Source organism: Mchenga conophoros, linkage group LG3 (assembly GCF_057382185.1).
Source record: "Mchenga conophoros isolate Kocher_MC1m ecotype Shallow Benthic linkage group LG3, M_conophoros_male_GT1.1, whole genome shotgun sequence".
NCBI lineage: Eukaryota > Metazoa > Chordata > Actinopteri > Cichliformes > Cichlidae > Mchenga > Mchenga conophoros.
The window spans coordinates 75,472,089-75,541,257 of NC_140528.1; the positions used below are offsets into that span (position 1 = coordinate 75,472,089).

Sequence of the window (69,169 nt, forward strand, 5' to 3'; positions counted from 1 at the left end):
AAATAAATTTTAAACTAAAATAAAATGAAAGTATAATTATCACTGACTATAAAAATAGACGATATAAATTTAACTCCTAACTCGTCAAATGTGTGACGCATGGTCAGGGTCCCTCTGCTTCACTTATCGACGCGTCGGGTACCCCCCTCATATCAAGAATTGACGTGCAGGGTCTTCTTATTGAATACTATAGAGCTCCCTAAACGTTGTTTTTTGATTACAAGAGATTGCCGCGGAAGAGCCTGTTGTCCGTATATTTATATATTTCCGAAATCACATTGTAGTGATATATACTGAACACGATAAATTATATAATGTAAACAACTACATGAGAAACAGCAGATACAGTAGATAAATTAAATACAGGCTATTTTTTTGTATCGTTTATTGCATTGATGGAGGGATGATGTATGCTGGGTAATGGTACAGCTAGCGATTGGGTGACTTTCACTTGCTTTGGATGTTATCAGTCCATACAATGGGCATTATTAGCAGAAATCAGTCCCGTAGACATGGGCCAGCATATAGATGGAAGGCATCTGCCATCTATAATTCAGTTTTGAGATCCCTTCCCAGACGCCTTAACGCCCACTCAGGAAATCAAATGATAGGGTGGGGCTAGGTTTCACAATGAGCTCACCCGAAACCTTGGCTGATTGTGACCTACACCCGTTTTCAAACCTTGGCTCATGTGATTAGGTAGAAGATCTTCAGGGGGTCCTTTGTCCAGCTGATCCATCAACCCCCAGGCAGGTAAACCTTATTCATGACATAACAAGGTAACAATTTAAAAAATTAAACAGCAACAGTCTAAATGCAAAGTGCATTCTAAACTCCACCTCAATAAATTATATGAATGTGCAAAGAGTCATTCAGGACTGTAAAAAGTGAACTACAGAACCCAGAGTCTTCATCATTAAATCTCTGGTTGCTTCATTTTTCTATTTTATATCATATACTTCAAAGGTTTTAGTAAAGTTGCATTGTGAGGCAAAGTGTTTTGTGTGTGTGTGTGTGTGTGTGCGCACGCGTGTCATGAACGACTATAAAAGGCCTTTTCTTAAAGAAAAAAGCGCCGTTTGATTTCGATTTATGGCAGACCGCCGCTACTTCTAAATGGAATGCAGGCTTCCTACGGCAGACAGCTAATAACAGGAATCGGACGCACAGTTCACCCTAGTCCACAGCAACTGTAGTATCAGGTAAATGTTAAGAGGTAGGAACGTTTGTGCTGGGTGTTGTGAGGGTGGGATGAAAAATTTTCCAGGGTGTCACTGATGAGTTACAAGTCAAATAAGATCTGTTGTTTTGGTAGCTGCTTCTGCCATCACTGTTAGGATTAAAAGAATCTATTAGGTTAAGAAAACACCATGTCAATAACATAAATAAGAAACTGACACATACACACACTGGAACAAATTTTAATGTTACACTTTGCAAGCATCATATTTTATGTTACTGATCTTACCTGCTTTGCGACGATCTGATGTGTTGTACTAGTCAGAAGTGGTTAGCGGACCCAGACTCGGACCCCTCGGTACAGTAGATCAGTGCTATTGTTTACTGTGAAGAAATGAGTAAACAACAATCCACAGTGCAAATCTTGCTTCGTGGCACTCCCTTTTCCCGTGGTGTGTGGCAATGCGTCAGTGTACAATAAATTCCCCAAACTCCGTGAATCTCTCCTCCAGTCTCTCCGTCTCGCCCTTCCTCCTGAAGACAGCAAACACAAACACAGTTAGCTCAGCTCAGCTCACTAGCAATTACCCAACAATACGCTTGTAGTGATGGGAATTCCAGCTCTTTTTAGAGAACCGGCTCTTTCGGCTCGCCTATCCAAGAAAAGAAAACCCTAACCTGGCTCTTTCGACTTTGTTGCTTTAATTAATTTATTATCAACAGCAATATAAAATTGTGCAGACAATGAATTACTAATGTAAAAAAAGTTTTTTATTTATTTATGTTTATTATATACTTTTACTCATTCACTCCACATAAAATGTATAAAATAAATTATAAAGTACAAAAAACACAAAATACACATAAAATACAAAAAACAACTATTTACATTTCTACTTTTAACTATTTTAACTAATTTAATTCAGCCTTTTCCTTTTAAACAAATTTCAAGGAAAACAACACAAAACACTGCAAACCACAACACAATAAAATATAAATCAATATGCAAAACAAAAAAGAAGATGCACGTTCTCTGTCACATAGGCGTGGGATGATTTTTGGGAGAGTGTTTTCCTGCTTATAATTGCATACATAGGATTCAGTGCATGAATAAACTTTCTGAATCCTTTAACACCCACAGCTGAAATAGTTTGAAATCAAGTGCAATCATCTTTGCCAGGTCTTCATCAATTGAGTTCTGTCTTGCTGGGGTCACAGACCTCTGCAAAAACTAATAGAGCTCTGGTTTGGTATAGGTGGTGGTGGTGATATAGCGCAAGATGCTGTAGATGCAGCAGCAGCAACAGTTGCAATAGGCATCTTTATTACTATCAAACTCAACTGACTGCGTTTTATCTTCCCAATGCACTGATGGGTGGACAGTTCTCAGGTGCCTGTGCAGGCTGTTTGTGGAGCCGGCTCTATATGATAACCTTTTCTTGCAGACTGTACATTCTGCCTATGTATTGTCAATAAAATTGAAATGGTTCCAGATTTTGCTTCTTTTCTTGGTGTCAATCATTTTCTTTACTATAACTTTCTAATGTGATGATGTTGTCTCTTGTTGTTGCCCCTGGCTCTCTTTCTCTCCCTCTCCCTCCTGCTCTGTTTCTGTGGTACTGCGAGTGGGCAAACATAAGGCTGTGTTTGCGACCCTCTGCTCAGCGCAAACACAAGACTCACGTGCGGTGTGAAGCAAAAAAAAGTAAGAAAGAGAGAGGGTGAGAGAAAGAAAAAAAAGAAACATGGAGCCGGCTCCCGTTGTTCACTTCAAAATCTGTCCCTAAGAGCCGTTTTGTTTGCGACAGACACATAACTATATGCTTGAGTCACTACCAGGCTTGGTGCGATACTCCAGCGCTGACCATCACTCAACCCTGGCTTAAGTAGTCTTATTAGAGTCTAATTAGAAACAGCTGAAGTGCCCGAATCAGCTGTCGGAGGGACAGCTCTCACGAGGAGGAGCTTCCGGGTCGGAGGTCACTCAGCAGAGTGTTGCTCAGAAAGAGCAACCTCTGCAAACCACAAGAGGAGACTGCTACACATGTGCGAAAGGCATCTACTTCCGCTCGAAGCATTTTACGATAGTTACGGGTCAGATTATCTGGTAAGACATTAACAGTATCTCTTAAAACGTTTGCAATAATGAAACATTTCAATATAATGTAGACAAAAAGGGGAAAAAAAAGATAGTTACGGATTAGGTCTACTCGTACTATCCGTACCGCGCATGTGCAGATGTTCTCTTCTTCTTCTGTTTTGTTTAATGGCAGTTAAACAAAACAGAAGACTCCCCAGTGTACGAGGATACCGCCACTTGCTGACTGAGCGAATTAGCCCTATTGTAAACTGAATTACAAATCGTGTTTGTATATGCGTGTTATATTTGATTAATGATAGTCGAGTGTGTTTATGCTTCTCTGTGTGGAAAGGATTGATTGGAATTGTGATGATGATGTCCACTATCCCTGTCAATTTTCAGTAAACACTTAATCTGGCTGATGAATCTTCACGTTATTTGGAGCTGTGTTTCTGATTTTTTCCAAAAGACAACATCATCACATTAGAAAGATATAGTAAAGAAAATGATTGACACCAAGAAAAGAAGCAAAATCTGGAACCATTTCAATTTTATTGACAATACATAGGCAGAATGTACAGTCTGCAAGAAAAGGTTATCATATAGAGCCGGCTCCACAAACAGCCTGCACAGGCACCTGAGAACTGTCCACCCATCAGTGCATTGGGAAGATAAAACGCAGTCAGTTGAGTGTGATAGTAATTCTGCTGCCCTCAGGTGAATGTATGGCTATTCACCCTATGCAGCGAGCTTAACATAAGAGGAGATGGTTCCAGGAACAACAAGACACATCGCTTTGTCTTTGTGTCTTTAACTGAAGACCGTTTTTTCCTCTTTTAATTTGTAAGACTGTGAACATACAGTAAAATAATACGTAAGCATAAGTATTGACATATTTTGTAACCAAAAACAAGTTAGCAACATAGCTTTTCTTATGCTTTACATTCACCATAAACATCTTTCCTTTATACGTTCAAATAACCTTTTAAGTAACATGAAAGTGACAAATCATACAGAAAATAAAGCTAGACATTGCTTACTTACAGATTATGGCTCAACAAACTCCCCAACGATGTAAACTGGGCTTAAAGTTGTGCAGCTTGTTTTCTGCTCCATGCATTTTCTCCAGTGTTGCCAACTCCTCAGTAAGGAAAATTGCTATTGGTTGTCCTAAAAGTCGCTAGAAGTCGCTAAATGACGTCATCGCCTAATTTGCATAATTGGTCATGCTAATCTAATTGTAACCTATGTTGTTGCAGAGAGAAATAACATCGTGGAAGAGACATAAAGTGAGTAAAAAACTTTATGGGAAAAGGGTAACACCACCTGGGTCTGGGTGCAGTTCCCCCCTCCAGGGGCAAGGGTACCTAGACCCGGTTTGTAGAGTACGCTTGGGGAGTGTGATCGTGTGTACAGCGTCTCTTTATGTCTGTCTCCACGTTGGTTGAGTGTGGAGTGAGTGCATATGAGAGCATGAGGGTGGGAATGGATGTTTGTGTCTGTGTGTGCCTGTATGTCTGTGTCTATATGTCAGGTTGGGTATCAGACGCCACCTCTCTGGGGACACCTCAGGCCCTCCAAGGTTTGGAGGCCTATCTCCACCCATCACCACTTCCCCGGCCGGTGGCGGACTCTCTCAGGTATCGGTGCGTTGGTGGTTCTTTGTGTCTGGGGGTGGGCGCCCAGGTACACACCGGCTCACTCCTTGGCGGCCGCTTATCGGGGCCTGGAGCCTGGGGCTCGCTCGGGCCACTTCGGAGGTGGGGTGCCCCCGGCCTCTCGGCCTGGGGCTCGGTCACTCAGGCACAGCTAGCTGCCGGCGGAGCTCACGGGCGCGTCACTGCAACCCCCCCTGGCTTCTGCTCCGCGGCTGCTGAGTGAACCCTCATCTGGGACTCTCCTCAGCTCTTACTGGAACAGTGGCGCGGCTGCCCCTCTATTGGTCTTCCATGGTCTCTTGTGTTCTGGGGGCCTCTGGATGTCTGGAGTTTTGATCTCCTCCATACCTGCTTCATACCCTGGAGGACGGGGCTGTGGCCCCCCCACACTCCCTAGCAGATCATTACATGGAGAAACCTTTGGAATACAAGCGCGCTGATCCACACAGGTATGCACATGGGTGTTCACTGCTTGTAGACTTAAATTACATCTTTCTTGGCTGCTACTTCGAAGCACATCTGTCCTGCGTGCTGCACAACAACATTGAATATTTAGTATTTACTGCTGTTTACACTTAGCTAGATTAATGCGATGGTGTTGTGTTTAGTATGTTGCTTTGTTTTTTGTTTTTTTTGTTTTCTTTGCTTGTTTTTTATTCTTCTCTCAACAGGTGATCCAGGAGATTTTTATTTTTTTTCTCCCCCCCTTTTCTCACTGTCCCTCTCCCCTTCTGTTTTTCCTTTCCTTCCTCTTTCTTTCTCCCTTTCCTATCCCTCACTCATGTCTGTCCCGTCTGTAATATCTGAAAATAAAATATAATAAATAATAAAAACAAAGATCGACCAAATGGACCAATACGGCAATGCCACGAAGATCCATTTGGCAAAGTAAATCCATTGGGTATCCTTGTTGGTCTTCAGACAACAATTCTGATGGCTAAAGAACCAAATGGGACAGGCAGGAAAAAAAAAAGAAAAGAAAAATATTATAACACTTGCAATAAGTTACACACATGTTGGTATTTCTCATATAATTCATCCCACGTTTAGGTTTGTTATGAGCATGTGTAATTAAAACAGCATGTTTGTAAATACTTTGTAAGAAGCACTGCTGATTTAAAGGGCTAAATGACTCCTCAGCATTTCTTGAAGTTCTCCAGAGGCCTGGTAATGAACTAATCATTTGATTCAGGTGTGTTAACCCAGGGTGCAATCTAAAACCTGCAGGACACCGGCACTCGAGGCCTGGAGTTGCCCACCCCTGTGTTAGACTGTTCCAGAGTAAAGGAGGGAAATGGCTCCTGTTGTTTAAGTAAGAGTTAGAATGAGTCCAGACAGGCTGAATGTGAGAGTTTGTCTTTTGTCTTTTGTTGAGTCTGTGTGCTATGACTTAACAAAGTGTGAGGCATTGTTCCTTTGGCTCCAAGTTTGACCTTGCTCTTCTATAAACTCTCTTGTCCAACAGAATTAGGTCTTTTTTTTCCTCTTGTTTATTTGAGTGCCCTTTTTGACTCCAATAGAATAAAAGTCAATAAACTAATTTTGAGATCTTTTGAGAGAGAATCAGGCCTTCCAGCCACACGTTTATGAGTACAGCAGAGTACACAAAAATACCTAAATGACAAAAACAGAATTAAAAAACTGTGAAAGAGTGCAGAAGGCACTACATTACGACAGTAATGTTTAACAAACAAACAAAAAAATGTTTATACCAATATTTAAATTGGTTATGTATATTCTAGCTAATCCACTTCAGTGGCTGACAACTGGTATTGAAAAACAAAGTTGTTGATTATATTAAGAGATGCAAAACACTTTCTGACACTCCTTTTTTGCTTATTAAAAAGTTATAACTATGTTTTAAAGACTGAAAAAGAACAACAACAATGTTTTATTTACATTTTACACAGCATCTCAGCTTTTCTGGAATCGTTTTATCTCCCTTTTCGTTTCAAGATATTCCTTAGTCGCTGCTTTTGACCTGAGATTGTCTCAGACAGCCCCTGAGCAACAGGTGTAGACACTGATGGGGCTACAGCTTGATCTGGCACTCCCCTGTGCTAACTGGAGAGAGAGCATAGCAGATACAATACAACTAAACAAGCGACCGGCAAACACACCAAAACTTAATCACTGTTCCTTCAATTTATATCCCGGACGAGCCCTCACATTGTTATGTCCCCACGAAGAGGTCCAGGGGTGTGAGTGTGGGGACCAGTAACAAATGGGTCCGGAAATAGAATGAATAGGAAAAAAGATAGAGTTGTTCTATTCATTCAATCAAGTTGTAGAAATGTCTGACAGAGGACTAGTGGAAACAGCATGCACATGAGCTCAGTATTGAGTGTAATGGAAACGGTTAAGAATACTTGTGTACATTTTACAGCATATTGTAGTTTTTTAAAAAAAAAGCTTTGCAAGAATTTTAAGCAAACTTTTTCTCACTTTGTCATTATTAGGTATAACATATAGAATCCATTTTAGAATAAGACTTTAACATGACAAAATGTGGAAGTGAAAGTGAAGCGCCGTGAATGCACTGTATGTCCTCTATGTTCTGACGATCAAAAATGTTTCATCAGACCAAAATCTGCCCTCACTGCCATGGTGTGACAGTTACACATGGAAAGCATCTATATAGATGTTAACTGAGCAAGTCTGTACATGTACTGATTATCTCGTTGAATTACTGTTTTTCTGAAACAAAAAGTTGGTTGTGACGCTGAGAGAGCACAATCTATTTTCAAAATGATTGGACTGGTAAGTTTTCCCTTTGATTTACTTCAGACGGTAAAGTCTGCGCTTAGAAAGAAATCAAAGGAAAAAACAAGCACAAGAGTAGCTACAAAAAGTGACCAGCAGGTGTCGTACTTTATCAGGCACCCTCTCAATTGTCTCAATATATATATATATATATATATATATATATATATATATATATATATATATATATTTAAATATGATGTTGACAGTAACAGCAAACATCAACTTCCTGGTATTGTGGTCGCCTTTAACATAACACAGATATTTAATTTTAACTGACTAATATTCACATCCATTTTTTAATACTGAATATTTTTTTCATGATTGGAACTAGATTAAGTGTTACATCTGCAGTAATTATCACTTAGATTTAATCACAAACTTGACTCTGGAAACAGACTCAGCTCTCAGGTATGCAAATATGTCCATCCAAACTTTCAAGCATTGGAAAGTTTATCAGTGTGGCATTTTATTTAAAATAAAACTCTGACTATTCATGCTTTACATCCTGGGTCTGAATTTGAATGTAAAACAAAAGTAAAAAAAAACCATTTTGTTGTACGCATGTATAATTTCTAAGAGAGTGGTGCTGTGCAGGGTGATTCAGTAAAAGGACTGGATGTTACAATCCCTGATAATGCATTGCTTTAAATGGAGAAAGTCTTGAGGGACGACTGTTATGAGGAAAGGCAGCCCAGAAACTTTACCAGCGGGACACATCATTGTGTGCCTCAACTTCTCAGGGTGTTTCGGTCTTTTAACCAAGCTAATCTGCCATTTTTTTTTACCTTCCTTGGTTAGGTTAAGGGATTAGAGATCTGATCTAGATTATCATATTATAATTTGGGACACATCGTCAGTAGTGGACCTTGGATTCATCGGGTGTTTCGGCCATTATCACTAGATACCCTCATTCAAGGAGGCCCTGCCAGGGTTGATCAGGCAGTGGGTGTCTCACTGTTTTATGTTCAATTGTTATTTCTCTACTACTTTCTTCTGTTTAGTTTTCTACAGTTTTTTTTCTCATATCAATTCACTGCAACTGAGAAGTAATGCTAACCTCTTTAATATTTATGACAGGGAAAATTATAATATTTTAGCTGAAAGTCTAAACTTTAGTCACATCTTGACTGTTTGGTTTCAAATCGTAAATACATGGAGGCAAAACAACAAAATGCAGACAAGCACAATACAAAACGTAAAGACCTCACTGTATAAAAAGTAGCTGCATGCATTCATTATATTTGTTATATCAGAGGCATTTCCAATTCACAGTCTACACATCAGGTGAATCCTCAGTTTGTTTGCCTTTTGTTTTGATTTTTGCTTTTTTTCTTGTTGTTGTTTGCTTGTTTTTAAGCTTTTGTGCTTGGGGAAATTAAATCTGCACATAATATAATCCAGATTCCAAAGCAGAGATTTCCTAACCTGGATTATTAAGCACTACTCAAGACTTGAAATAGTATTTAGGATGTAAAATGATGTGTAATATTTAAAGCACACACTTGATTTACAGTTGAAGAATCATTGGTCAAGGATGTCATAATGTAAAAAATGTGCCAAACATTAACTAAAAGAATTTAAATATGTATTATTTGAAGGAATATGTTTGATTTTACTTGGAAACAAAAAGAAAGGCCCACCACCCGCAGGAGGCGCCATAGGGGTCGGGTGCATTGTGTGCCGGGTGGCGGCCAGGAGCGGAGGCCCTGGCGGACTGACCCCCGGCTGCCAAGACTGGCAATAGGGACATGGAATGTCACCTCTCTGGTGGGGAAGGAGCCTGAGTTAGTGCGTGAGGTTGAGAGGTACCGGCTAGATATAGTCGGGCTCACCTCTACACATGGCTTGGGCTCTGGAACCAGTCTCCTGGAGAGGGGCTGGACTCTGTCTCAGTCTGGAGTTGCCCCTGGTGAGAGGCGGCGGGCTGGGGTGGGTATCCTAATATCCCCTTGGCTTGCTGCCGGTACGTTGGGGTTTTTCCCGGTGGACGAGAGGGTTTGTTCCCTGCGCCTTAGGGTCGGGGAATGGGTCCTGACTGTCATCTGCGCTTATGCGCCGAGTGGCAGTTCAGAGTACCCAGCCTTCTTAGAGTCCCTGGGGGGGGGTGCTGGAGGGTGCTCCACCTGGAGACTCTGTTGTCCTGCTGGGAGACTTCAATGCTCACGTGGGTAACGACAGCGAGACCTGGAGGGGCGTGATTGGGAGGAACGGCCTCCCTGATCTGAACCCGAGCGGTGCTCTGTTATTGGACTTCTGTGCTAATCACAGTTTGGCCATAACGAACACCCTGTTCGAACATAAGAGTGTCCATAAGTGCATGTGGCACCAGGACGCTCTAGGCTGTAGGTCGATGATCGATTTTGTAATCGTATCAGCAGACCTGCGACCATATGTTCTGGACACTCGGGTAAAGAGAGGGGCTGAGCTGTCAACTGATCACCACCTGGTGGTGAGTTGGATCAGGTGGCGGGGGAGGACGCTGGACAGACCTGGTGCACCTAAACGCGTAGTGAGGGTGTGCTGGGAACGTCTAGCAGAGGCCCCAGTCCGCGAGATCTTCAACGCACACCTCCGGCAGAGCTTCAACAGCATTCCGAGGGAGACTGGGGACATTGAGTCCGAATGGACCATGTTCAGCGTCTCCATTGCCGAAGCTGCTGCATTGAGCTGCGGCCGCAAGGTGGTTGGTGCCTGCCGTGGTGGTAATCCCCGAACCAAATGGTGGACACCAGAGGTGAAGGGAGCCACCAGGCTGAAGAAGGAGTCCTATCGGGCTTGGTTAGCCTGTGGGACTCCGGAGGCAGCCGACAGGTATCGACAGGCCAAGCGGAATGCGGCTCGGGCAGTGGCTGAAGCAAAAACTCGGGTGTGGGAGGAGTTCGGAGAGGCCATGGAAAAAGACTTTCGGACTGCCTCGAAGAGATTCTGGCAAACCGTCAGGCGTCTCAGGAGGGGAAAGCGGTGCTCTACCTGCACTGTGTATAGTGCTGGCGGAGCGCTGCTGACGTCGACTGAGAAAATTGTCAGGCGGTGGAAGGAATACTTCGAGGACCTCCTTAATCCCACTGACACGTCTTCCGAGGAGGAAGCAGAGTCTGGGGATGAGGGGAATGACCCGCCAATTTCCGGGGGCGAGGTCACAGAGGCAGTTAAACAACTCCTTGATGGCAGAGCCCCTGGTGTTGATGAGGTCCGCCCTGAGTTCCTGAAGGCTCTGGACGTTGTAGGGCTGTCCTGGTTGACACGCCTCTGCAATGTTGCGTGGAGATCAGGGGCAGTACCTGTGGACTGGCAGACCGGGGTGGTGGTCCCCATCTTTAAGAAGGGGGACCGGAGGGTGTGTTCCAACTACAGGGGGATCACACTCCTCAGCCTCCCTGGGAAAGTCTATGCCAGGGTGCTGGAAAGGAGAGTTCGTCCGCTAGTCGAACCTCGGATACAGGAGGAACAATGCGGTTTTCGTCCTGGTCGTGGAACACTGGACCAGCTCTTTATCCTCTCCAGGATACTTGAGGGTGCATGGGAGTTTGCCCAACCAGTCTACATGTGTTTTGTGGACTTGGAGAAGGCATTCGACCGTGTCCCTCGGGGTGTCCTGTGGGAGGTGTTGCGGGAGTATGGGGTGTCTGGCCCATTGCTACGGGCCATTCGATCCCTATACAACCGTTGCAAGAGCTTGGTTCGCATTGCCGGCAATAAGTCGGACTCGTTCCCGGTGGGTGATGGGCTCCGCCAGGGCTGCCCTTTGTCTCCGGTTCTGTTCATAATTTTTATGGACAGGATTTCTAGGCGCAGCCAAGTGGCGGAGGGCTTTCGCTTTGGTGGCCTCAGAATCTCATCTCTGATTTTTGCAGATGATGTGGTTCTGTTGGCTTCATCGGGTGAGGGCCTTCAGCTCGCACTGGAACGGTTCGCAGCCGAGTGTGAAGCAGCGGGAATGAGGATCAGCACCTCCAAATCTGAGGCCATGGTTCTCAGCCGGAAAAGGGTGGAGTGCCCACTCCGGGTCGGGGATGAGTTCCTGCCCCAAGTGGAGGAGTTCAAGTATCTCGGGGTCTTGTTCGCGAGTGATGGGAGAAGGGAGCCGGAGATCGACAGACGGATTGGGGCTGCAGCTGCAGTAATGCGGACGCTGCACTGGTCCGTCGTGGTGAAGAGGGAGCTGAGTGTAAAAGCGAAGCTCTCAATTTACCGGTCGATCTATGTCCCTACCCTCACCTATGGCCACGAGCTGTGGGTAGTGACCGAAAGAACGACATCGCGGATACAAGCGGCAGAAATGAGCTTCCTCCGAAGGGTGGCTGGCCTCTCCCTTAGAGATAGGGTGAGAAGTTCGGCCATCCGGGAGGGGCTCAGAGTAGAGCCGCTGCTGCTCCACATCGAAAGGAGCCAGCTGAGGTGGTTCGGGCATCTGACAAGGATGCCCCCTGGGCGCCTCCTGGGTGGGGTGTTCCAGGCATGTCCCACCGGGAGGAGGCCCCGGGGCAGACCCAGGACACGCTGGAGAGATTATATCTCTCGGCTGGCCTGGGAACGCCTTGGTATTCCCCCGGATAAGCTGGAGGAGGTGGCTGGGGAGAGGGAGGTCTGGGCCTCTTTGCTTAGGCGGCTGCCCCCGCGACCCGGCCCCGGATAAAGCGGATGAAGATGGATGGATGGACAAAAAGAAAAACAAAAAAATTAAGAAAATTGAATTTCATGAAATGTAATTTCACAGAAACTGAATATGCACAACACAGATGTACAGGGATACAGATGGGAACAAAAAAAAATCTGATTGTTGTTTGACAGTTTTATGAAGCTCATCATTCATTTCTCTGCACCCTCTAATCTTCCAGAAGAATCAGTTTCATGTCTAAGTGAGCTCTGAGATTCTTTAATAATCGCGTCCCAATTGCAATTATTTCCCGCAGTTCTGGAAAATCAGCTGATAATGTTTCCAGTAGTTCCAGTTTAGGAGTAAGGAGATCAACTTTTTCATCAAAAACTCCTGAGAGAGTTACCATGTAGGAGTAGTCTTCTGCCTGAAAAAAAACAAAACAAAACATTTAGCACGAATTAAAACATGTTACATTCTCCTTTAGGTGCTGCTGTTTTCAATAGTTACATGAGTTACAGTTCAGTGTGTGGTGTAACACATTAAAGGTATGCTGATGTCAAATGCAGTGCTGTTTTTAATTTATAATTTAGAATCTACTCAAACTGCATATTTTCTCAGCAAACATGTGAGTAACACGGAGACTGACTGACTTACCTTCAGTCTCTCTTCTTCTTCTACTGCTGTCTGGAGGATTTTCCTGAATATTTTCTGAGGTTTAGCAGAAAGAAGCAGAGCATAGTGAGAATGCCAGCTGCTCAACAACACAATGGAATTAAAGGAAGCAACAAATAATAATGAAAGAAAATATTAATTTACCAGCTGGTTCTTGTTAGGAAGTGAATTTGTGAATTCAAATAGCTTTGTGATGGCTGCATTTTTATAGTTTTCTTCTGCCTAATGAAAAACAATAAAATAACATTTTTTGAAACATTTAAATTTATTACAGTATATTGTGTTGAAAAGACCGTAGTCATAATATTTGCATGACTGTCAATGTATCACAGATAGATATTTTAATCTGAAATATAGTTATTGATAGTTTATATATATATTTTTTTCTAACTGCCTACACATGACAAACTTTCAAAGTTAGCTTGTGAGCAACTTGGACCCACTTTGTGTCTGTTTCTTCTTTTGCACTCAGCATTTATATTGGAATACATAAAATAACAGCTGCTTAAGCTTCTATGAAAACCCCTTTTAAGTCCAGAAACACTTCAGCAGTTAACAATTATTTGCAGTGTTTATGTGCAAATAATCATTAAATTTACCAGTTTGTTCTTGGCCCAGCTTGCGATGCAAATGAAGCACAGTATCGAGTAGATCGCCAGTAACACGTAGAGAAACAAGCACGTGATGACACAGACTCGCCCTCTTGTTCTGGTAGCTGCTTCTGCCATCACTGTGAGAATTAACACAATATCACTAAGGACTGTGGCAGACAAATTCTAAATTTGCGCTGGTTAGATCTGGCCCAGTCTGTTCCACCGAGTGAGTCTACCTCTGGTTCATGTACACCACGGCGTGTCTCACTGAGTAACAGATTTGACAAATATCGGAATTAAATCTGCGTTATGTGCTAAATTAACGTTGTTTAGTTGAAAACTCATAGCAGACCAACTCCCCCTCATCCCTGTTTCATCACAGTCACCAAAGGAAGATTACAACTGACTGCACCCCATTTTTGAAGCAAGTGAATAATTGTAATGTAATCCTTGATTATATTCAGTAAAAAAAACATCCAAAGGTACAATGCTGAGCTTACCTGCCAGGTGAATGGAAGAAGACCTGCTGCACTGTACAGGTGACGAATGAAAACAATGAGATGACACGTTGCAAATGCTTTATGTACTCTGGTTATGAGCTGCCCTTTCACTTTTGTTTTCAAAACTTACCTTAGACTCCTTTGGTTTTAAAAATGCGTTTAGATTTAAACTCAGTAGTTCTGCTACTATGCAATAAACAGTAAATGTTGATAGGTAATTCCTCATATTTAATTTTCCAAAATGTAAACAAATACAGTGTAAATGACACATATGTTGTTGCCACAGTTCAGCTAGGTTTAACACAGTATCCTGAACTGTCCATCAAAGTGAGAAACACTCCAAAAGTCAAAAGTCAGTTGATTCAGAAGGATTCAACTTTGAGAGCAGAGAGTTGCCCGCGACAGCAAAAACCTGCTGAAGCAAATGGTGGAGACCCTGCAGAGGCTGGGCAGCAGGATGATGTAGGCAAAGGTAACAGAACACCTCAGGGGGCTTGGCTGACAGTCGCTGGGAATATTGAGAATACAGAGCCCTTCAGGACACCAGGAGCAGTGAAGGTGAAGTCCCTCAGGGAGTACCAACAGAGACAGATTGGAGACTGGTGACAAAGTAGACCCGAGATGATTTGGCAGGTGATAAACAATGACAGAGGGGGGTGGAAATCCATAGGTGACAGTAGTCTTGGCTTGGATTTCACAAACAGTGTTGAACCCTCAGAATCTACTCTGCTGGATAGTGTAGTGGTAAGACCACACACCTTTGGAATGGAAGTCGCAAGTTCGATTTCCTCCCAGTATCCAGTAAGGGTCCTGGCTAGGCCCCCCATGCCAAAAAAACACCAAGCCCTGGAATGGCGCGGCTACATCTGCAGCCTTTGCGCAGCTCGGGCAAGACACATTTCACATTATGTTGTACTCTGTATGATTGTGTATGTGACCAATAAAGCTTGTTTCATTTCATTTCATTTCATTTGTTTCGTTCTACTCACAAGGCAAGAGAATCCCCAAGTTCAGGCTCTGTCAGCACAGCACTCTCAGGGGACATGGAAACTATCGGCTTGGGTCCTGTCAGTTGAGGCCGCAACACTGGATATGCAGTGACTTCAAACTGATCGCCAGCACCGGACTTCATATCAGATCACTGTCTGACACCTAACCCAGAAGCAGTCACATGAGTGATCCTGCCAACAAAGCCAAATGTTCTGGAAATCTACAACAAATAAGGACTGAGAAACTCTAATGGTGTCTTTCTATCTTATTTATTGAACATCTGCCACTGAACCACACAACCAAAGAGTGATGGTTAGTGTCTGGCAATGAGGACAGAAATATATCATTTAAGGAATACTTGTTTTTGAGTTTATTCCTTAACCTTAGGATTTTTCCCCAAGGCTGCTGTTTATCACTATGTACTAACAAAAGAATTTCATGCCTACATTAGTAGCACACCGAGCAGAAAAAGACTCCAACATAAAAGGAAATTACAAGTGGATAATTACACAACAGCGATTAACTGTATTAAATTGTCTTTTTCTTCTACACTTGTTTTTATAGGAAACAAACAACTCTTCATTTGCTGTAAGTACAAATACTACAGTACATTCCAAAAATGAAACTGAAATTGACAGACGCGTTTAGAACAACATGCAATGCTTTACTCTTTTGGGCGGACATATTTGAACAGTCACAGTATTGCCTCGGTGAATAGCCGTTCTGTCAAGTTTTGATCACAAGCCAAGGCTTTATGCAGCTCTCATAGTGATACTAATACTGGATAGATTAGTTCAGATACTGTGTGTATAAAGTGATACAATATGTACATTACCACCTCCGTCTAAAACCAAAATCAAATTTAAAAGAAAATGTGTGGTAATTCGGCTTTTTTGAATCAGATAGTGGAATGCATGACATGATCAGGAAGTATTAATCTAACATGTTTTTAGAGAGACACTGAAGCAAATCCCCAAGGCCATGTGGAGACTCCACACAGAAGACTCCTACCCAGGTTAGAACCCAAGACCCTCTTGCTGTGGGTTAACCACTGCTGCCAACAAATACAACTGTGTGTTTGTATGTTCTTTGACAATAGTTAGTGACCATACTGTATTATGAAGACCGTGTGGAGGTAAAGTATGGGGGCACATACGAAACAAACACTAATCCAATTTATGTGCTACAAAAAAGGGGTAAGAATTTTAAATGGATAGGTTTGCACTATTCATTAAACTATCTGCCTTAAAATGTTACCATTTAGATGATCTCAGCACTGCAATGAAAATGTACAAAGCACTAAATAATCTACTTTTAAGCTGCTTTCAGAAGTTGTTTGAACTGTGGGAAAAGGCATGCTTATCAAAAGTGAGTGTCAGGACTAATACTAATAAAATATGTATGTCTGACAAGGCCGTAAATTTCAGTAGTTGTGATGAAAAAGAATGAAAAAAAAAAGTTTAAACCAAAATAAAATGAAAGTATAATTATCAATGACTATAAAAATAGATGATATAAATGTAACTATATATAAAAAGTGTCCTGTCTTTTAATGACGTGAGTGTTATAAATAGTTTTTTGAATGAATGCAAACAGGCAAACTGCCCACCTGATCACTGTCAGTGTCCTCATACATGCCCGGCATCACTCTCACATTCTTCTCTGCCATTTCTGACTTCCTTGTGCAATATTACGGTTCCTCCCTATCATAAGCTTTCTCCATAATCACCAAAGACAGAGTTCAAGTCTTTCTGGCATTCTCTATACTTCTCCATCAACACTCCAAAAGCAAACATTGTATCTGCTGTGCTCTTCCTTGGCATGAAGCCATATTGTCATTTATCCAAATGCCATGGTTTTTTATATTCAGTAACTTTTTGTCAGCTGATATAGTTTTCTTAAAATCAAAAAGAAAAAACAAATTTCAGATTATTATGCAGGTGTGGAGCAATGTGACAGGCACCACTTTAAATGAACATTCAGGACTTCATAATCTGAAGGTTTTAAACAAGTCTCAGACGGCTCAGTCAGCTTATCCTCTCAGTTTGAGCTGCTTCCACCTGGCTGGAGATACAAATTGGAATAATGTTGGGACTAAAGGCTTTACGAATTCCTTCGCTACTGAATGATGTAAATGAGAGACGGTATAGATGTGTTGTTGTTGTTGTTGTTGTTTTTCTTGTGTCTGTTTGATGTTAGGCATTGTGTGCTTGTTTGCGCTTGGCTGTAATTGCCAAGTTACCCTTGGGGAGAAAAAGCTTATCTTCACCTTAACCTTCCTACAAATATGTTCAAAGATGACTTGACATTAATCACTTCTACAATTTTAAATGCATCTCTTTTAACAGGCTATCTACCAAAGGCTGGTGGCTGTAATAAACCCCAAATTAAAAAGCCTAATATACAGTTTTACTCTCTGCAGCTTCTCTTCTCCTGTTATCCCCCAAACCCCCATCCCCTTAGAGACTGTGCCTGCTCTCAAACAGGTATAAAACAAACTACAAATCGGCAAAAAACAACTTGAACATAAGAAATCATAAAGAAAGAATAATAGAGTATCCATGTCTGCACCAAGGTGTAAAACTGTGTGATCATATGCTCCTCACATACAAGGTTTTGAATAATCAGATCAGGTTGCAGCAGAGAGCAGCGAGCACTGCAAAGTGTCAGCAAGAACTGTGAAAATGACAACACAGACATTGTGAATAAAATAATATAAAAAGCTGAAAATGAGCACTCTGAGCCTTGTGAGATCCTTCAGGGTTCCCGGTGCTATTTAGCAGATGCTCACTTTCATTACTTACCAGGACACCTGAAATTATGCCAAGTCAAAATGTGTGTCATTAGTTCTGTCTGTTGTTGACACAACTACCAGAGCATGAAGAGAATGTAAATGTTTTTATTCTGTATTATTTTGCATTGACATTGTTTTCAAACAGGTAAAACAAATATTTTCAGAGACTATTTTAGTGCAAATTAAAGGGATGCAGCACTTGTAAATAAATACTTATGTATTTACAGTTCAGTGTGCTGCTCCCCAAAGTTTTCAATCAATGTCTTTATTGTTCTCAGTTTCTTTTCCATGGATGCAATTTCCTCATCAAGCTCTTCATTTGTGCTGTCTAGTTCAGCTTTGGTTTCTTCCAAGGAAACCTTAAGGCCCTCCATATCTGTGTCAGGATCTGTTTTACCAAGCAGTGCGTCAAATTTCTTGATCACTGCTATCATTGGGTCCATGAGAGCCAGATATTCATCTACCAGCTCTGAAGCTTTCAGCATGTCTGACTTGCACTCCTAATAGGAAAAAGAAAATCTTCATGGCACAAGATCAATAAATACACAACAAAGTCATGCTTCAAAGTCATGCATGATGTTATTCTTAATGCACACAAGGGACAAACTCAGTATATTTTATATGCAGTGAGAAACTTTTACTGACCATCAGTTCATCCATTTCCTGTTGTGCTTCCTTGTAACTTTCCTTGAGCACTTCCTGGATCTTAACAGGGAGCAGTGACATGTGGTTACAGTTTATAATGGCTGACAGAAACTTAGTTTCAGCAACAGACGTGATTGTGGTGACTCACAATCACATGCATTAGATAAAAATAAAAGATTGGACTTAAAGCAAACATCAGTTTACCAGTTGGTTCTTGTTTGTCAGTGATGCTGAAAGGCAAATCAGACACAGCAGGGTGGACATGAGGAACAGGCCTTTGGTGATACTGAAAACAGCCACCCCTCTGCTTCTGGCCAAAACTGTTACTGCCATCACTGTTTGGAGTAAATAACGTGAATTTTTTACACTGTAAGAAAACAAATAGAATAGTTACAAAAAAGAAACAACATTTGAAAATTCCAGGGAATATATATTCTAATTGAAAAATGTACAATGTTAGCAATACACAAAAAATGGTAATAGAAATACTCAGTCGAATCTGCAACCGTCTGATTAGTGAAAAGTTCTAGAATAAACTATGATGTTGTAAATATTAGTTTTCAGCTTACCTGTGATGCAAATACAAGCTGATAAATGAAATGAAGAGATGGGACTTTACACAGTGCTTTTATGCAGACCTGCAGCCACCTCCCTGATGGCGCACCTCTGATATGTCAAGTCAAGTCAAGTCAAGTCAACTTTATTTGTCAATTCTGCCACATGTACAGGACATACACAGAATAGAAATTGCGTTACTCTCAAACCCTAGTGATTAGAAAAATGCAAATAAAATAATTAAAAAGTAAAAATTTTAATAAATACAATACAATTTTACGTATAACAAAAAAAAAGCTATGCAATATACAATATACAATATTCAAGTAAGAAGGCATAGTGGTGCAAAATAGGCAAATAGTGCAAATGGGGATTTAGTAGTGTACGGTAAGAGATAGTGTAACAACAAAGTCTTATGAGGTCCAATGCTTAAGCAGTCCAATGCTCCACAAAGTGACTGGAGCAGGCCAGTGAGTGCGTCAGAGAGTGAGTGTGTGTGTGTGTGTGTGACAGAGTTCAGTGAGACCGTGGTGGAGAAGAGGGGAGAGGGGGGCAGAATCGGGAGGGAGTTTAGCTTCCTGACAGCCTGATGGATGAAGCTGTCCTTCAGTCTGCTGGTCCTGGCCTGGAGACTCCGCAGTCTCCTCCCTGACGGCAGCAGCTTGAAGAAGCTTTGCATTGGGTGCGTGGGATCAGCCGCTATGCAAAGGGCTTTTTTAGTGAGACGGGTGCTGTAAATGTCCTGGAGGGAGGGGAGAGAGACACCAATGATCCTCTCTGCAGCTCTCACTATGCGTTGGAGGGTGCTATGGCAGGACGCATTGCAGGCTCCAAACCACACAGTGATGCAGCTCGACAGGATGCTCTCGATGGTGCCTCTGTAGAAAGTGTACATGATGGGGGCTGGAGCTCCTGCTCTTCTTAGTTTGCGGAGAAAGAAGAGACGCTGCTGTGATTTCTTGGCCAGTGCTGTGGTGTTGTACGTCCAGGAGAGATCCTCTGTGATGTGCACACCCAAGAACTTGGTGCTGCTCACTCTCTCCACAGACGCTCCGTCAATGGTCAGAGGAGCATGTTGGGTGTGCATTCTCCTGAAGTCCACAACAATCTCCTTCGTCTTCTCCACATTCAGAGAGAGATTGTTGTCAGCACACCACGTGGCCAGGCGTCTCACCTCACTTCTGTAGTCGGTCTCATCCCTGTTGCTAATGAGACCCACCACCGTTGTGTCGTCCGCAAACTTGATGAAGAGGTTGGAGCTGTGTGATGGAGTGCAGTCATGGGTCAGCAGAGTGAAGAGGAGGGGGCTCAGCACACATCCCTGCGGGGCCCCCGTGTTTAAAATGATGGTGCTGGATGTATTACTGCCGACCCGTACTGCTTGAGGTCTTCCGGTGAGGAAATCCAACAGCCAGTTGCACAGTGAGGTGTTGAGCCCCAGCTGGACCAGTTTTTGAGTGAGCTGTTGGGGGATTATAGTGTTGAATGCTGAACTGAAGTCTATGAACAGCATTCGAACATATGAATCTTTTTTGTCCAGGTGTGTGAGTGCTGAGTGGAGTGCAGTGGAGATGGCATCATCGGTTGAGCGATTGGGCCGATACGCAAACTGGAAGGGGTCCAGGGAGGGGGGCAGGACAGTCTTGATGTGTTGCATGACTAGTCGTTCGAAGCACTTCATCAGGATGGGAGTAAGTGCAACAGGACGGTAGTCATTAAAGCAGGAGGGAGATGACTTTTTTGGAACCGGAATGATTGTGGTGGCTTTAAAACATGTGGGGACGACAGCCTGGATGAGTGATATGTTGAAGATGTCTGTGAAGACATCAGTGAGTTCCACTGCACAGTCTCTCAGTGCACGACCAGGAATGTTGTCAGGACCCGGAGCTTTACGTGCATTGATCCTGCTGAGGGATCTCCTCACGCTGTCCGGGGACAGAGTCATCACCTGGTCACCAGGAGGGGGTGGGGTCTTCTGTGCAGTGGTGCTGTTTCGGACTTCAAAGCGAGCAAAGAAAGTGTTCAGCTCGTTCAGCAGGGGGATAGTACTGTCACAAGTCTGTGGTGGGGGCTTGTAATCTGTGATGGTCTGAATGCCCCGCCACAGGCTCCGTGAGTCTCTGCTGTCTTTGAAGTGATGGGATATTTTCCTGGAGTACTGTCTCTTAGCCTCTCTGATGCCACGGGAAAGGTTGGCCCTAGCTGTCCTCGTCTCCATCTCTGAAGGCAACATTCCGAGCTTTCAGCAGCCTGTAGACCTCTCCTGTCATCCATGGTTTTTGATTGGCCCGGACAGTTATGGTTTTCGTGACTGTTACATCCTCAATACACTTGTTGATGTAGGCTGTAACAGTCTCTGCGTACTCCTGGAGGTCAGTGGTGTTGTTGTAGGTGGCAGCCTGCTTAAACATGTTCCAGTCTGTGGTGTTAAAGCAGTCCTGTAAAGCCTCTGAAGACCCTTCTGGCCACACTTGTATCTGCTTACGAACCGGTTTGGTGGCTTTAACGAGCGGTCTGTAAGCAGGCATTAGCATGACAGTGATGTGGTCTGAGGCGCCGAGGTGGGGGAGGGGAAAAGCTTTGTAAGCTCCTCTCTGGGTGGTGTAAACAAAGTCCAGTGTGTTATTTCCCCTTGTTGGAAAGTCTATGTGTTGTTGTATTTTTGGAAAAACGCACTTTAAGTCTGCATGATTGAAATCCCCAGCCAGGATGAGAAAAGCATCAGGATGGGCTGTCTGCTGCTCACTGATGTGCTGGTACAGTTCATTCAGTGCCTCGCTCCTGTTGTTGACATTGGAGGAGGGAGGGATATACACAGCGCACAGTAGTATGGCTGTATATTCCCTCGGTAGATAGAATGGCCGGCACTTAATAACCATAAACTCCAGCACTGGTGAGCAGTGTTTCCAGACCGCAACAGCATCGCGACACCAGGCGTCATTGATGTAAACACAAAGTCCTCCCCCGCGGGTCTTACCTCCCGCGACGATGACTCTGTCAGCACGGTAGCATGTTAGCTGGTCGAGCTGAATGGCGCGGTCCGGGACACTGTCGCTAAGCCATGTTTCCGTGAACACAAAAGCACAGCAGTCCTTTACATTCCTTTGAGATGAACGTAGCAGTCGGATGTCGTCCAGTTTATTTTCTAGCGAGCGTACGTTGGCCAGAACGATAGAGGGGATGGCGGTTTTGTGTTTACATTGAGCACTTTCTGTTGTTTCACTTTCACAGAAATCTTCATGACGTATTAAACTAATTGCATCATTGTGTTACAATACCACCAATACACAGTCTGGGTTTCCAATAAGTACAGTTTTCAGTCAGTAATTTGTAATATGGTTATTTCAAACTTTCTCTAACAGTAATAATAAACCTATTAACTATCTATGTATATAGGTGCCTTTAAAAAAGAGATGAAGTTAAGAGTATATATAAAAAGAGAAAGTCAGACTTTTTCAGACCTAATAATGTATTTTTTGTAATTTGACAATTTAGAGAACGTTACTGTTCATGCTGGTTTTAGTAGACCTAGGATAGAAATATATAGTAGTTTTATTCCTATCAGTGCCTGAAGAGCAGAATGTTTTTTTTCTTATCATCATGTAGAATAAGATTTACACATGACCAATTTTGTGATTCAGACTGAGGCACAAATATTGTGAATGTGAGAGAATATTGCTTTAATCCAGCAGCAGACGATACCTTTATGTGATAATCCAGTAGCCTTATCACCTGGCAGTGAGGCATAAACAGACATATTTCAAAAGCCTGAGCCTTATGTTTCAGAGTGGTGAGGAATGAGTATATATTAAATTAATGATATGAGTGTATAAATTGGTTAGCCTTCATCATGTGACTAATTGACTGGTGTGCTACACTTATGATATATGATATATTTTATCAGTGAGTAAGCATTGGACAAATCGTTGATTATTAAACATGAGCTTTATTTGCAGACAGGGTTTATTCTTCCTATACATTATTATTAACTGTCAGCTTTACTGATACTACTTAAGACAACAAATTATAACAATGTTATAATAATGAGAGTGAAAAACTTCACACTGAATCTGCACATTATGGAAGAGAAGCTTTATGAATACAGTGGAATCAGCGAAAGAGACAGACAATATGCTACAGTTCATCTTTATGCCCCTCTAGTAATACTAACCACTTCATAATTCCACTTAGTTTCTCTTCATTGTCCTTGAGTTCTGCAGCTTTTAACTCAAGGTATTTGCCTTTGTACTTCTTGGTAGCATCCATGAGCTTCTTTAGGTCATCCATGAAATGCCGCAATGGCGTGAGCAGTTTAAACTCTTCCACTGTATTTCTCATTTTAAATAGGTGGTCTATTAAGCGCGTAGCATCATCATAGATTAGTGGAGTATAAATTCTATCTAGCTTGTTTTCAGCCTGACAAAAAAAACCCAAAGCAAAATCAATACATATATCCTTTTTATATCATTTATATATCAAAGATATAAAAAGATACATTGATGGATTTTATTTATAGTTATTTGTTTTTTTTGGCTTTGCTAATTCCATAACATTAGAAAGATTTATATTAGCAGTGACAGACTCTCATCCATAACATGAACATTGACACTGACCTTCTTTCTCAGTACTTCTTCCTGTAGTTTCTCAACATTTTCTCTCAGTTCCTCCTGTATATTCAGAGGGAATGTCAACAAACATGTGAAGCATGTGATTATGCCAAAATGGAAACAAAAACAGTCATTTTGCTTGGGTGGTCCGTGACCCAATACAAAAACAATGCAATTTTAAAAAAACAAAACTAATCAATAATTTTACCAGTTGATCCTCATCTATCAGTGAATTTGAAAGGTTAGCTGGATACAGCAGAGTGAAAATGATGAATAAGCCTTTGGTGACTGTGATCCCACTCACTTCTTTGCTTCTAGGCAAACCTGCTGCTGCCATCACTGTTCTGAAACAACAACAGAGAGCAAACTTACAAAGTAAACTTTTTCTTACTATGAGTCACGATATTAGAATACAATTTGACAACAAAATCTTTTCTTAATACAGCGTCACAGATCATACCTGGTATTGGAAGGAGAAGCGATGAATGACAAAATAATTGGATGATACACCACACATACGTTATATAAGACCTGGTGTTACCTCCTCTATGACACGGCTCACTTATGGGTGGGAAGGTCTGTGGGTGTATCCAGCTATATTTGTATTTACTTTTTTTGTGCATAATTATTTGTTCTTGTAATTTTATTAATTCAATATGAGTACAGTGAGCCAGTGAAACACAAACAAAATACTACAATAAGTTCTAAAAGTAAAAGAGAAAAAGCAGGTGGGTATCCTTTATGTTCACATACTTGAACTGTCACATTGTAACAACAAATATTGACACTGTCATAGTTAGCCACATGATGTTTTTTTTCCGTTTGAACAGAGTTTAAATGATCAAACAGACAAAGTGTAGCTGCGTAAGGGCCACAGACGCCTACACAGAAACCTCCATAGATTTTGAAATTTTAAAGGTACAGTCAGTTTTTTTGTAAGTTATGAAAACAAAGTGTCTAATTAAGTTTTCAAAAAACAAACAAACTGGTGGATCCTTATAAACTTAAAATTAATCAATTAAAAGTACAGAAGAGCAGACATCGGGTTGTGGAAGCCGCTAATGTGCCCTGGCATCTTAAATATACTGGCTTTTTATGCATGTGGCTAGAGAACGACAACACAGGGCTGGCCCCTGGCATAAAGTGCCTTTGTGGTTGTTTAGGTTAGCCCTAGCATCGCTAACCAGAAGTTAGCCCCAGTAGTGGCTGGGCAAAATTGGAACAACTGCATCATAACGCTACATCTCAATATGGACTTTTGATTATCCTAACACTGAATAAATGGCTCCTAAAAGAATATCTAGGTGCTCAAAAGAAAAAGAAATAAAAAGAAAATCGGAGATGGAAAAAATAAAATAAAAATAAAATAAATATAGGATAAAGGTAAGTATTATTTATTGACTCTACCGGAGTGAATTTGACGATTCTTATTTCAAATGGTCAACTTCTTATATCAAAGTCGTGTTTGAATATATGTAACAGTAAATAGCCACAGTACCTGACCTGCTGGCTCAACATAATAGATGAGATGATGACTCTGAAGCATTTCTTCTGAGAACATACTTATTTTATGACAGTTCGTTCGCCAACCCAAGTGGATTTGTAACGTGCGGTGGAGATGAAGCCAACTGCGGAGGTGTGCAGGTGGATGGCAAATGAGCAAAAGCTTCTAACTTTGCAAAAGTACTCATTTATTTAAAATATCAAAAATAAAAGTGCTACCTCTACTACACATTACTTTTGAGCACACTAGTCCGTGTACACACGGAAGAATCCATTACAGAGAGATGGTACGAAGAAGAGCAAAAAATCAGCTCAAGAGGACGAAGGCAAGGAAGACAGTCCGGATGGAATCTGCTCCAGACTGCTCAGGGACTGTGCAGACCAGCTCTGTCAGGTGGCCCTGTACATCTTCAACCTGAGCCTGAGCCTGGAGAGGGTTCCTGAACTGTGGAAGACTTCCTGTGTGGTTCCGGTGCCAAAAATCGCACACCACAGGGAGCCCAACCACTTCAAGCCTGTTGCCTTGACTTCTCATCTGATGAAGACCATGGAAAGGCTCATCCTGCACTACCTTCAGCCACTGGTGGGCTCAATGATGGACCCCCTGCAGTTCGCCTACCGTTCTGTAGTCGGGGTGGATGACGCTGTCATCTACCTGTTACACCGATCCCTCTCTCACCTAGAGCAGGCGGGGAGCACTGTGAGGATCATGTTTTTTGAATTCTCCAGTGCTTTCAACACCATCCAACCTGCAGTACTGAGAAGGGAGCTGGAGGGAGCCGGAGTAGGCAAACAGCTGACTGCATGGACCATCGACTACCTTACCAACAGACCACAGTATGTGAGGCTCGATGACTATGTGTCCTAGGTGGTAATCTGCAGCACGGGGGCACCACAGGGCACGGTTCTCTCACCTTTCCTGTTCAGCCTTTACACTTCAGACTTCTGTTATAATTCGGACGATTGCCATCTACAGAAGTTCTCAGATGATACAGCCATCATTGGATGCGTATCAGACGGCAATGATCAGGAATACAGGGGGGTCATCAGCGACTTTGTAGGCTGGTGTGAGACCAACGTACTCCAAATCAACGCCAGCAAGACAAAGGAGATGATCATAGACTTCAGGAGGAAGTCACCCCCTACAACACCGGTGAACATCCAAGGGAAAGACATTGAGATTGTGGACTCTTATAAGTACCTGGATGTTCACCTCAACAATAAACTGGACTGGACTACAAATACAGACATCCTGTATAAGACGGACCAGAGTCGACTCCACCTGCTGAGGACACTGAGGTCCTACGGAGTCTGCAGGACATTAATAAGGACATTCTATGACACTGTGGTAGCATCTGCCCTTTTCTATGCAGAAGCCTGCTGGGGGAGTGGATGCACGGACAGGGACAGGAGCAGGATGGACAAACTGGTGCGGAGGTCTAGCTCCGTGTTGGGATGTCCCCTGGAGTCTGTGGAGGTGATTGGCGAGAAGAGGATGTTAGTAAAGCTGACATCCATCATGAACAACCCACATCACCTACTGCATGAGTCTGTGAGTGGGCTGAGCAGCTCCTTTAGTCAGAAACTGAAACACCCTCGCTGCAGGAAGGAGCGCTTTCGCAGATCATTCATCCCAACAGCAGTTAGACTCTATAACTCCTCAATCACGATGTCATAAATCACTGGACACTGTGAACATCCACGGTCACCACTTCATGCATAATGGACCTTCCATGTGTATGGACATGTGCAGGTATATATGTATGCATATGTATATTTAGTGTGTTCATGTGTGTGTGTACATGTCTATACATAGGAATAGTAGTGGTACAATAGTTATGTCAAGCTATATAGTTTATGTCTTGCATATTTCCAACCATATCCTTAATCACATACTGTGTATGCTACCATTGTATATAGTGTATTGTCTTACTTTTTTTTCATTGATTGTACTTATTTGTATTTTTGTATTTCCTTGTGATATCTGTACCTGCGCTGAGGTAACGCAAAAATTTCCCCGTCGTGGGATCAATAAAGTCTTATCTTATCTTATCTTATCTTAAATAAGGGGGTGACACACCAGTCATGAGACAGGAGGCGCCATTATGCAGCGATACACTGCATTACAACAGCAACTGTTACAAATTGTAGACAAAAATAATGACCAAATAACCTTGTAGTGTTTTCTTGTATATACGGCAAATCTTTTCACCTGACAAACAGCAACTAGAAAGTAATAAATTTATCATTAATTTTTGCTAATGTCTTTTTCATTAGAACAAGATATACTTGCTACTCATTTTTTATTCATATTGATTTTTCATTGCTATTTATTTGTTCTTTTCAATGTTATGTTATTTTTCATTTTCTTTACTGATATACCTTTTATACAAGTTGCTTTCTTTCTTCACCTAGCAGTGTGGTGGCTGTGCTGGAAGTGTTTTGGGGCTTCATATAAAATCTCAGTTAGGGCCATCGAAATCTTAGGGCCAGCCAGAAGGCAAAGGAGAAAAGAACTCATAAGCATTTGTGAGCCATGGGGACACTCAATGTAATTCTAGGCTAATCTAATTACTTGTAGCAATAGGAAATGAGCTGGTTGTCATACTGACACATGGATTTTGAAAAAACAAAAAAACTAAAACTAAAAGTTTGTCTTATGTGGTTATTATAGCTAGGATTATGCAGGGGTTAAGAAAAGAGAATTCAGCTGAATGATTGGAGAGTACAGTCTGCAATCTGATGACATCTAGTGGTGAGATTTTACACAATACAACAATCAATGAATTATACTTTTGTCTAATAAACTGTTATGATAACTGCTTTAAAGCCACTTCATATTTTAACAAAATCTTCACTGCTTTTTTTTTCAAATTTAGTATATGTAGTGTAATAATTTAACTACCGTAGAATTGAATTCATAATAAGTTGGTTCACATTCTTTTGAACTTTCTCTTGTAATTTTATGTTTTGTTTTGTTGCCTTGATATGTCAATATATGAAATTTGTCATTTATCCAAATGCCAAGTTATTTATAATCAGAAACCTTCTGACTAGATTTGAGAAAAGCGGAAATGTGACAGTTGAATGGCGATAACAGTGACAGGAGAATAATGTAAACTTTAATAAGTCTGACCTGAATTCAGTGCCAGTTTTGGTCATTAAGCACAGCTTGGACCAAATCAAAGTAATGCTGCAGGTTTTACATGTTAAGTTGAAGAGAATCAGGAATGAAGTATTATTATATATTGTGTCACTTATATATAATTGTAAATAAGAATTAGTTAACAAAAAACACAGTGCTATCAATATAAATTGTTAAAATGAAGTAAAAAGGAGTTGGCCTAGAATCAAGTTTTCCACAGGTAATACATCCATCATATTTCAGATTTTATTTAAAGTGTATAAATGAATGAAAATGAATCACAGTTCAGGCAATAAATGATGTCCACCTCTTTCATGAAAACATAGTATATCTAAACAACATGTATTTATTTTGAAGATATTAAATAGAAACCGTTAGAGTTCATTTCGTTTCTCCTCTAGAAATTTGATGATGTTCTTTAGTTCTTCCAGTTTCTTTTCATTGTCCTTCATTCTTGCTTTATTGTGATCTTCCGCCCCATTAAACCAAACCCTGGATTTGTCAATGAAGCGACTAAATTTGTTCATCAGTTCCAGCAATGGTGGAAAATCCTCTGCCATTGATGATGTCTTTATTAGTTCATAAATAGAATAAAACTGCTCTATTTTTTCATCATATTCTCTTGAATTGGTTGCTTTACTGTACTTGTAGTCTGCCTAATGAAGAAAATAACGATGTTTAGTTTATATTCTGTTGTGGAATGTAGTTTCATGTCCACATTTGGCTGACAACATGTGATCAACATGAAACTGACAGACTAACCTTCATTCTGGCTGCTCTTTCTTCTAGTTTCCGAAGTTGTTCTTTGAGTTTCTGAAATTTGCAGAAAGAGGTTGTAAGTGTGTCAGTTGCTTCGCCGCACCACATACAAACATCTCGAACTGAATAAAAAAAAAAATCCAACCATTAATGAGCTTGTGGTGACTTGCAGTGACAGATAAACATGTATTGGTCATATGACAAAAGAAGCTAAAAGATTTACCAAAAGTTCCTTATTGCTCAGTGAATTTGCAACATAAACCAATGACAGCAGAGAGAAGATGAAAAAAATCAGTCCTCTGTTTCTGGATAAGGCTGATCCTGCCATCCCTGTTTGAAAAAAACTGGTATCAGTTTGAAAGAAAATAACTAAATATTATTGAAAAAAGAATTCAATGGATGTGTCCTGTTTATTGATATATTGTATAGAATATATTAAATGTAAACCATCTCACTGTAGAGTGTTACTGATCTTACCTGCCTGGTGAATGGAGTAGGAGTTGCTTTACTGTACAAGTCAGGGCTGAAAACACAGTGAGACGACACGCTGCAAATGGCTTATATTCTCTGGTGTTAGTTCACTAATGTCACATCTCATGTGTGTGAGCTGCCCTTTTGCTTTTCTTTCCACAGAAATAGTGTCGGTCAGACCCACTTTACAGGAATTAAGGGTCATCAGTTACTCTTGTGACATTTAAAGAAAAAACTGACAGAAGCCACCGACAGCAAAGGCACGAGAATGTGGTTAACACATTTTAACCACAAAGACAAAAAGGAAACCAGTCATGATACAATGGTAGAACTGTCATTTTTGTTAAACAAGAGAATAGCAGAGTCTCAGTTTTTCCAATAATATCAGTGAACCAAATATGATGTAAGGTGATGTTAGGTTTGTATACTGTGTTCTACTGTTGTACTATTCATGCGTCACTAATTTTGTGCCACTTTTGTTAGTCGCTACAATCAACACAGGAAGTTAGTAATAACATATAATAAATGTAAATAGGTGGTTATCAGAATACAGTTTTTTCTTAGAGCTTCTACAAATACCAGGATCCACAGTTATTTTAACATGCACATCAATCTGATTGTCACTGATCATTTCAAATCATTTGAAATAAAAAAATATTTTACACAAAGCTTTACTGAAGCATCAAATATTATGCTGTGTATTGTTGCTTGTATCTTTCATGCGACGGGAGTATAACATAAACCTCGCTGATACTTTATTTATATAACTGAATACAATATCTAGTAGATTATAAGCTACTTTAAATAAATAATTACAATATCAGTATAATCCAGTTAATACTATGGAATAAAATTGCACAAACACACAAAAGTAAACAGGGACAGAGGTTTCATTTATTTAAATTTGAAAAATCCATTAAGGCTAGCACTCACTTACAATGTTGCTGTGCATTTAAAGCAACGAATTTTTCTTCACCTACTTCCAAGGTGCATGGAGAAGACAAAGATCTGATGACGTGGAAGACTCCAGCCACACTTATAGTATTAGGGAACAACTTTATTAAGTGACCAAACCTTTTTTGTTTAAACATTTTGTGTTTAAATAAAAACAGGAAACAGAAAAAAATCCAAGTGGACCAATCACACCTTCACAAATAAACCAGCTGACCAAATTAACATTTAACAAGGTGGCGTTGGCTAATTGGTTAATTGGTTAAGCAAAAGCCGAAATAGGTTCTGGACCGAACCACTACAGATTGAAAGGGGAGGAAGGAAAAAAATCCCTGCATATATTTAAAGCAATACAAAATATAATGCGCATAAATGATAATGGGTCCAAATGAACATTAGAGACGTTTTTGTGAAACAAGGGAATAGTCCAGGTTTCCAGTATTTTCAATTTTCAGTTTGACATTTATTATATAGCTTTGGAAACATTCTCTATTATTTAGATGGATATCTTAACGATATCTTAACAGTTTTCAAATGAGAAATATAAGCATGGGAATGTAATAAATCATTTAACCATCCATATAAACACATTTCTTTATGACATGTAGCAAAACATTGTAAGTCATTGACTACTGCCAGATTTACTGATGCAGTTCAACACACAATCTATGTGTTCAGTGGTTTTTGTTTATATTAGCTCTCTAAAATGAAAATGTCTACAAGCTGATCAAGTCATCACACTTTGTAGCACACTTGTACACAAAGTCTTCCTCAGTGAAAACATTTCAAAGCCACTTTTCAAAAAATTTCAAACTAAAGCTGCTTAGTATAGAAGAAGTTTTACACAGGCAGTACATACAATAGCAGAAACAGACCAATGTGTTGTGTCTGTAATGATTAATATGTTACAGTTCGCCTTTGTGCTTCTCTAGGTGTGTTATCCGCTCCATCACAACACTTAGTTTCTCTTCATAGCCCTTGATTTCTGCAGATGTAGTTTCAAGGTATTTACCTATGTACTCACTGAATGCCTCGAGGAATGTCTTTAGGTCATCAATTATCTCCAGCAGTGGTGGAAAATTCAACACTGGTGCAAAATTTTTCCTTAGCACTTCAGACAAAGACTTCATTATGTGTGGCATATCATCTAACAATTCTGGTATGTAGGTTCTGTCAATCTTGTTTTCAGCCTGAAGGAAAAAATAAAGCCAGAGGAACAAAAAAAAACAAGAAAGAAAATAATTAAGTCTATTATGTTACAAAAAAGCTTTGCATGATGGAAAATGTTGATTTGCTTTGGTGGTTTATAGTTATAGACCCTCCAGATTGCTCCTCCATTTCCACAACATGGATACTGACTGACTTACCTTCCATCTCAATGCTTCTCGTTGCAGTTTCTGAACATTTTCTTTCAGTTCCTCCTGCAAATAAAGAGGAAACATCAACAAACATGCACGTGAAGCATGTGATTATGCCAGAAAACCCCCAAAACACTGTACATTTGAATGTAATGACTTAGTTGTAGAAGTGCTCAATTTAGCTGTTCGTTTGGAAAGTCAACAATCGCTTTACCAGTTGGTCCTGCTCTATTAGTGAACTTGAAAGGCGGATCAGACACAGAAGAGTTAAAATGATGTATAAGCCTTTGGTTGTTATGACACCACTCAGTCCTTTGCTTCTGGACAAATCTACTGCTGCCATCACAGTTCTAAAACAACACAACGAAGTAAAGTCTTTAAATTTCACTGGACATGATGTATTAAAAATCTGCATACACTATCTTCTCACAGTACAGTGTTGCTCTTCTTACCTGCTACTAAAAGGAGTCATGAATAATAGCATGAATGTTGAATGACAACACAACACAAAATGCTTTATAGACTCCTTGAAAATGCTAGCCTGTGGGCGGGTAGGTGGGCGGGTGTTTAGGTGCACTGTGGTTCTGTCAAAGTATGGATTTTAACAACGCTTCATCTAATAAGGAAGTATAACTTTTGAGGTTAGAAACCTCTTTTGAACCAGAGTCTTGGACAGGCAGCTTTTAACAGGCATGTTTAATGATTCCCGTTTAATGTTAACTGAAGAAAACTCACCTGACCAGGGAGACGCATTCAAACTCAACATAAAAGGCCATGCTGCTAACTAATGCAAATGCAATGAAGAATTAAAAATAATAACAGTTTGCTTTTTAAGTTTGTGCTTTCTGTTCATTATTATTATTATTATTATTATTATTATTATTATTATTGTTGTTGTTGCTGTTGTTGTTGTTGTTGTTGTAATGACAGACTTTCACCTTTGGCACTGACTGTATAAAAATGGATTTATATCATATGTTGAGCCTGAAGGGTTTAAAGTTCACAGTTAGAGGAACTTGGAAATTAGAAAAAGACTGTTGCTGTAAATCTTCATTATATGTGTGTTACAGAGGATGGGACAGTCTCCAAAATCAGCGTGAGGTCCATTAGTATTTATAGACAAATAATCAGAATAAATAATTCTCTACTAGTTTGTCATTCATTTTTGGTCACACTGAAGAAAAAGTAAGTCTTGTTAATACTATGTTTCAAAAGGGAGGAATGAATTATGATATGAAACCCTGGATGATCTTCTTTTGGCTTATAACCTAATGACTTTGTGACAACATATTAGACAATGAATTTCTGGTTTTCCATCAGACCCACCCTTCAAGCCTCATATCAAGACTTGAAAATCAGACTTCAGAAACAAAAGATTTCCCATTATGACAATTATTTCAGAGATTCAAAAAAGGACGCGTAACATGATTTATTTATTTTTTTACATAATATATTTATTAAAATTGTATTATGATGTCAAATCATTGGACAAGAGCGGCAAAACTAAAAGAAGTTCTCTGGGAATAAAGATAACTTTTATTGCATCAAACATTTACTTATTTAAAAAAGTTGCAGATAATTTCATAAGAATATGTTTGGAAAATTATATAAAAACAATATTTTTCCACTGAGACGTAGACAGAACGTAACTGTTACAACTCAGTATCTTGTTTCTCTTGTTCTTGCAGCAAAGCCAGTCTCTCGTCTAAATAAATTCTAGCAATCTTTAAGGCTTTCCTTGCAATGTTAGCCATTTCCATCAGGTCTGAAGAATATGGCAATGTCTTCACTAGTTCCAACTGAGGAAGAAATTGCTTCTTTTTTTCTTCAAATTCCTTTGAGGCAGTCAGCATGCTGTACTTGTATTGTGCCTGATGGGGAAAATACAACTTTTAGCATTTAAATTCATTGTTCAGTGTTACTTTGTGCCACATAGACTCCTGTTTCCTACACATCCATGTATTAGACTTATACTGATGTCATATCGATTTTTTTTTTACTTCCTAATTTTATGAATTCATGTTGTATATTTCTAAACAAATGTAATCTGCAGACTGACTGGACCACCTTCAGTCTCTCTTCTTCTTTTACAGCTTTGCGGAGTGTTTCCTTGAATAGTTCCTACAATTTCCCAGAAAGAAGCAGAGCACAGTGTGTGGCTAATATAATGAAAACACACATGAAAACAAGTAAATTCTTAATTTTCTCAAAATTAACAAAAGCAAAATTATTCATTTACCAGTTTTTCACTGTTAGCCAGTGAATTTGAAAGCTCGAATAATTTTGTGATTGTTGCATTTCTATGCTTGTGTTCTGCCTGAGAAAAAAAATCACAGTTACATGTTAGTTTATTAGTTACAGTTATTAGAGATGCATGACATATAAAACTTGGAGACTGACCAACCTTCATTCTGTTTGTTTCTGCTATTGCTATCTTCATTTGTTCCTGAAATTTGAGACAATGGAAACTGCTCAGCGAAGTATAAAGCCCATTTCATTTAAAGAAAAATGCTGATAACTTGCAGTGTATGTTAACAAGTTAACAAATAAATTGCAAGGATGTTATGCAAGGATGAATTCACCACATAGTCCTTGGTTTTCAGTGAATTTATGACGCGAACGAGACACAGTAGAGAAAAGATGAAAAACAGGCACTTGTGTTCTCTGACACAAGCTTGTCCTCTGGTTGCGGATAAGGCTGCTGCCATTGGCCCTGAAGTTAAAACAGAATATCAAAAATAATGGAAAATGGAGAATTGTAGTTGAATACATATGCTGATATTTTTAAATATTTTGATCAGACAGAGCTAAATGTAGGATGTCGAGACCGGCTTCACCTTTCATGAACATGAAATCAAGTAAACATGAGGTACAGTAAGTGGTACGTGCTGTGCTGAACATAAACACACAACCAGAATGCAATCTTTTACTCACTCAATCAGACACACACACACACACACATACACTGACATGCTGTACAATGCTATCGGTCTTACCCATTTGTGACTTGAAGAAGAAGTAATCTACCGTAGGGGTAAGGAATGACAACACGGTGAGATGACTCGCTGCAAATGCTTTATGTTCTCTTTTGTCACTTCACTTATCATCATCTCACATGTGTGAGCTACCCTTTCAGTTTCATTTTCAGTGCTTTACACTTTTTGGGAATAGACAGCTGCCAGTTATTATACTATAAAAACCCTCCAAAAGCTTTCCACTCTAAGCTCTTCTTTCATTGTATAAAAAATGACTAGGAACCATTTTATAAGCTTTTAGGGTAGGGTAGGTAATTAGCAATGTTTACTAACTTTTAGTAAAATTTGTTATATCCACCCATGAGAAATAGCTTTTGCACAAACCTATTTTGAAATGAATTCTCTGTAGTAATAATGTATTGTAAACTGATAAAAATATACTAATAATAACGTATTAGTATTTGTTAAATATGAGTAAATATTATTTTCCATTTAATAGTAAAGATATATTTGATCAGTAAGGATGTTTCCCAGTCATTCAGTCAGGAAAATAATGTGCATGGATTTATTTTAAAGCAGTTACACAAGAGAATGCACATCTAGAGCTCAGATTCAGTAACAATTGCTGGTCATTTCCAAACTGTTGCAGTTGAAGGAAGAGGTTTCTGGAACAAAACAGAGCTTGTTATAATTTCTTTAGAGTAAACAGAAACTATAACAAGCTATAACAGCATACTGTTTAACATTTAGAGATTGTTTCTGATTGAAATTTACACCTTTATGGAGAAACATAGTCCTTGTTGTCCAGTCCAAGCTTGGCTGCAAAAGGCAACCCTGACTTTTGGATTATGTCAGTGGTGTTACCATGTGTTTGGTATCATGTTTCTGAAAGCAGTTAGGAGGAACTGTGTGGCAATGTCAAAGTTGGTGCCACTTTGATATTGCTTTCAGATCTCTTTTGGTTACAGCTCTCAGGGTCTGGAGTTTCTACATGTTCCTAAAAACAATAGATGCCTCTTTTGTTTTTAGGGATTTTTGTCTCTGCAATCTGCAAGACTGGAAACACAGTATTCACATTGTTGATTGAGTACATTTATTAGTGCATCATTCAGTGATCTACATAATGTGGTAGGCTTTATCATGCACATCTGACCTAAATGTTATTGAACATAACTGGAAATTAAGGAAATAACACATGCAATGGATTTTCTTTCTTTCTTTCTTTCTTTCTTTCTTTCTTTCTTTCTTTCTTTCTTTCTTTCTTTCTTTCTTTCTTTCTTTCTTTCTTTCTTTCTTTCTTTCTTTCTTTCTTTTAATAAAACATGCCTCTTACACAGTTACGTCCAAGTTTTTGGACAATGATATATTTTTTTGTAATTTTGCCTCTGTACACCACAACGGTGGATCTTTAAAAAAAAAAATACACGTGACAGACTTGTATGCTTGATTTAACCTTTTAGAGTCCAGGGATTCACCAATTCACATGACTGATTTAAGATGGCCTAGCAGTGACATGGAGTATTCGTAGAAGTGTTAAAATGAATTCTGAAGTGTAGAAGTTCAGCCAAATACTGCATAACTGAGCAGAGAGTGCTTAACAGTGCAAATGGACAATGACCCAATGACCCATTATTTCTTTACAATCAGCACCAGGGGGCAGTATTCGACTGTGTTAAATGTGTTACTTTTCAGAAGAAGCTGTTTGCGCTTCTTAGTACAGCAATTCAGTCACATATGCAGGCATGTATGTGCGTGTATATATAGACCAGAAGTCCTTTATTTAGTTTAGCTGATGACAAATAAACACATCATGAATAGTATCACTCATCATGACTGACAGTTCATTGTTTTTAGTGTACAATGTGATTAAACTGTAGAATAAACTTCGCAATCCTGATTGATCATTAGACTGCGATTTGAAAGCTTTTGATCTCTAATCTGGAATCCAACCGGCTTCAGAGCGTCCCAGGTTCACAGCAAAAGTTAAAATACACCCTGTAAGAAATGAACAACCTTGATAGCAGCAAACACCCAGCGTTAACCCTGAAGTTTCATTTTGCTCTTAGTTTTTGAGTAATGTTTTAGTTACACTCTAGTAACTTGAATTTTTTAGTTTTTGTGTTTATCTTAGTTATTTAGATTCAACTTTTTGTTGAGTGTTTATGTTTTGTATTTGGTTTCCTCAGTTTTCCTTTTTTTTATCCTGTTCAGTGTAATTTTTTTTTGTCTTTCTGTTTAGTAGTTTTTTGTTTTAGTTGTCTATTGTGTCCTGCTTTGAGTTTTGGCTCCTCCTCATGATTTTCTTGATTGTATACACCTGTGTTTCACTCTCCCACTCGTATGTAGTTCTCCTCAGCGCACGTGTGTGTGTGTGTGTGTGTGTGTGTGTGTGTGTGTGTCCTTGGTTCCCTTAATTCACTCCCTTGTTGTATATCTGGACTTTAAAGCAAACAAAAACATTGGAGAACATTTAACTTTTTAACATTTCAGTGTAATGTTTATTTCACAGATACATATATATCTACAACACAGATCAACAGAGATATGGATGGAAATATAAATTGTTGCAGTTCAATTAGATTTTTCCTCCTATTATTTTATGGAGTTTTTTCTGGCTTCTTACTGTTCTTGCAGCAAAGCCATCTTCTTGTCTAAATAGGTTCTGCTATTCTTCAGTGAACGCATCACAATGTTTAGCATTTCCCGTAGTGGTGGAGAATCATACGTCTTCACTAATTCCAGCTGAGGAAGAACTTGCCTCCATATTTCATCAAATTGTTTTGAAGCAGTTCGAATTTTGTGCTCGTATTCTGCCTGATGGAGAAAAATACAACTGTTATTGTTACATTGTGTTGTGTACACTCCTATTACCTACACATCCTTCAGTTGCAGTTCTGTCAGTATGCTGTGTGTAACATCACTAAAGGCTTTGCAAATGACAAACTGTCTTAGTCAACATGTGAATAACCTGGAGACTGACTGACCCACCTTCAGTCTCTCTTCTTGTTTTAGAGCTTTGCGAAGTGTTTCCTTGAACATTTCCTGAAATTTCCCAGCAGGGAACAAACCATAAGGATTATGAGCTCAGTGAAAACAACTGCAAATGTAGGAAGGTCTAGTAGTCAATGAGGTTGTCGTGATATAAAAATACTGGAGTTTATGATAGAAATACATTTGTAATTGTTTCACATCAAAATAAAAGGTTAAGAAAATATGAAATTACCATCTGGTCCTTGTTAGTTAGTGAACTTGCAAGATCAAATAGTTTTGTGATGGTTGCATTTCTGTACTTCTCTTCTGCCTATAAAAACATATATTAAATGTCACTAAGGCAGTGTGATGCAAAATGCAATTGTTAATTTATATTTTTAAACATAACCTTTCTTCCTACACATATGGAAGACTTTCAAAGCCAACTTGTGAGCAACTCGGAGACTGATTGACCCACCTTCTGTCTTTCAGCCTCTTCTAATGCAGTTTTCATTTTTTCCTGAAATTTGAGAAAATAACAGCAGCTGAAGGATCTATATAACCTTTTGCAGATAAAGAAAAATTAATGAGCCCATCATTACGTGGGGTAAATCTGTAAAAATAAGTCTATAATTCGATTTATATTAAAAAAAAAAAGGAAAGTATTCAAGAATTATTCACCAGTTGATCCTCGGTCTTCAGCGAACTTGTGACATAAGCAAGACACAGCAGAGAGAAGATGAGAAACAAGCCTTTGGTAGTTCTGGCTGGTTCTCTGGTTCTTGATAAGTCTGCTGCTGCCATCGCTCTGAAAATGACAAGAGCTTGAGACAAAAAGGAAACAGAAAACTGTGGGTACATAAGGTTAATTCAGTCTTACTGAACAATGTTAATGAAATTACCTGTTAGATCAACTGAGCAAGAGCTGCTGTGCGGGTGAAGAATGAAAACATAATGAGAGGACATGCTGTAAATGCTTTTATATACTCTTGATATCACCTCAATCATATTACAGGGTGTGTGTGAACTGCCCTTTCACCTTTGTTTTCAAAGGAGTAGTATTTGTCTGAACACTTTACTGGAATATGTGGTTGTCAGTTAACATAAAACACTATAAAAACACTCCTTTAACTTCCTGCTTCATGCACTTTCTGCCCTCCTTTTACATTTACTATCTATATGGTGTACACAGCACGCTGGAGCTTTCCATTCAGCAGGGTCCACTTGTCCAAAAGAATGAACAGTCTTAAAATTTTGAATGAATCATAAATGATAATGTGTCTTGTATCAAAGCTGAAAGCGCGTTGATGATTATATTCTGAGTACAATAGGGCAGACTATATTTGTCAATGATTGGCAGACAGTAGTTGTAGTTGAATTCGAAAATCATTTGCACTGTTTTTCACTACTGAAAATGATGCAATGAATAGAAGATACAAAGACAAGATGGAAGAGTAAGACCACAGTGTGGAAGCACAAGTAATTAAGAGATTAAGATTTAGATAAAGTGACGTTCAGCAGACTTTGACAATGCAGTAAAAATAAAATAAATAAAGGGGATTTTGTGTCTCCAGTTGGAAATAAACAAGCAACCTTTCATATGTAAAACAAATGTGTAAACCACTACACTATGGAACCACATACTATATATATTGAGTATTTTCAGATAGAGAAGGAAAATCAGTTAAATCAAGCATGGACCCATGCTAAATGTTTTGTAATCATCAGTTTATGTTAATCATTCATCTTTCAGGCTGCAGTGCAAAAATTCTAGGTGGATGAAGTATAGTAACTACAAGTAAGTTTTCTATGCTTGAGTTTGGTATGACTTAAAGTACCACTGTAATATAGGAGTATTGCAAAATGGCAGCTTTCCAGAAAAAACTATAGTGATATTACTGTCATAAAATATATCAAGCTGTCCAGTAATACTGGACAGGGCAGCACGGTGGTTAGCACTGTTGCCGCACAGCAAGAAGGTCCTGAGTTCAATTCCACCATCAGGCCGGGGTCTTTCTGTGTGGAGTTTGCATGTTCTCCCCGTGTTTACGTGGGTTCCCTCCGGATACTCCGGCTTCCTCCCACCGTCCAAAGAAATGCAACTTGTGGGGATAGGTTAATTGGATAATCCAAACTGCCACTAGGTGTGAATGTGAGTGTGTGTTGGCCCTGCAACAGACTGGCGACCTGTCCAGGGTGCACCCCGCCTCTCGCCCTATGACAGCTGGGATAGGCTCCAGCGCCCCCCATGACCCTGAAAAGGATAAGCGGAAGTGGATGGATGGATGTCCAGTAATAACCCTGAGGGGTTAAAAGCAGCTTAAAAGAGGCTGATGCGTGCATAAATCTCTACAATTCAGATAAAACATGTGAAAGCTAGTGTTGCTAATTTAACTGGGTTTTATTACCATTGGGTAGTAACTTGAGAGATGATTAAAGTAATTTTACAGGGTTTCATTGACAAGTTAAGTAGAATTAACGTTAAAGTACCACAATGAATCACCAACAGAGCAATTAGTTTAAAACAAGACAGTGCCATTAATGAATAACTATAATATCAACGACTAGATGTAAAAATCAAGCTGTATCAGCTCAATGAGCTCTGGTATCAGTTTTGCAGAGAATACACCCGTCATGTGTTGAGGCTGCATACATAGTTATTTCATGTAATGGACATATTAATTTAAGTTTGATCTACTTTTGTGAAATACATAAATTTCATACTTGTGAAATTTAAGTGTATAAATAAGTAAAGGTTTTATTACTTAACAGAAAACAAACAGTCAGGAACAGTAAAAGCAAAATAAAGTTAAAAAATGTTTAAAATAGAAGTTCTGACCACCTTATTAACCAGAAATATAATAATAACAACAATAATAATAATAATAATAATTACTCAGGATTCTAAACCAATGTGTAAACACAATATTTTATATTATATTTAATTCAAAGAAGTTACACGGAAACTGTTACAGTTCATCATTTTGCTCCTCTAGGAATCGTAGGACGTTCTTCAGATTTTCCAGTTCCTTTTCATTTTCAATTACTGCCGCAGCGAAGCTGTCGTCTTGCTTTTTTAACCAAACCTTGGTTTTGTCAATGAAGCGACTCAAACTGTTTGCCAACTCCACCAGTGGTGGAAAATCCTCTGACCATGACGATGTCTTCATTAGTTCCATAAAAGAATGAAGCTGCTTCATTTTTTCATCCAGTTCTTGTGAGGATGTTGCTTTTCTGTATGCCTGATGAAAAAACATTTCGGACACAGATCAGATTTACTGGTATATGTATTGTGTGCTCTCTCACTGTACGTCAACATCAACAAAGATATGACTAATATGCATTTCTTGTTTCAAATTCCACTGACATGTGATCAACATGAAACTCACTGACTTACCTTCATTTTGGCTGCATTTTCTTCTGCTTTCCGAAGTTTTTCTTTGAATTCCTGAAATTTCCAGAAAGCGGTTGTAAGTGTTTCAGTTGCTTCAGCCCTACATAAAAAAATGCCTACCTCAATGAGCTCATGGTGACTTGCAGTGACACATAAAGGTGTAACTGCTGTAGTGTAAAAGCAGCTTTAGCAAGAATTCATTTACCAAAAGTTCCTTGTTGCTCAGTGAGTTTGCAACATAAGCCAGGGACAGCAGAGAGAAGATGAATAAAATCAATCTGTTGGTGTTTCTGACGCCAGTCACTCCTCTGTTTCTGGACAAAGTTGATGGTGCCATTGCTGGAAAAAGAGATGTATCAACTTGAGAAAAAAATGACAGAGGATTATTGATGAAGGAAGAATCAAATGGATTTTTCCTGTTGTTAAATTATTGATATAATATATAAAATCTACTAAATATTAACCATCTTACTGTAGCGTGTTACTGATCTTGCCTACCTGATTAATGGAGGAAGAACTGCTGTACTGCACAAGAGAGGGCTGAAAACATAATGAGGTGACATGCTGTAAATGCGTTATATACTCGTGTTATATCTCAGGTGCGTGAGCTGCCCTTTTACTTTCATTTTCACTGAAGTAATGTTTGATCCACTTAACGGGAATAGAGGCAGATTAGTTATTAACATGACATTTAAAAAAGTTGCTATGGAGACGCCCCAACAGCAATCCACTTTTAATGATAGATGATAGTAGTGGATAACAGAAAAAGCTTGAGAAAGTAGTTAAGGGCTCCAACTCAGTCTTACAGCAGAAAAAAATTAGAGCATTCTTTTGCTTCAATGTCTTCTGTATGACTTTATCAGTCTTTCACATCACTATCGAGTAATTTTGGCCCCACGTTCTTCACAGTGGTGCGTCATTGAGGCTTGGGGGTGTTAGTTTATGCACAGCGGATTGATCTGTGGACTTTGACTGGTTTTCTTTATCCACCATTCTGATGTAGATTTGCTGTTGTGCTTAGGATAACTGTATTGTTGCATGAGCCAACTTCAGCCGAGCTGTAGCTGTCAGACATATGTTCTCACATTTGACTCTGGTATGACTTGGTATAAGCAGTTCACGGTCGACTCAATGACTGCAAAGTCAAAAACAAAATGTATCACCTCTCTGCTACTGTGCTACACAGTCGGCACGAGGCTTTTGTTCTCATATGCTGTGTTTGGATTTCAACAAACATGACAATGTACATTCTGGCCGAACATCAGTAAGAGATTCTTACAGTTTCTCAAATAATTCTCAAATAAAAAAGTTCCTTTTTCAAGTGTATCCTTTGGATCACAAAGAAAAGAGGCATGGAGGCCTTCTTGCACAGTGGTTAATGAAGTGTAAACTAACTTCAGGAGAAGCTGCACAGTCATACACTACTCCTCCTCAACAATGCCACAGTGGAGGGGTTCAGCAGCACCAAGTTCCTGGGGTTGCAGATAATGGATGCTCTTGTCCTGGTCACTACACATTGGAGCTCTTGCAAATAGAATTCTGCAGTGAATGCATATTTTGAGCTGCACAAGGAAGGCTTTTGTGTTTTTATGTTCTGTAATGTGATTGGGGAATAGCAACGTACTAAACTCGCCTTTTCCTTTATTCGCAGCACTGAACATAAAACTGGGTAAATTGACAGTCACTTTAATAAATGATTGCACCACAAATGTCTATAAGATAGTGTTTAATAGAAATATGCACATACACAAAAGTACAAAAGCACATAGCAAGTACAATAGCAAAACTTACAAATGAATGGTGTTTGTTTAGTGAGCTAGTTTCACCAAGTACATAGAGTATTAAATGACTTGTTCAGCAGATAAAACTTTTTCCGTAAATGTTTATAATCAAGTTAAGAGAAGATGAAAATCCAGTAATTAGTGAACAAATGATTATAGAATGGTCTTTAGATGAGTGGATAATTTAGTGGGTTACTATGAGTGTACATTGTATTACTGGGCTCTGTGATGCAAGGGACTCGCTGTTGCCATAGTGAAGAAGTGTGTGTCTATGTGTGTAGTTTTTATGATACGACTAAAGAACAACACGTAATTCTAATACAATATATTGTGTATACTAAAGTTTATTCTTGTGTTACTCATGCATTTCCACCTAACATCACTAATTCATGAACAACAAAAAATTTACTGGTTATCTGGAAAGTAGTCAAGGTGTCTCTTTGTTTAAAAAGCAGCTGAACATTAAACAAGCTTAATTTTTCGGCCTTTTTGTATTGATGCACATTTCCAGAGTTTATGACCACGCTCCTGAGAGTAATCAATATTAGAGACATTTTTATTTTTTTAAAAACAGAGCAGTCCAGGGTGCTAATAATTTTAGTGTCAGTTTGTCATTTTTATTCAGTGTGGTGATCTTTCTCTATTAATCAATAAAATATCTTACCAGTGAAATAAAAAATATATGTAGGAGTATAGAATGAGCAATTCAAGCATGGGATGTGATAAAAAAAAAAATCCTATTTATGATAAAGGTCTTTGTAATGTAATGCAATACAAATTCAAATTCACAAACAGATTTGCTCACTGAATCAAAAACATCCAAGACTACTTTAAAAGAACTTCAAAGTCAGGCTGAGACAGGTTTTAGAGATACAGTGAGTACAATATGAGAGAAAGTCAATGACTGATAACTTACAGTTCATTTTGCACTTCTAGGTGTGCTATCTGCTCCATCACACCACTTAGTTTCTTTTCATAGTCGCTGATTTCAGCAGCTGAATTGTCAATGATTTTATCTATGTAGTCCTTGCCTGCTTCCATGAATGTCTTTAGGTCATCCATTAAATCCAGCAGTGGTGGGAAATCTTTCACTGGTTCCTTCACTATTTCAGACAAAGTGTCCATCATGCGTATAACATCATTGAAGATTTCGGGAATGTAGATTCTATCTAATTTATGACTAGCCTGAAAGAGAAAAAGTAAAACAAAAAAAAGTATATATATATATATATATATATATATATATATATATATATATATATATATATATATATTACAGGTATTTTTTTAGAATATATAAATAATAAAATACTTGATTGGCAATTTTGTTTTGCTTTGCTTATTTAATAGGAATGTTTATATTAGCATTAAGAGACTCTCCAAATTACTCATCCATAGCATGAACGCTGATAGACTCACCTTCCTTCTCACTGCTTCGTGTTGTAGTTTCTGGAGGTTTTCTTTTAATTCTTCCTGCAAATCCAGACAGAACGCCAACAAACATCAAAATAAAGCGTTTGATTATGACCTCACAAAAAGAAAATATACATATTTAGAAAACGTGATCATAAATCTGAGTGTGATGGCTTAGTTATGATTAATTTATTAAAATGACTTAATTAAAACAAAAAAGTTATTCTACCAGTTGTTCCTCATCAATCAGTGAACTTGACAGGCAAACCAGACACAGCAGACTGAAAATGACAAATAAGCCTTTGGTAGTTGCAACACCATTCCCTGCGTTGCTTCCGGCCAAACCTGCTGCTGCCATCACTACTCTAACAGGAAACCAGTATAAAAAGAGATATAAGGAAGATTTGCAAACTGAACTGAATGATACGATGGAACGAATCCTTTATTTCGTTCTAGTGTCACCTCCTCCCTGGCACGACTCACCTGTAGGCGGATATCTAGGTCTGTGGGTGTGTCTAGCTATTTTAATTCCCAGAAGCCTGCTGTTATATTTTACAGGAAATTACCACCTTAATTTACCGTGAGCCATAAACACACAATAAACACATAAACCACAATATACGAAAACAAATAAGAAACTGTCAGAAACCACATTTTATTTAATTTTTAATTTCGATATATTTTACCATTTTATGCAGAACAAACACCAATCCAGCGTATGTCCTACAGAATATATTGTTTTATAAGAATTGTAATTGCACAGGGTTTTAATGTACCAGCTGTCTGACAAATATAATCTTCAAAAGAATCTTCCTGCAAACTTTGTTCAGGGGTTATTTGAAAATAAGGACAGGCATAAGCTAATGGACAATAAATCAGGAAAAATATTTTTTAAAAGTTGAGGAATTACAAATGTGTAGTTGACTTTGTAAATTAAAAATAATTTTTTTACATAAAGTGATAAACTTTCTTTGTAAATGGTGAAAGTGGGAAATTATTGTTATTATTAAACTTCATTATTAAAGGCTTTTTCATTTTAAAAAGTGGAATGCAAAATTATGTCAGGTTTTTGACCTATTTCAGTACAGTACAGTGTACTGTAGTTCTTTCCATTTAATTAAATTCTTTAATTACAGCCCTTACTCTGATTACTGTTAAGCTGTGGTTTTTACTTTTGTTTCTTTTCCGGTATTTTGACGCTTTAGCTCTTGTGATGTTTAGGTCTTTTTTGTTTGTTTTGTTGAGTGTTTATGGATTTTATTATCTGTGTTAAGATTCAATTGTTTTCCCTTTGTATGCCTTTCAGTTTCTTTGGTTGGTTGTTTTGTTTTGTTTTGTTCTTTTCAGTAGTTATAATATAGGATATTTCCTGTTTTCCTTTAGCTGGCTGCCTATTGTGTCTTAGGGAGTTTTGCCTTCCCCTTGTGATTGTCTTGATTGTATAAACACAAAAATCCCCTATTCAAAATTGTCTTGTGACTACCTAATTTGCATGTGAATTGTTCACCTTAATAGCAGCTTAGTGACATCATTAGAATCATTAGAATCCCTTTTGTCATAACTCATAAGTAGGCAAGAGAAACTTTAAGGTTAACCATTTTAAGCTTTCATGTTTACAGCTATCAATCAACATCGACTAAGAAAAATTTGAAAAATTTTATTGAGCTACTAAAATGTCTCTGAAAAAAACAGCCAAGAAAAAAGGCTCACCCCATCGAGTTTGATTAATGTAGTGAGGAAAAACTACACCTGGAGAAAACTCATGCAGAGGAGAAGTACACTGCAGTGCAAGCTCCACGACATGGAGAACAAAAATAAATGCAAAGGAAAATAATGTTTGATGAAGTGCTGGGAAGGAATACAGAGAAGCTAAAAGAGAAAAATGAGCAGGAGGTAATACAGTGACGCAGTACAAACGTCAATATATGGAAGCTCAGCTGGAAGGTGTACACCAAGAAATGCAGATCATGATCCAAGACATGGAGAGGAAAAATCAAGGCTTGCACACAATGTTCAATAAAATGCTCCAAAGAAATACACAAATGCTTAAAAGAAAAAGAACAGCAGGAGGCAACTCACCAACTGCTACAGTGCAAACTTTATAAAATGGAAGTTATAGGCCAAGAAATACAATGCAGGGCAAAGTCCCAGAGAAAAATAGTGAAGGCATACGGGTCATGTTCGATGAAGCAATGCAGAAGTACTGAAAGAGAACAGCAAGAGGCAACACACCATCTGATGCAGTGCTAGCTCCAAGACATGGAGTGGAAAAATCGAGGCTTGCACACAATGTTAGATGAAGTGCTCTAAAGAAACAAATTTGAAAGAGAAACAACAGCAGGAGACAATACACAAACAGATGCATTGTTTTAAAACATCACTGCTGGAAATGACCATCTAGCAGTCATTAAGAAAAGCTCAATAACTTAAACTGATTTTTATTTCACATGACTCCGGTATTAAGATCAGTCGACAGGGTTGAGTTTGATAACAGGAACCAGTTCAAGAATAATTGGAAAATAAAGCTGTGGTGTGAATAAGGCACAGCGGGACCACAGATCCGTGTTTTGAGCCATCTTTATTTTTACATTTGTCACACCACCACAACAACACTCTCAACCAGGGGCGGACTGGGCATCTGTGGATTCTGGAGAATCACAGAACAGCCGGTGCTCCAGGAAGGCCGGCGGGCCGGACCACCACTCTCCACGCATGCTTTCAACACCTGTTTTTTTCCCCCACTAATCTCTTTCACACTCCAGTACTCTAGGGGGGACCACTGCACCTCTGAGTTGGATGCCAGCTGCATTGGCTGTGGCCACCAGGCAAGGAGAAGAAGAAGTGGAGTAGGAGGCAAAGACGGTGGAAAGAAACGATGCAAAACGCAGCTGTGAAGAGTACAAGGTCAGGATGGTAGGGGTTGGCTGTGATGGTGATGAAGAAGAGATCACAGATGTACTAAACAAACAGTGCAAATCTTGTAAGGAATGCCCAGTCTGTTGTTATCTGATTCTGAAACGATACAACCTCTTCACAGATGCTTATCATATTCTTGGCTGGGGATAAAGGTACCTCCTTACTTTGCCTGTGACACAGGTAGCAAGTTTCTCTGTTCTAAAACACATAAAAAGTAGAATAAATTTTATTAAAACTTTTATTAAATGTGTAGTTTTAGTTATTTTTATACACACATTGCAAATGTGCTCATGAAGAGTTGGCGCTCAATCCTTTTAAGGTCATAAGCTTCGTCTGGCGTGAATGTCCAGACGATATATTGTGTAAAGGTGGCTCAGAGCGCACAAAGGTCAATGCAAGCACGCTTACAGACACAAATAACAGTAGATGAGTTTTAGGCCAGAGGTGAGATATATTTTGTGCCTGCATAGCAACAGTTAGGACAGGATAGGCTAAAGATAAGCATAAGAAGTGTAAATCAACAGGAAACATCTGGAGGGTAAAAGATGGTTAAAAATGCCATGTATGGCAAAAATGTTGCTGATAACGGGAACTTGTTTAACTGACATTAACTGTAACTAATGCATGTTATATTATTTGCTGACGCAAGAAGGGGCAGAACCCTGACATACAAAACCAATTTGAAGTGTGTTTTTTAGTGGAGATCTATGCTGATGATGTCACTGTGTACATCTCCCCACGCACATGTTCAATAAAATCATTGTTTGACTGAACTCATCTGGACCAGTTTTTATTTGTTCTCATCCTCAATATAAAAGAATCAGGACAAAGCACACAGTCACAAGAACACCTGGAAGCATTCATGCTTATGACTACAGAGAAAGACATCCTCGTGTCCCTTGACAATGACTTGGTCATAGACAGAGTTGCAGAAAAAAGCGACGTGTTGAAGAAAATACTTATCCCCCAACATTGAGTAAGGTGAGTATTCAAGTTAACCTGCATACTAAAACCTCTTTACTTTGTGATTTATCATAACTCATACAGTACTATGTGTTGTGTGTTTCAGATAACTGTTTTGTATTGGTTCACCCAGAGGGACTGCAGTATGTTGAGACCTCCATTTCTATATGAGTATTCAAATTAATCTACCATAATATACTTTTAATACAACATCTAGTCAACATCAGTACTGTTGCTATAATTTTGATGGTTTGATAGCATAAGCCACAATTAAAGTCTTGTAACACTCATGCCAGTTTCCACACGCCAATTACTTTGGGCCGGGCCCAGTCAAAGTCCACGACTGTTTTTAGTCCCAGTCCATCCCTGCTCTCAACCCTGCTTCCCCGTGATTTAACACCACGCGCGTGATCTGCAGATGCCGTGCAGGTGCGTCTGCACGGCATTTAACACTCTAATAATGTTTTACCAATTTAAAGATCCTTGAACCAGGATTCTTGTAATGGCCAGCAGTGGGCGTCTTGTGTGCTTTCAGAGAGACCTCATTGTATAGAAATCTCTGTGAACAAGGGCGAAAACGCCCTCACTCTCTGACCTGAAGAAGCACTAGCCAATCAACTAGTCTAAAAGTAAAAAAAAAAAAACACTCAGGTATCAAGTTAAATTGGAGATTTAATGGACAATGTCAAAAACTCTCTGACAAAAGGCATCACATTCTTCAATAATAAATTATTCCACTTAACTGTGCGGCACCTCACATCATGCATTATGAGCTATGCAGGTTATACTCCAAACAGACAGTGAAGAAGGAAAATTCAATGTTAAATATAATATGGTAACCTAATTTTTTCTTAAAAACTAAAACAATGCAACTGAATGGTGTGGTGGCACATTGTGCCGTGCATTATGAATGATGCACATTGACTGAAAATGTATGACAACCATTTCAATAAAAGTTAAAATCTAAATAAAGGCAAACAATAAATCATCAAGGCAGTTTCGTCTGATTATCTGAGGTCAGGACAGCAGGGAAGCCCACCAACATGGCATAACAATTTACTGGCAATGGCAAAATTTGCACAATACATTATTGTATTGTATTGTATTGTATTGCCAGTCCTTTTTGTGGATACAGGTATAAACATTAAGCCAGTAAGCCTACTTTGACATATATGTGGATATATTGTAGAATTACTATAAACCCTTTATTGAGTGTAACTGTAGAATTTACATAGTTTGGAAGATGGCAAGTAGTAAAAGTAACACTATTCAGCATTATCATCATCATCATCATTATCATCATCATCATTATCATCAGTGAGAGCCCATCATTTTTTTATGTAGACCGTGACTGAAGTGTAAGTTGCTCACTTGTACTCAGTCAAGTTTTCCACATCAGTTGCATTGTTTGGCCAAGTAGTTGGAAGTTATGTTCCAAATGATGTTTGCAGCAACATAGCGTTGTCGACTTCTGTCCTCAACAGCATTAATAGTTGATTTGACAATCAACTATTGCACCAATTTGATCTCTGTATTTCTTGTGCCTCCCAGGTTTCAGGGTCCCTGTGTGTTTCAGAATGTTAAAAATATATTTCTATGTATCTTATCATATCTTTTGGTCTTCCCTTTGGTCCTTCAACAGAAGACAATTCTCCATAATAGATGGCTATAGGCAGCCTCTCTGCAAATTCTATTCCAGCCCACCTGAGATGAACTGCTGTGATACAGGCCTCTGTACTAAATACGCCTGCTTGCTCAAGCACCACCTCTAGTTTGCAGACTTGCTGTGTGCATGTACTGCAGTTGTGTACTTTTGTTCTTCTGTGTATGAAGTGTATGAATGTGTGTGTGAATGGGTGGATGACTGGATATGTAAAGCGCTTTGGGGTCCTTAGGGACTAGTAAAGCGCTATATAAATACAGGCCATTTACCATTTCTTAGTTTAAGAGGTTATGAAAGTGTTCCTTCCATTGCTCAGTAATTGCTCATATATGTAAGAAGTCAATTCCTGTCAGCTGTCTTCTCTCATGCAACTGAATTGGTTCAGCAACCATAGGTGACCCTCAGTGCAGGGCCTACATCATGCTCCTATAACCTGTCTGGTATTTTTCACGTACATTATCCTAGTGGATAAGTTTTGTTGTGGTCAAGACTTTATAAAACAATTGTTTTTCGTAGTTTCTATTATTGTGTTTTCTGTTTCCTGTTGTTTCCTATAGCGGTTGCTATAGCCCCTACAGGACTGTAATATAATCACCTTTTACTTAAAAATTATGATTTCATCAGAGTAAAGCATAACTGCATAAATACATCTCAGTTATGTTAATGAATGATATGACCACAATAACAAAACAGTATTCTTATGGACTAAGGATGCACACACACACACACACTTACAAATACACAACCACATCACATAAACACGGATGAAGAAGACGCACAAGGAGAATGTTCAATTCCTAGCAATCAATTAGGAAAATTGGCAACCCTGTTGTGCTGCTTCACCGGGGGTCCTGATTTCACAGCCAGCCTCCGTCACTACTGCGTCAGCACTGATGAGCTCAGCCTTACCGTAGGGGAGGGGGGAGGGGGGGCTGGGGAACAGTGAAGAGAAGGGAAGAGTGAGAGTGAGAGAGAGAGTGAGAGAGAGAGAAGAAACGGGGTGTTGCCGCCTCAGAGACACACTCACGCATCACGGAGTAACAGCAGCAGGCTGAGAACAGAGCATCCCCCATACTTCTCTCTGGGAAATCCTGTTTGTTTTTTAATTATTGAAGCATTACAAAGACTTTTGTATTATTAATAAAATCTGAGAAAAACCGCACGAGCATAGCATCAGAGGAGCGGCTACTACAGAAAGCAGCGCCGAAGCTGAAGCGTTGAAGCAGACGGACATTGTTCAGCACCTTGGATAGCGACCATGGCTCCAATGGTGGAGGATGGAGCTCAGCTCGGTGAGTCCAAATCCTGCTCAAAACTTCACGGATATCGTTTTCATCGAGAAAAACCCACCGTGGATGTCTAATCTGCCGCGTGACTCATCCTAAAATTGTTAGCTAGCACTGGCTGGAAGTGGCCAGAAGCTAATTTATGGATTTCAAATTTAGCTGACTTTCTAAATGTCGGCTTCTTCTTTTTTTTCTTTTTCTTCTTCGTTGTTTGCTATTTTTGTAGGGCGTGTAACTAGTGTAAAGTGAATGGCTCGCGCAGTGTGTCGTAAAACAACGTGTTTGGGTGGACTTCATTCCTCCATTTTGCAGCTGGCCAAAGGGCGACAGCTAATTATCAGGAAAGGGTGGAGCTCATTATTCAGTGCGATATTAATGGGTGCAATAATGAAGTCACTATTTTTGCATTCTAGGTGTTACTACAACGCAGGTAAAGCCAGGAAAGCACCTGTTTCTTTTCTTTATTTTCCTCTCGGTTCAGCTGCTACCTCACTGCCCTCCCGTTGCCTCATCCATCTGTCTGTTGTTGCTGCCTTGAAAGCCATCCCACCCAGGGATGCTACTGGGCTGAAATATTCATGAAAAAAGCAGAGAAAACAATATGTATAAGTGCTGTGATCTAAAAGTGAAGTGAACTGCTTACTCGTGGATAAAGTGAATTTCGTTGTATTTTCAGATTATTACACAGTTGCCAGAGCAAAATCAGCCTACAATATTAAGAAACTATATGAATGGAAATCTCTGCAATATTATTAGATCACCCCAATCCCATAGAAGAAGATTACATATTAATTATTTAGGGTTAAGTGAGAAGGGAACTATATATTCTTATTGCTTGCTGTGTGTTAACAGAACACATTTGCTTTACAATAACCCCAGCACAAAGGCTGTCTTAGGAAAGTGTGAATTAGTGATACTGTACTGATTCTCAAATTATCAAAAGCAGAGCCATGATTGTGTTGACAATATGAAAAGGCAGATTTTAAAGATAAGTATCAGAGTGATTGATTACCACAACCACCACCTTGCCACTTCCACCTCTTCCTTCTTTTTATGGGCTGATCTGAGTGCTTTTCCACTATGTCGCCTGCTTAATTGCAGGAAATGGTATGCATTTTCTTCTGCGAGGCAACCCTTTTAAATCTGGTAGCATGACAAGGCAGCTTGATTGATGGTGAGTCACAGCTCAGCACTGCAAAACAAAGAACTGAAGCATTCACTTGTAAATATCTCTGTCTCCGGCAATACCATAAAAGGAAAACTGACAGGAAATAGGTCCCTAAATATGCCTTAGTAATCCCAATAGTAGTGACCATCATCCTTGATGAGTATGACTAAAGATATCTGCGTTATTAAGTACTGTTTCTAAATCAGGACCACCCAGCTGGTTGAAATAAGGATTTGCCCAAACCACATGTATTAAATTCTCACTGCAAATATTTGAATCTTCAACATTTCTGCCTGTTTCCTTGTAATAGTGTACACTGATCTTTATAATGCTTTTGTGACAATGACTGGATCTGAGTTTAGCTGTTTTTATAAAGCTGCTATGGAGAGATCACCTTGTCACAAAAGACGTTGTGTAGTTTTCCCATAAGTTCATTATTTTTCCACCTGTTTCCTGTTCATAAAGAGTAACCATGTTTGGATTCTGAAAACAGTGATGCCGAGATTTGATCAGAGTTGAACAGATTGCGTTGTTCTCCCTCTGAGTCAAGGCTGCAGCTGCATTAGTCAGAATCACAAAATGGACTCACTTGCCTCGGTGTAACAATAAAATCTGTGAGATAGAAACTGTTTTACAGTTGCTGCTTAGTTTGTTAAGTTTTTATTTTTAATTTTACTTTGCTGAATTATTTTTCTCCATCTGTCCACCCACACCCCCGCTGTCCTTCCCTTCATTCTTTCCTCCCCCACAGTGGCAGTGCCAGTAGGTGTTGCTGTGGTGAGTGTCTTCGGCCTCGTATTCACTGTGTCAGCCTTTGCGTGGATCTGTTGCCAGCGTAAAAACACCAAGTCCCAGAAGACACCTCCGTACAAGTTTGTGCACATGCTCAAAGGAGTCGACATTTACCCAGAGAGCCTCAGTGGCAAGAAAAAGTTTGCTGCGCCTCCCACCACAGCAGCTAACGACACCAGTAAAACAGATGTCAATGGAAACTGCCACACCGCGCCACCAGTGAATGCAGCTGCCACAGACAAACTGGCATCAAGCCCAAATGGCTCCAGGCCAACTCTCCATCTGGACCTGGAGAAACGGGATCTGAATGGCAACTTTACCACTAAACCATTTCATCACCACCAGAAGCTGCGGAGCTCCCCAGATCTGGAGCTGCCTTCTCCCCATGCAGGGTTCACCCAGCCTGGTGTGATGGACCGCCGTGACCTGCCTTCACCATCCAGTACTCTCTCCAGCCAAGCACCCACCCCGGCTGTGGACAGGCCCCAGGGGGAAGACAAGGAGGCTGGACTAGGGACCCTCCACTTTTCCCTTGAATACCAGGAAGAGAGGAAGGCATTCATTGTTCATATCAAGGTACTGTATATGTTTAAGATTATTTTTAAAACATTTAAAGTAATACTTATTTTTAATACATACAGTCTTAAATACTTGATTGTTTTCACTTTTCTAGGAAGCCCATGGTCTGACTCCAACTGACGAGCAGTCGCTGACCTCTGACCCTTACATCAAGCTGACCCTACTGCCGGAAAAAAAGCACAGGGTGAAGACCAGAGTCTTGCGAAAAACTCTAGACCCCACTTTTGATGAGACCTTCAGCTTCTACGGCATCTCACTTGCTCGTGTGTCAGAGTTGGCCCTTCACTTCATGGTGCTGAGCTTTGACCGGTTCTCTCGTGATGAAGTCATCGGCGAGACCCTTGTTCCCTTGTCTGGGATCGACTTGTCCGAGGGGCGTGTCCTCATGAGCCGAGAGATAATCAAGAAAAATGTCAAGGTAAGATTTGGAACAAATGTTTGAAGCCTTAGTGTTGTATTTCATGTATAAAGTCATTCAGTGAGCTCAATTTTAATTCTACAACTGCTCTGATAGTGACTCAGCTTTTTTTCATCACACCATCTCTGTCTACACCACCACTCCCTAAAAGCATTACAGCAGAACAGCTTAGTCAAATTCAGCAAAGTAAGCTGATTACTTCCACTGTTACCATATTAATCAATGAATAATCTTAAAAGTCATTTAAATACTAAAATATAATAATATGTAAATCATTCAAATGCAAGCCCACCATTTTATCGATTCCAAATTCTCTTAATAAAAATGATTAATCTCATTCCGTGTGTGTGATCTCTATCTTCGATGGAAGTTTTAAATTAACATTTCATTGGTATATACCAGAGGAATAACTATCATAACAGCCTCTAGTTGGTTTAGAAATGATTTTAATATCATGTGAAACCAGAGGAGAAAGCAGAGAGGGTATATATCTGTGGAGAGAGAGATGAGATCTGTTACAGGAATATGGATTTGCAAGTTGACACTGAGCTGCTTTGGATACAAGGATGCTTTTGGTATTTATTGTTTACGTTTTTCATCAGCTTTTTTAGGGTTCGTTATTTTCTTACGTCATTTCATCTGCTCATTGCATTTAACAGCTGGAACTGCTTTACATGACATCCTCCCTACATGCCTTTCCTTTAGTGCATCACACAGTTAAAACGGTAATGGCAACCTGTGAACCAGGCTATCATGGCGACATTTCCCATTCCACGAAGGTCAGACGATAACAACACTACATCATTATAGATCTGTGGGCAGGCGGTCCAGGCTTGCTGTTCCTGGCATCTGTGAGGACCACAAACATGCAGAAGTAATGTTTATAAGTGTCATTTAATGTATTGAGTACTTTGACACCCATGAGTACATTATGTCTTCATTTCCTCTAAATGCATTAGCCTAAATGATTCCTGGTTTGGCTAAATTAAATAAAAGTAAAAGGATATCCTTGTGCTTATCATTGGTCTGTGGTATAGTATAGAGCACCACTCTATAGACTGGTATTAAATGGTATGGCCATGCATGAGCATCTCTCATTGTGTAATTATAGACGTGTGAGGTGATATTGTGCTCTTCTAAAATGGAAGCTCTTTCCCTGTGTGGTAGTTGTGGATATGTTCATGCATATTTGTAGTTTCTCAAAAGGAATATGAGCTACGTGTAATGTCTTTAATGGTCTCTGGTACCATATCGTACTCTAGGGAAGTGCTAGGAAATGGAAGTCTGTGAAGTATAAAGGTTTTATTCCATCTCCACTCGTCTCTCTTCAAGAGGATAAGATTTCTTATCTCTCTTCTCTTCACCCCATGCTGAGACAAACTGTATTTCATCAATTCCATTTCTCATCTGGGTCCCAGAGGAGAGAAATCTCGCAAAGCTTTATAGTAAGGGGGAATAAGAACCTGTGAAATCAGCTAAAAATTAGTTTTTGAATTCGTGAAATTGCTTTGCAGGTTATTTCTGGCTTCTTTTGCTGAAGAAAATCCTTAATCTCTTTCATTTATTTGCTATGCCGCAGCTGAACTTGTCAGAATGAGAAACATTTCATATGCAAATAAAAGGGCGGAGAACGCAGCTTGTTGGCCTTGTAACATGGATTTACAGTGCACAAAGGGACAATAATTAAACAGAACCATTTTCTCCACATCAGCATGAGAGACGCATGCAGTTGTTTCTTAAAAGTTGCAGCCCATGCCTTACAGGGTGGTGGCTCTCTTTGTCTGTGTGACATAGATTTTGTCTCACTGCTTTGTGTAGTTTTGTGTATGTGTGACCACCCAGTAGTTTAAAGAATCAATACACCAGAAAATAAGAGACACAGGCATCACCAACATGCTTTCGCTCTGGAAGTACAGAAACAATAAATACATTAATACACAAATAAACAAACTAATTAGACTAAAAATAACAGGCAATCCTTTTGGATTTAGACCTGAACATCAGGTCATTGCTAGAAGTTGTCTGTGTGCTACTTCTCGTTGCTGTGGCAACCATGAGACTGCGAGCCTCTAAGGTGCGATCGCAACCATCTGAGGTGCCGACTCTCACGGGGCGCGGGCATGGATGTGTATGTGCATGAGCAAACTGTGACAGCAGCAACAAATTGTAGAGAAGATCGGGAGCTTCTCAGTGACACATTTTGTGTGTGTTAAATATGAAAATCTACCACATAAGCAGGTGATGATTATTTAGCCGGCAGTGTCTCAAGCTGTCAGGACTGGCACCATTTGCTGCACGGGAAGCAGCAGCAGCACCACAAACTGTTTTGTAGCTCGTAATTTTGTAGGTTATTCATTATTTAATAACTACCACGCCCTATTGTGTTAATTCTTTTAATACATACTAAGTGGATCCATTCTTCTGATTAATTTAACCTACTTAAATGTATTAACTTGAGAACCGAATAACAACTTTACAAATGTCTGCTTATTAAGTAGAATTGGAAAACATGAAAGGACAGGCTGGATTTAGGGTTTCTTTAGTGTAAGTTTCACTTACAAATGTTTGCTCTGTTTGCTCTGCCGATTTTTGCTTTTTTTTTTAAAACTTTATCCATGCTTCTCTTCTCCACAGAAATCTTCAGGTCGTGGTGAGTTATTGCTGTCCCTGTGTTACCAGTCCACCACCAACACTCTGACTGTAGTTGTTCTCAAAGCTCGCCACCTCCCCAAGACTGAAAACAATGGACCTACAGGTACACGGGCTTTTAACTGAACCAGTTTAATATGCAAACCATGTCCATATAACTGCAGGCTTGAATGTATTTCTTCTTCATAACGGTAAAGGGATGAAACCAAAATCATTTTGCTCTTCCTGCTGTGCATCCCAGACTGCTTTAGATGCTGTGATAGTTGCACTAATGGCACCGCCACCGCACCAAAGTAATCTGATCAGGATGTGATAGAGCACTTTAGTGACAAGCACACACACACACATACACACACAGTGTTTACACAGCCAGCCTCTTTTGTCCTCATCACTAACATCCATCATTTCCGCTCTATTGATTGCTGTATTGATCTGGTTTAGAAATAATGTGCCACTCTGCAGCTGCCGCAGGCATGGATAGTCGCTGTGGCTTTTCTTGCTCAACTCTTATCGTTCTTCTCCTCCAGATCCATATGTCAAGGTGAACATGTATCATGGAAAGAAACGCGTGTGCAAGAAGAAAACCCATGTGAAGAAAAGCTCGCCTAACCCGGTGTTTAATGAGCTCTTTGTCTTCGATCTACCCTCCGAAGAGGGCCTGAGGGACACCAGCGTGGAGCTACTGCTGATGGACTCAGACATGGGCAACTCACGCTGCCCCAACACCGTCATTGGGCGCCTTGTACTGGGCACATCGGCGGCAGGTACTCCCGGGGAGCACTGGAGGGAGATCTGCGACCACCCGCGTCGCCAGATCGCCAAGTGGCATGTCATGTCAGAGGATTAGAAAATTGGGGTGTTGGTGGCTCCTGTCATCCATATCTGATCTGGTTCAACCACGAGAGGGACGGAAGGAGGATGGGTGGGATCCAACATCCTGCTTGCCAGTAACCAGTGGACTTAAAATGAGGGCGGGTTGAATAAGGGGGGAGTGGACTTTGATGTGTGTAGGAGGGGTTCATTTCAAGTGATGTCATCATTCAATCGTTCATTCATTCAATCACCTATCTTTGAAGTATTTGGGGTTCAGTGGGAGGGCAGGGGCATGACAAAAGGAACCCCAAAGCTTTAAATGATTCCAAAGACTGTCACTGAAAATCACCTGGAAACATGCAGCATCATCTACATGCAAGCAACCAATTGTCACTGTAGCCGTGTGCAGTGCAGAATGTCTTTAATGTTGCTATTACTCTTCTTCTTTTCCTCTTCTTCTTCTTCTTCTCTTTCTTCAGCTCTTCCTCCTATAAATAGTAACCTATATTCCATCATATGAAAACCAGAATGAACCACATCTGACACAGCTGTAAAAAAGTGGATTATTATTAAAGTTTATTTTATAATGACAATGTTTTCATCATAAAGATGTAGACTGTTTTTATTTATCTTTTTTTTATTTGCACTCTTGGTTTGTTGAACATGTTTTGTAAGTATAAGTGGTATTTCATATATCATTTTCTTAAGTGCAAGAAAGCCTAAATTAGGTGGTTGGAGAATAGATTGGAACTGACTGTCTGCATCGGGGACAGTAATGTGGATGCATTTACACACGTGTGAGAGGGTGCGCGTCTTTCGAATAAAGTGTCCTGACACCACTGTGTGAGTTTGTGTGTGTGTTTGTGTGTTAAAGAGATGGGAGCCGCATAATATTTACGTTGTGTTTTGTCCCCTTTACTGTGAGCACAAAGACGGCTGAAATGTAAATGTATGTACTTATAAAATATGGCAAGTTCTGAGAAAGAAAACGAGTTTGATTTTTTTTTCTTTTTTATTTAACTGTCAGTGTGTTATTAAAAATACATTAACACCACTTCTATAAAGGATTTCAAGGGTTGAGTCTGATGCAAGAAACTAAGGTAACAAAGTTAAATATTCTTATTATTTTCCTGGCAACAGCCACCATCTCCACAGAAAATCTGTCTAAGCTAAAAGCTTCTTTAAAATTATACTACTACATTACACAGTCTGTGCACGCATCACCTGCCCCACCTCTAGGGATGACATCATTCGGCTCAATTCCAAATCTGATGATGTAATAACTGCTGAGTGGCTAAGTGCTTGGGGATGAAGTCATCATGTCTGAATTTAATATCAGCTAAGTGGTTCAACAAGAGGACAGCTGCCTCAGCATGCTACTCCCCTCTTTTTCCCTTCCTTTCATAAAATTATAAATTCAACTGCAAATCTAAGTCTTTAAAACTGTTATTCCTCTATTTCTCCTCCCACCCTGTAGTCTGTAGTCTTGCACTGAGTTGCATCAGTGTCTGTTGGTCTGTCCCCTTGCACTTCTTCTTCAGTGCTTCTAACACTGTAGCTGGTTTCTATTGTAAACACCTGTCTGTCATTATTTAAGAACTCAAGGTTATTTTGTGCAAGATACCGAATCCATGCTATCCTCGTATTCTCAGCTTTTCTAGCTATACAGTTACAATTAAGAAGGTGATTGGCTGATGCTATATATATGTGTGTGTGTGTGTGTGTGTGTGTGTGTGTGTGTGTGTGTGTGTGTGTGTGTGTGTGTGTGTGTGTGTGTATTAATAATATGATTAATATTATACCTTGCTACATGGTACAACTCATCCAAGAAGTCTTGCCTCACTTTCCAGTGTTTTAGTTTTAATTAGGACTAATCAGCTACTAGCCAGTATTTTAGTATCTCAGCTAGTATGTTTATCTATGCATTGCATAGTTTGTCAATGCAGGTAGTTAGCCAAGATTGTCCACATTAGTTGCTAACTTCAGTAATTTCAAATAACTAAGGTAACTTTTGGGTCCAAAAACAAACAAACATGGTGGTAGCAACACATGGACACTGAAGATTCAAAATGCGTAATCCAGTAGCAACCGTGGCTTCATAACTTTGACTTCAACCAAAGGAAGAAGCAGATAGATGGCCACAGGAGGTTGAGACAGGAGTCAGGCCACCTGACTGCTGCAGAGTGATGTGTGGAAAGTGATCACATAAGGCCATTCTGACATATGACTAAAAGAAGTGATCGGGGGAAGAGATGAGTATACGGCTAAAGTTAGTTTAGGAGTGTGTGAGATGAGTTTATGAATAGCTGACGTGTGTGGGTTTGCAGACAGCTGCCTGGGTGTGTATATTTGAGTGTCAAGAAGACAAAGTAGTGCAGTGAAGAGGCGGAAACATTGAATGACTGAGATATGATTTCTGCAGGAGAATAGACAAGAGAACTTGAACAATGACTTGAACTTGTGAAGGACAGAAAAAGCAGTTCTCAGAGAAAAAACTTTTATAATCCACTGAAGAAAGGAAGAAATTCCAACCAGATTAGTTGTCTATAAATTATAAAGTTTAAATTGTAGCATTTTTATAAAATACTGTGAAGTGATAAGAAAAAAATTAATCTTGTAAATAACTGAATTTTCAGCTTAAACAAAAACACCAATAACACACGTCTCATTTCATGTTCTTCATTTTTGTTTCATTTCCATTGTATTTCTGAAGTCAATCTTTCTTTCTTTTTCCTTTTATCATAATTACAGACAAGCAATTACATTATAAGTTGCAAAAACATTACCAACACTTTATTATTCTACATGCAGTAATCCATATTAAGCATTGTAACAAATATACCTTTCCCACCCTTGTTTTGCTCCTCCAATAAAAAAGTATCAAAATACTCTTTCATTATGTCAACAAAGCAGCTCATATAAGACATTTTAACTGTTATGATTTGTTTATTTATGTCCCAAACTATCCAGCTAGTCTGCATCAGATCAGACATTTAATCTCATGCAACATTTCACTTCAAGGTTGCTCTATTGTGATGACAGCAGAGGAGAGATGGCAGACGTGGCTGACACTGTAGAGAGGGAGCTTATTTATATAACCTGTTATCAGTGAGGTAGCTTTACCTGAGGTAGAGAGAGACGAGAGAGTACAAAACATATGATGGTGAAACTTCAAAGCAGAGACTACAGTCTTACATAACATCCTAGTCAAAGTATTTCTTGAACTAACGTAACGCTAATAATTGCTGTTGAGACATTCATTCTCACACCCAGAGAGGAAGGAGCTGTTGTTACTGCAAGAGAAAAAATGTAGATACAAGATAGCAGAATTATCACTACTGCACTTAAAAAGGTAGGATTTGATACTTTTTAAATATTCCAGCTAGGTTGCTGTAGAGACCACTGTGGTTTACACCTCATTGTTCTTATTGGTCTCTATCCATCATTCTGTTATGAGATACAATATTTCTGTGTGGCAGAAATAAATAACCCCAGAGCCACTGTGTCATCTCTACCACCCCATAATAAAAACAAGTAGAGGAACAAAAACCCAACACTCAGGTACCTCTGACAGAGGTGAATCTTTTTTCATCAGTCACGGCTTTTTCCCTCAAAAATATGATTATGAATTATTACTTCATCCCGAGTCTTTTGTTTTTCAGCTTCAGAAAGTTTGTTGCTTTTTTGTTAAGTGATCAAAAGGAAACTTTGTTCATCCTTCCATTTCGTCAGTCACAACTACATAATATAGTTAAGATGTAGATGATATCCAATAGATGGATGACTTATCATCTCCCTACACTGTGTCTCAAGCTTCATAAGAGGACAGAATAATAAATCACGTCTTGATGCGTAGGGAGTCAGCATAAGCGCAACGCGTACTGTATTACATATTGTGATATCAACTGATGTTTGAGATTTTCAGCATAAACTGATGCAGAAAAGTTTCAAAGGTGCATTAAAATTGACCTAACTACAGTCAATAACCTGTCTAATCCTCAAATCCCCATTGCTTCATGTGTTCCCTGCAGAGCTAAGATGAAACCCATCCATTAGATTAAGAGCAGGGATTCTCTAAAGGAACAGTTCAGCGCAAAAGTAACTTTGTTGTCATCTTTTCATGTGTATAATAATAGCACATTATCTTTTGTGATGCTAACATTGATGCTAGACTAGACAGTGGTAATGATATTCGGTATTAGACCCATTAGAAGGAGTATCTTTATAAATATCACACTTGTTGTTGTGTTCCTAATTGTGATATCATTGTGTCTGATCAATGACCTTTTTCAAAAGGTGACTGGACAGGTTGCCTGGAGAGAGGCAATCTCCATCCACTCATCCATGATCTTCTGTTTATCCAAAGCCAGGTTCTTGCTGGCAGTAGGCTAAATAGGATATTCCAGACATCCTTTCCCAGTTACTCTTGGGGGAGGTAATCCTGTCTCCAAGCAATCACGGTCCAAATCAAACTGACTGCAATCCTTTAAGACAGATTGGTAAATATCTGCAAATAACTGTGATCTAATTCAAATGCAGGCAGTTCCATTTAATCGAAGCCTGAACACAACGTGTCTGTCATGCACCTCTTTGTAGTTGTAGACTGGAGTCAAATGATTACCAGGTTATTCGTGTTCTAGTTACATTCCTATACAAAAGCAAGGTTGCCAAGTGCCTATGTCATTTTGCAGTTGAATCGCCATCTTGCAGCAACTATGTCTCAATATCATAGTGAATGTGAATTTCTGTTTATATCCAAGGCAGCAGATTCACAATTTTCACTGATTTATCATAGTCGGTTGCTGTATATTTACAAATAGATTGCATCTAATTGTCAATTGTCTTTCAACTGCAAACTGGTGGCAGTCTGAACGCAAACAGACTGCATCTTATTTCTATTATAATCTTGATACACCAAAGTATTTCGAAGATAGCAACTGATAGAAAAGCAAATGCAAGCTCACTTCCCACCATTGCATGAGTTTTGGTTGCCTTCTCCAAACGCTGTTTTTCTCTAGTGTGACTGTAGCATAAAGGCTAACAAAGGTCAGTTGCACCACATCCCCTTCACCACAGTTACCTACAGATTTATGTTTAGGTCTTTCTCCTTATGGGCCTTTGCTTAATGCATGGTTTGGTTTGGGCTTAGGCATAGCTTTATTCTTTGCTAATCCAATTAGCTTCTGATTGATCCCAGTCTATACAAACTACATACTATTTAGTTGTGGTACTATAGGATAAAAGTTCAGCCGTGTTAACTTTAGTAATAAGGATTAACTTTTACTGTTTATCTCTGTGCTCAGCTTGTGTTAAGGTTCATGCAGTCTGAGTCATGACCGTGTTTATACTATACTCCAGAGCCTTTCTAATCTTTCAGCATGTTCCTCTTTCAAATTACCTGTCTGTGTGGAGAAATCTGTCCCTGGTGCACCGTGGGATGGAGGGGATGAGTCATTGTGCAAACGACTTTCAGTCATGCAGACATCAACAATTAAACATGTTTCACTGAGACTCTTAGGTTTGTCCTGCAGGTGCTGCTTGCATACCAGAATTTATCCCAGACAATTTTAGTGCATATTCCAGACAACCGAATCATCAACTATAGACTGATAAAAAAGAAAGCTGATCATCCACATCAGACCTGATATTTGTGTCACAACACATATAAACAAACAGACACTAATTACCTCATTAAAATGGGGAATAGAGATTGGCTATAAGTCAGGCTGTGAGAGCTAAAAGGAATGATGCCATTAGAGAGGAAAGGCTTGGCATTGGTTAATGGGAATAAACAATAACTTTCTGGGAGTAGAACATGTGGCAAACTCAGTGCCTTCCTAATTAAAGGTCAGTTTTAGACTCTTTAGACATTTTTGTTGTTGCTAGTAACATTTAATTAGTTAGTTTGATGACCCATGAATGAAAGTGCTTCGTTTGAATATACCAATTAATTTGTGATGGGCACTATTCTTTGGAAGGCTGAAAGGCTGCAGGCTTTAATTTCAAGCAGCAGGCAGTCTCACTGATTAACAACTATGGAAGGAGGAATTAATCAGCTGATTTTGTGTTTGGTTAGAATGCATGCTGGTAACTTCAGGTCCATTGTCTTACCCAAGGACATTTTTACATGAGAAGGTGCTGGGGAACAAACTGACAACCCAGGAATTAGTAAACAAGCGTCACCTGAGCCATAGCTACTGTGACCAATGGATCAAACGTATGGCTGCTGTCAGTCTTTTAGACATTTATTTGCTAGCATGCACTAATTATGCAAGTCCATATAAATCGATACAAAATGTTGAACAATCTGAGGGAAATAGCCTGGTAAGACTTCATATAAATGATGCAAAGGCAAGCCAGCAGCTACCTTTCTCTGTGGGAACATGAACAGTGCCAAAGCCTACCATGAACTCTGTCATCACTTTCCCATAAAAATACAGACAGACATGGCACGTACAATTTCAAGACTCCCTAAAATCAGGCCCACGATGTTGGCCTAAAATAGATTACAGTACAAAATAGTCAACAGCCTCAATTCACATACATTTGTAGCGCTGTGTAAAACTTTTAAGTATTTAATTTTTTAAGTATCGTAGGTCACTATAGGAAAAGTCATAATTTAAGATGGAAGGAATGATCTTTATGTTTTATTGTTTTAAATTTCCTAAATCAACATTTACTTAGTGTCTCAGTATATGATAAATTCATGTTAGCATTAGCTCATCATTTCTGTCCTTTCTTCCAATAATGACCATGTGTATTTTCAAAAGACCAAAAGGTCAAACTCAAGCTTTACCAAAGTGTGGTGTGTTTTTATAGCTTTATTTTTAAACAGAACTGGCAGGGAATACATTGCAGTAATGTGCTTGACCTATAGCACTCCCTCAATAAAAAAACAATCCAGACAAAACACAGAGTGCTGAAGGTTAGAGTTTATTAACTGTAGCCTTCACCATTCGAACCAATCAAAACTACGCCAGGGGCATTACAACCAAAGAATTATCAAATAAAGGATCCATGCGCGTTACCATGGCAACAGAATGAAGGCCACAGGTTCTCTCTGTGAGAAAAACAACCAGCTCCTGTTAGGTCTGAGAGACCCAGCCTGTAAAGCTAAGACCACCTGGGGGCTGGAGAACGTGTCACTGTGTCTCTGTATGATTCACAGACACAAACAAGAGGTTAAAAACAGGTTCGCTGATCTCTTGCCTTGACATTACCTTTGCTGTCATGGCAACAGAGCGCTGTAGTGCTTCCAAGGCAGAGACCATGGAGAGGATAACAAATGGGGGATGATATTTTGGAAGAGACGGAGGAGGAATTTTTAGCAGGAGGCAGGAGATTAGTGAAACTGTTGACGGTTACTTGCAGTTCAAATTTGACCCATTTTGACATTTTACAACAGTGGAAAAAACAAACAAACAAAAAAAGCCCTAAATGTCATCCTTTTTGCTGAAGTTGGAAGACTTTCTTTTCAAATGACCCAAAATACACAACTATTAAAATATTATAAGTAATTGTTGTTGAGGTGTAATGAATTTTTGTACAGTGAGACTGATCCTGATCACTTTTAAAGCTTATCTCTTAATACTGATTTTAAATCAATTAGTGTGGGTCAAGTCAAGGAAAATGAGGGATTTAAATAATCTTGAAACTTTGAAACGGTACATGTCATGTGTTTATTTTTGTAGGACAGTCGTGATAGAGTTCGAGAGGGAGATTGACAGTGCCATGACCACCTTTGCCTATATTCATGCAAAGACAGGCACTAGCTAGTCGCTGAATTAGTAAAAGCTTCATTTGCATTTTCATGTTTTATGTTTCAGGTGTTATATAATTAGTAAATGTACAATAAGATTATTGCGATAATTTCTTTGCTATGATGACTTTTTAAGATATAAAAGATAATGTTTGATGGTTGTTGGATATATAAAGTTCAAAATCCTAAAATGTTCTTTCCATTTTAAGTTTCAATAAAATGCAATTAAAATCATTATGGCTGTTATGTTTTTATGTCTTAGGGAAAACAGGACATGATATTGTTTGATAGTAGACATTTGTCTCTGAAAATGACTGTAAAACCTACAAAATAAAACACTGCTCCTGCTCTCATCCATTTATTAATGTCAGAGAACCTGTTTAGGCACCAAAATAGTTCAAAATAAGGAACAGATACCTAAGACGGAAGTATCGGCCAAAATTGATGCAGCTCACACTGTGAAGGTGTGGTATATGAACAGCACTAAGGGTTAAACAGAGGTGGGAAGGAAAGGCTGAGACATTACAGCTTTGCTCAGTCATGCTGGCGAGAAAGGAGAGGGAATGGAAAAGAGCCAGAGTGAGATAATGGGCATGAAAAGAAAAGGCTGGCATGACTGCACTGATAAGTGAAGGTTCACAGTTCATAAAGTCTATTCCTTGTTTTCACAGAAGAATATATGTTGAGGTGTGAAAGAAAGTCAAATATGTATGTCCAGTGGAACTGCAGGCAGAGTATGTGGGAGGTTTATTGAAGGAAAATAGAATGAGAAACACAAATGAAAGGATTAAACAACAACATTCCAGCATTCCCCTGGGTTCAATTTATGACCCTGCTGATCTATGACTGCAGAGACCCAGGAGACGGAGACAAAGAGAAAGAAAGGTGAGTAGTCACAACCGCGTCTTCTACTGTTCACAAAACAAAAGCTCGGGGAGCAGGAAGGTCTTTATGGCGAGGGAATTCTGATGGACCGAATGCTATAAGTGCAAGATGCAATAGCTGCAACACATGGCAGTTTAACATGTATGACTTTATATAGTTATGCAGCTCCACAGTATTCTACAAGTAGTCTAAAAAGGTGCAAAACACAGAATTTTAGCTTGAGGATGAGCAAACTCTAGATTTGTTTCAGAAATAATGATCAATTCTGTGCATCAAGTATGAATGCTTCTTTAAAACAAATAGTGTACTTTCTACACTGCACTGCACAGCTGATGTTTTTTTTCTAGACCTCTTGCCTCAGGCTACATTCTTGTTTCATTTTGGGAGTTAGGAAAGTTATCTTCATGCTTAGATCTCACAGCACTCCCCGAGTCTGGTCTGATTTTACTGTACTATCAAGGAGTTTGAGACAAGTAATAAAGATGAAATATAATTTTGGGCTAATCATTTGTCTACTCTACTGCATATGATACATTCAACATTACAACAGTAAATCCTGCTATGTAGGATCATAGCACTGCTCAGTTAGAATGGATTGTAGAAAATCCATACAATGCCTGATGATGTGTGAAGAAATGTGTGAATGCACTCAGTAGTAGCTGTTGAATTATTCAGAATAAGCTATTGTAGACATTCATCTCTGAGCAAAAATGAAAAGCCAAATTTGTTTTGTGGATTAAATCTCCAGTCTGCCACTCCATCATTTTTATCACCTTGTATTTCCACAGTCGCTGACAGAGACAGAGGAAAGGTGCGGCTGATGGTCTGCAGAGAAGCGGGCAGAGGAAGATTACAAGAGCAACCAGACAGTGAGAGTACTGGAGTGATGGGAATTTCATGTGTCGCTAACCTGGACTTCACCAATATGTCTCCTAACAGGGATCAACAGCTGAACTGTATTCTCAGATACATATTGATGCAGATGCATTATGCATGTGTCATATCGCAAATATATGTAAATTGCAATCGGCATTTGTGGAATTTATTTTCGGGTGTTCTTACTATCATTTACTTTGAGACAGTGACTCATGCATTTGAAGAAGCATGTTCATAAAGGAGGAGAATTTTCAAATGTGGTAAAATGATCATTTGCTAAATCAAACCAAGTAGATTTGGTGCCTAAAAAAAAGTCAAACAATACAAAATACAAAAAGTAGAATACAAATCCACTGACTCAAACAGAAGCCTGCTGAGTAAAAGTCTAGTGACAGCTGGCCTCCATTAATCTAAATGCCTTTTTAATTGTGTGGAATCGTGCTTGTGGAGAAAGAAAATGTGTTTCTTTGTTACTCAGTTTTTGTAAGAACCTAATTGATCCCAGAGGAAAACATCCTTTTGATTTTCCCATCCCACTTCCTACATCTCCTTCCTCTTCTTCTTTGTATTTCTCTCATTCAGCCACTTTCTGTGAAATTCCTTTTTAAAAACAGATAAAATCTCTCCACTTGCTCGTTGCTTTTTCTTTCAGATGCTACTCTTGTTATGCTCTTTTTGTACATTCCCTGTGGCCAGCAGTGGCTTGCCATGAAGAGTTATCACTCACTCAGTCCCATCTACACACAGACACACACACACCCTTGATCCCTGCTCCCTATTTCTCATGAACGTAGTCTTCTGCCATGTTGTTAAACTGCAGAGCTCAAATATCCTCACTCACTCCAACTTCCACCCTTTGTCATTTTTTTCATCATATTTTTCCGTCTGACTTGATCTGATCCACACACACTCACATCTGCACACATCATCTCAAGATAGATGAAGAAACAAGTACAACATATCTTTTTTTCTAAATTAATAATTACAATTTTTAATATGCAATAGCCGATTACACTCTTAGATGCCACAACATGAATGCAGTGCATAAAGGGGAATTTATTTTGACCTCCCTTAGCCCTTTTTCATGAGCCAGCGTTCTTCAAATGGGATGCTCCGGTCCAAACAGCCAGTGGAGCTTTTTGAGAGCACAGCCGGAGTTATGATGATCATATTCGGGACATCCACCCTCACTGACATCAAACAGGTTCAAGATTAGAAAAAAAAACCCTGTTTGAAACAAAGAGAGTAATCTGAGCTTGGATTACTTGCACATACATTAACCTCATAGTTTGAAACTTTTGCCGTGTTTAATTTGAGTAGTTTGATGAAAGGCATAATAACCTTCAACTCCTCACTGACTGTACAATTACAGTGCTGCAAATAAGACGGATAATCTGCCTTCTTTCAGTTAACTGGATGGAGCGTATTTCCTTGTGATTTTCACGTTGTCTGTAATGAACTGCCTTTAGAGAACAAATTAAACTGACTGGATGAAACGATTAAATATTCTTTCTAGTTCAGCAAGTGTTAGTGTTTTGTTGATCATACAGACATTTTGGGTGGAAGTTAGACGTTTCGATGTTTTATTGCTTTGCCTAAATGTGAGCCCTGTGATAGTTCAAAAGAGAACCCAAGTGCATTACATAAAGGATTTGTTTCAAGAGCAGAAAACTAGCTTTAATAACCGATACAAATCACACAGCAGGGAAAGAACTGCACAGGGAACAGACACAAAGCACAGCAGGAAGATATAAAAAACTAAACAAGACACAAACAAAAATGAAAAGGAAAGGAGATTAGACTGTACATCACATTCATGCACATATATAAAGAAACGAGCCGGAGAAAGCAAGACAAAGAAAACAGACACTGAAATAGAACATGGGGCTGATTGCATAAGAACATGCAGGTGAAAGGAATTAAGGCTGAGATGAGACAAACACAAGTACAACCCCCCACCCCCCCAAAAAAACAACCAAAAAAAACCCCGAATGGATTAGGAGACACACACTGGAGACATTTACATGAATCCTAATATACACA

The 69,169-nt window shown here is 39.4% G+C and overlaps 6 protein-coding genes across 8 annotated transcripts; 1 reads left to right on the forward strand and 5 right to left on the reverse strand.

Moving 5' to 3' along the window:
• Positions 1-23,045: 23,045 nt before the first annotated feature.
• On the reverse strand, positions 23,046-29,296 carry LOC146580505 (uncharacterized). The gene is made up of 4 exons (XM_085269614.1): positions 29,050-29,296; positions 23,944-23,983; positions 23,646-23,699; positions 23,046-23,448 (listed from the first exon to the last, which is right to left on the reverse strand). Exons 2-4 carry the CDS (start codon positions 23,974-23,976, stop codon positions 23,167-23,169), a joined length of 369 nt encoding a protein of 122 aa, XP_085125740.1. The 5' UTR covers positions 23,977-23,983; positions 29,050-29,296; the 3' UTR covers positions 23,046-23,166.
• Positions 29,297-30,266: 970 nt separating this feature from the next.
• On the reverse strand, positions 30,267-32,602 carry LOC146580506 (uncharacterized). The gene is made up of 4 exons (XM_085268061.1): positions 32,562-32,602; positions 32,041-32,176; positions 31,836-31,889; positions 30,267-31,658 (listed from the first exon to the last, which is right to left on the reverse strand). The coding sequence occupies exons 1-4, from the start codon at positions 32,600-32,602 to the stop codon at positions 31,374-31,376; spliced, it is 516 nt and encodes a 171-aa protein (XP_085124187.1). The 3' UTR covers positions 30,267-31,373.
• A 723-nt stretch (positions 32,603-33,325) lies between these two features.
• LOC146580507 (uncharacterized) lies at positions 33,326-34,898 on the reverse strand. The gene is made up of 6 exons (XM_085269615.1): positions 34,823-34,898; positions 34,409-34,539; positions 34,231-34,272; positions 34,066-34,143; positions 33,894-33,947; positions 33,326-33,697 (listed from the first exon to the last, which is right to left on the reverse strand). Exons 1-6 carry the CDS (start codon positions 34,824-34,826, stop codon positions 33,479-33,481), a joined length of 528 nt encoding a protein of 175 aa, XP_085125741.1. The 5' UTR covers positions 34,827-34,898; the 3' UTR covers positions 33,326-33,478.
• A 2,333-nt stretch (positions 34,899-37,231) lies between these two features.
• On the reverse strand, positions 37,232-38,702 carry LOC146580508 (uncharacterized). Of its 3 annotated transcripts, XM_085269617.1 has the most exons (6): positions 38,674-38,702; positions 38,453-38,579; positions 38,250-38,291; positions 38,025-38,102; positions 37,790-37,843; positions 37,232-37,615 (listed from the first exon to the last, which is right to left on the reverse strand). In XM_085269617.1, exons 2-6 carry the CDS (start codon positions 38,573-38,575, stop codon positions 37,421-37,423), a joined length of 492 nt encoding a protein of 163 aa, XP_085125743.1. In that variant the 5' UTR covers positions 38,576-38,579; positions 38,674-38,702; the 3' UTR covers positions 37,232-37,420. The 3 variants fall into 3 exon arrangements, with proteins under 3 accessions (XP_085125743.1, XP_085125742.1, XP_085125744.1); XM_085269616.1 differs by lacking the exon at positions 38,674-38,702 and having other exon boundaries at positions 38,453-38,668; XM_085269618.1 differs by lacking the exon at positions 38,674-38,702 and having other exon boundaries at positions 37,407-37,611; positions 38,453-38,668.
• Positions 38,703-40,736: 2,034 nt separating this feature from the next.
• LOC146580509 (uncharacterized) lies at positions 40,737-41,742 on the reverse strand. Its single transcript, XM_085269619.1, has 4 exons — positions 41,664-41,742; positions 41,371-41,504; positions 41,169-41,219; positions 40,737-41,013 (listed from the first exon to the last, which is right to left on the reverse strand). Exons 2-4 carry the CDS (start codon positions 41,500-41,502, stop codon positions 40,741-40,743), a joined length of 456 nt encoding a protein of 151 aa, XP_085125745.1. The 5' UTR covers positions 41,503-41,504; positions 41,664-41,742; the 3' UTR covers positions 40,737-40,740.
• Positions 41,743-50,887: 9,145 nt separating this feature from the next.
• syt4 (synaptotagmin IV) lies at positions 50,888-58,670 on the forward strand. Its single transcript, XM_085267259.1, has 5 exons — positions 50,888-51,193; positions 53,107-53,723; positions 53,821-54,144; positions 56,779-56,899; positions 57,321-58,670. Exons 1-5 carry the CDS (start codon positions 51,160-51,162, stop codon positions 57,638-57,640), a joined length of 1,416 nt encoding a protein of 471 aa, XP_085123385.1. The 5' UTR covers positions 50,888-51,159; the 3' UTR covers positions 57,641-58,670.
• Positions 58,671-69,169: the final 10,499 nt, after the last annotated feature.

Excerpts from the sequence above, each read along its gene's own strand:
- LOC146580505 (XM_085269614.1), bottom strand. The coding sequence starts at position 23,976 with ATGGCAGCAGCAGGTTTGCCTAGAAGCAAAGAA. Across the intron at positions 23,700-23,943 it reads GTTTGCCTAGAAGCAAAGAA|GAGGAACTGAGAGAAAATGT; the intron begins GTGAGTGGGATC and ends CTGAATATACAG. Across the intron at positions 23,449-23,645 it reads AAGAAGTACTGAGAAAGAAG|GCTGAAAACAAGCTAGATAG; the intron begins GTCAGTGTCAAT and ends TTTTTTTGTCAG.
- LOC146580506 (XM_085268061.1), bottom strand. The coding sequence starts at position 32,602 with ATGGCCTTTTATGTTGAGTTTGAATGCGTCTCCCTGGTCAG. Across the intron at positions 32,177-32,561 it reads GAATGCGTCTCCCTGGTCAG|AACTGTGATGGCAGCAGTAG; the intron begins GTGAGTTTTCTT and ends GTGTTGTTTTAG. Across the intron at positions 31,659-31,835 it reads GAGAAGCATTGAGATGGAAG|GCTGAAAACAAGATTGACAG; the intron begins GTAAGTCAGTCA and ends TTTTTCCTTCAG.
- LOC146580507 (XM_085269615.1), bottom strand. Across the intron at positions 34,273-34,408 it reads TGAAAACCAAGGACTATGTG|GAACAAATGAAGATAGCAAT; the intron begins GTGAATTCATCC and ends CTCAAATTTCAG. Across the intron at positions 33,698-33,893 it reads AAGAAGAAGAGAGACTGAAG|GCACAATACAAGTACAGCAT; the intron begins GTGGTCCAGTCA and ends TTTCCCCATCAG.
- LOC146580508 (XM_085269616.1), bottom strand. The coding sequence starts at position 38,632 with ATGTACCCACAGTTTTCTGTTTCCTTTTTGTCTCAAGCTCTTGTCATT. Across the intron at positions 38,292-38,452 it reads TGAAGACCGAGGATCAACTG|GAAAAAATGAAAACTGCATT; the intron begins GTGAATAATTCT and ends CTCAAATTTCAG. Across the intron at positions 37,844-38,024 it reads TAACTAACAAGGACCAGATG|GAAATGTTCAAGGAAACACT; the intron begins GTAATTTCATAT and ends GGGAAATTTCAG.
- LOC146580509 (XM_085269619.1), bottom strand. The coding sequence starts at position 41,502 with ATGGCACCATCAACTTTGTCCAGAAACAGAGGAGTGACTGGCGTCAGA. Across the intron at positions 41,220-41,370 it reads TGAGCAACAAGGAACTTTTG|GAATTCAAAGAAAAACTTCG; the intron begins GTAAATGAATTC and ends TGGAAATTTCAG. Across the intron at positions 41,014-41,168 it reads AAAATGCAGCCAAAATGAAG|GCATACAGAAAAGCAACATC; the intron begins GTAAGTCAGTGA and ends TTTTTTCATCAG.
- syt4 (XM_085267259.1), top strand. The coding sequence starts at position 51,160 with ATGGCTCCAATGGTGGAGGATGGAGCTCAGCTCG. Across the intron at positions 51,194-53,106 it reads GGAGGATGGAGCTCAGCTCG|TGGCAGTGCCAGTAGGTGTT; the intron begins GTGAGTCCAAAT and ends CCTCCCCCACAG. Across the intron at positions 54,145-56,778 it reads TAATCAAGAAAAATGTCAAG|AAATCTTCAGGTCGTGGTGA; the intron begins GTAAGATTTGGA and ends TCTTCTCCACAG.